The 72089-nt window shown below is 43.8% G+C and overlaps 1 protein-coding gene, 1 long non-coding RNA gene and 1 pseudogene across 3 annotated transcripts; all 3 read right to left on the reverse strand.

The window, feature by feature from the left end:
- Positions 1-14740: 14740 nt before the first annotated feature.
- Positions 14741-19173, reverse strand: LOC123404510. Of its 2 annotated transcripts, none has more exons than XR_006611825.1 (4): positions 18735-18952; positions 18097-18283; positions 17484-17961; positions 14741-14978 (listed from the first exon to the last, which is right to left on the reverse strand). It is a non-coding gene; the product is annotated as an uncharacterized LOC123404510 (long non-coding RNA). The 2 variants fall into 2 exon arrangements; XR_006611824.1 differs by lacking the exon at positions 14741-14978 and adding an exon at positions 19138-19173 and having other exon boundaries at positions 17589-17961; positions 18735-18863.
- A 4636-nt stretch (positions 19174-23809) lies between these two features.
- Positions 23810-25395, reverse strand: LOC123404966 (annotated as a pseudogene).
- A 4287-nt stretch (positions 25396-29682) lies between these two features.
- Positions 29683-33015, reverse strand: LOC123404967 (FBD-associated F-box protein At4g10400-like; the record flags this gene model as incomplete). The annotated part of the gene is made up of 5 exons (XM_045098859.1): positions 29683-30084; positions 31318-31471; positions 31553-31714; positions 31898-32822; positions 32918-33015. Coding segments are annotated over 5 exons (1356 nt in total), but the record flags the coding sequence as incomplete, so codon positions are not given.
- Positions 33016-72089: the final 39074 nt, after the last annotated feature.

Below are 72089 nucleotides of genomic sequence, written 5' to 3' on the forward strand. Positions count from 1 at the left end.
ACTTGCAGCAAATGTTTATGAATCGAATTTTATTGTGAATCTAAAAAATACACACGAATTTCACAACTGTACACGCATGAAAAATTCATGGATTTTAGAAAAAGTCCACAAATTTTAAAAACATTCGCAATTTTTTAAAAACATTTATGTAAATAAAAAATAGTAAACAATATGAGTTAAGATTTTTTTGCATTAAAGTGTAAAATAAAAACGTTTCTGAATTTTAAAACTATTCATGAATTGAAAAAATGCATGGATTTAAAAACTATTCACCAATTTGAAAAATCAGAAATTCTGCTATTTTCCCAAAATTAGAGGTTTTGAAAAAAGATCATGATTTTGAAAATGGTCTCATATTTGAAAAATAAAAAATCGTGAAAATTAAAATGAAAAAGCTTCAAAATATAAACTAAAAACTAATAAAGAAACAAGGTAACATATAGTAAAAATAAAGAAGAAAGTAAATAAAAAACCATTTTTGCAGAAACGCAGGGGAAACCACCCATGAAAACCAAGGGAACCTTTCACCATACTGGTGATACAAAAAAACAGTATGTTAGCATATCCACTATGAACTGATAGTACTGTATTTTACACCTTGAGCGCCAAATAGGAAATGGCGAAAACCAAGCCAAACTCGCACAATCCTAGTTCTATATCTATATCTATATTTGTCAAGGAAAAAAATAGCGCGTTATTTGAAATAGCGCAGTCTTCAAAAAACACTATGAACGAAATAACGTGCTATTTTGCAAAATAGCGTGTCACAAAACATTGTTCAGATTTCAGCATATAGCAACACAAATGATAGATTTCAGCAGAGGCGGCAAGAGGAGAGGAGGCTGCGAGCGGAGGAGGCAGCAAGAGGCGGTCGGCCGTGGCTGGAGGAGACGGGCGAAGCACCGGTGGCCGTCGCTGCCGCCGTCACTCGGTAGGTTTGGTTAGGGATTTAGGGTTTGCTCGGTAGGTCTGGTCGCCGCTGGTTAGGGTTACTGGACCGGAAAGCCCAAAAGAATAGTGGGCTGATGAAAAATTCATCTGAAAAAAATAACGCCGCGACGAAAAAATAGCGTCGATACGCGCTATAGCGCGAAATTGCCGTATTTAGCGTGAATAGCGCCATAGCGAGTGAAATATGCATAGTGTAGCGTTTAGTTTTCAAATACGCTATTAGCGTGCTATAGCGGCGTTTTAGCGCGCTATTTTTTTCCTTGATATTTGTACTTCTATATTTATAAAATTAAAAATGTGTGTTTCTTTCAAATCATCAATTAGAGAGTATTCTTTTCAAAGATCACTCTCACCTCCCAAGTTGTGACAAGTGGCGCACTTCATGCGTGTCACTTGTCGCAACTTGGCAGGTTTCCCTTTTTTCGTAGATTCGTATTTTCAAAATATTTTATCTCCTAGACTGTGCGTTCAAATCTTGAACCGTTTTCGTCGTTGGATTTCTCGAGTCGAGATCTTCAAAACTAGACCCCATATTGATAGGTTTTGACGAACTTTTTTCACAAAAAAAACAGATGCAAACCAAATCGTGGCTCTCGCGATAGGAAAAAACAAAAAACACGTTTTTCGCGTATTTTCTGCTCTTTGAGAGGCATAACCGTGCCTCTTATGAAGGCAAAGACCGCACCACTCACGAAAACAAAATCGTGCCTCTCATGGAAAAAACTGCTTTTTTCCCTTCCGAGAGGCACGGGCGTGCCTCTCACAAAGGCAAAACTGTGCCTCTCATGGAAAAAATAGAAAATGCGTTTTTTCTTTCTCCAAAAGCCATGGCTAAGAAAGCAAATGTTGTGTGTCTCGCGAAAATTTATAATTTACAATTTTGTTTGTGCTTTTTAAAAAATGTATGAAAATTACAAAAATATTTGCATTTAAAAAACAAAATTGGGATTTCAGTTTTTTCACATTTACAAAAATATTCGTCAATTCATAGTTATCATTATTATTATTTTCATAAGTTCAAAATTAATCTTAAAAAATAAAAAAATATTTGGAATGTTACACCGCAGTATGATCTTAATTATTCACGCTGGCCATGGATTAGCAGGACGCGTTTGTCTGAATGACCAAGAGCGCATGGACGGGTCTTTGTGGTCGTGAATTTGATTATTCAACATTTTTTGAACGTTTACCCATGACTTAAAAAAAACAGCCATTTTGGTGCCTGTGAATGGACTAGCCGAGATAAACCTTGATAAAGAAGGAACATTCATGGGTGATTATGCGCTGATTATGCTAGTGAAAGGAATTTATGCGCTACAGTCACTCATTCATCCAGTTACGTTGTCGTATGAGAGAGTGGTCAAAGCAACCGTGCCCAAAAGTTCGTAGGTCAAGCACCAAATAAGGAGGCAACCACAACCCCGAAACGGAGGTAGACCCGAAGGGGAAAAGGCACTAGTTGGATTGTTGTTGTCACGCCGACCAATCCATCATTATCAGATCTTACAAGATAAATATGACCCAGAGAAGATTGCAGCTCCTCACTGGGGAGAGTGTTTTTTTTGTGAACACATCAATTATCTCTTTGTTGCTTGTCACAAAAGTATGACTTTTCTCTTGCAACGCACAGACATATGTACTAGTCCTAAATAAAGGAGTGAGCTCGATAGGACCGCAAGCAAAGCAGTGCGGGCTCAAGGGCTTCTCGTCTAGGATAGGACCCTACCGGAATGAATCCCCTCCCGACCGCAACCAACAGAGCCTTGAGCGTGGGAATCACCCGCGGACCGCTTATGTAATCCACCATGCAAGCACAATTGTTTTTACCCCTTCCAAAATAAACTGAGCAGGGCACATCGAACATCTGTAACCCTTCTATTTATTTTTGAATGCAATTCACACCAAGAAAATAATAATCTATGTGAGAAGAATGACAGTTTGTTAGCCAACAAATAACCTGGTGACTTCAGATATTTTGCATTTCCAGATTGGCAACTTTATTCAACATATTAAAATAAATAACAAATTTCGTTTGTCCACCATACATGAATAGTAATCTAACGGGCCTATTTTCTGTTAAAATACTTTATATGATGTTGAGGTACCCTCCGTGTTTCATCCATGCACTATGTATATGTAGACTGACATTATAAGCTCCGATCATGAATGTATAAATGTGACATTAGTCCAAATATTTCAGACATAAACAGTTTCCATGAGAGGTTACATTTTGTGCTTGATGGATATTTGTGTATAGAAAAGATAAATGTATTCTTTATTGACCTACGGCTGGATGTGCATGAGGTGGTAGTGAGTTGTTTATTTAATTATCTTGCTTGTGTTGCTGTGGTTCAGGTTCCTTTGCTTCATATATAAGCTATAAAAGAGATAATTAACGGTGACAAATTAAATGCCCATTTATTATGTATGTGTGTCTGCATAGTTGTTTCTGTTCTTTATGGTATTATATACATTAGTTCTATTGGTTTTAGTGCATCTGATGTATTCTTTATACTGTGGTTCATTTAGGAAATATCTCATGGAGCACTAGAAACTGAGGGTCCTCCTGCGAGCCTCAGATTTCTGCTTGTACAGTTGTCCTTAGAAATTCTTTATATACATCTCCTTACATGTTTGGGGACAATGTTCTTCTGCTTAGATACTCAGCTAGGGGGGCAACAAAGCTTTTTTCCTCTTGCGTATGGATCTACTTTTGACCCAACATCTCATACTTTGCCAATCTTGTTGTTTCATTTCCTATCATTTGCTTCTGTTTTGCAATTTTGAGGCGTTGCCACAAAATGCACCTTTCAGAATGATCAAAAGTTGATAATATGAAGAATTCTTCCAAGATGTTGGTCTTCAAAGTTGTATTTGACATGTGATTCAATTTGCGCTAGCATTATTAATGCCCTTTATTGTAACTACTTATTATGTTATAACTATATTGTTTAGTTGTTTTTATATCGGCCTTGTTGAGAATGTTCAAATTTGTAAAACAATACACCCAGTCCACATTATAATTTGAGTTTTTTCACTTACTATTAATCTGCCTTTTTTTGTATCCTTCATCACTTATCAGATGTCAACAACAGGAATAAGAGGAGAGATGCCACTATAAGTGATATGTAGTATAAGCTAGGAACAAGAAAAAGAAGTAAAGATACCATCTTGTGTGACAAAAATGAGAGTGAAGAACATTACGTTTCTTTTGTCCCAACATTACTTCTCAATTCAGCGATCAAGTATCTTTATATTTGAAAATATCCTTATCATTATATTGCCAAAATGGATGGACGCGGCAACGCGCGTCATCCATGATCTAGTAAGACATATACTATATGACTAACCTTTCTAAGGCCTCACAATTAATCGAAGTCTTCAATTGAAATTTGGTCATTCGATTTTAACCGGGTTAACAATTTCTCAAACCCTTTCATTTAATTTTTTAATACAATACGTTGTTCTTCCTAATTTTTAAATCTTTACAATTAACTGAGGCTTCAGTTTAGACTTTGGTTACCTGATTTTGACCGGATCAATAATTTCTCAAAAAGCTTTTCTATTTAATTATTTTAATTCTCTGTGTTCCGTAATTTTAAAGCTTTTCATTTGATTAAGGTATTTAATTTTGGATTTGGTTTACAATTTTGATCGGACCAACGATTTTCCAAGTCAATCAACAACAAATGGCCTATAAAAACATATCAACCCCTCGCCGACTCCTATCAACCATACAAAAGCATAACCATGTGATACCATAGCACGAATATAGTATATGTAACTAATGTTAAAAAAAATATCTCCACGTAAAGATGGGTTGATTAGCGGATGACATAGAATCACATCGCGAAAGACCTACCAAATATTTGCATGTGATAAATAAAACGTAAAACACACTCCATCGTCTTCCACACCGACCAAACTAAATACTCCATTTGTTTCAAGATATCAGGGTTATTAATTTGTTGGAAAGTCAAATTTCTTTAATTACCAAGTTCAAAGCCAAAAATATCAAGATCTACTACCTCTTTTCCGGTTTATAAGGCTTACGCGTATCCCTAGGTTGAAAAATAGACCATCGTAATACAAGTTATATATCACAAAAATTATGTCATTAGAAACTTCAAACCGTCTACTTTATAATGGTATAATTTTTAGACTATACAACTCATCTTATCTTGATCAAATTATAAATTTAGGGATACGTGCAAGCCTTATAATCTGAAAAGGAGGTAGTACAATATTAAACAAAAAATATGAAAATTCATTTCATGATGAATCTAATTACACCGATTTGATATTATAAATTTTGATATATTTCTTTATAATTTTGATGAAACTTAAAAAGGTTTGACTTTTCAAAAAAGTAATACACCATATATTTTGAAATAGAGTGGATAAAGAAATTTAGAGACGCATAACCCTTCTAGTTATGATTAAGAGACACATAACCTAAAGATCTACATGTGGGAGGTGTTGATTCTCTGAACTTAGACGGACACTTGTAAATTCGAGTTCTTGAGCTTAATCTTTCGATGACGTGCCACCGTCAAAGACATTTTGATATACATATCCAGTCGTGTTGTTGAAAGTCCCATCATATGAAATCGGTGCCTTAGCCTTTTGGGGATGTGTCGTCCCAAAGATATCTTGGTCCCTCAGGGACGTCCCACTGTCAAAGGTGTTGGTGTACATAACCGGTCGCGCTTGTTGACTTTTGTGATACTAGATGGTGGAGGAGGGAGGGGATCGTACGTGCTGGCAGACAATGTTGAGAACGTTCATCCTGGAAGACAATTTCCTGGGAGATTTCCAAATTATTTGAAGCATTAGCAAATAATCTTGATTTGTTTTAAAAGGAAAACTCCAATTCGAAAAATGCCTTGCTAATCTCCAAAAGATATTTTAAAGCAAAACTGCTTTGCGTTCACATTGCCACGGGCAGCTCGGTGACTTTTTAAGTGCCTCATCAATCCTCTATAAGAAAGGACCCAGCCTTGAGTCTTTTCACCTTCTTCAAACTGACCCTTCGTATCAGCTTCCAGTGGGAGCCAGGGTTTGGATCTTCTCTTGCGAATTTTAAGAAATTCTTAATCTGCACCATCGCCTAGCTAACGAAATGGGAGCCCATTTCTTTCCTTCACCTTGCAGCCCAATGGAGCTCGGATCTAAGAAACGTAAGCCTGCCCAGGACGCCGACGCCGACGCCGACGAGGAACACCCCGGTTCTGAAGAAGGTCGTCATGAAGCAGAGGGAAGTGGTTTCCAGACCGATGCCGACGCCAACCGTGGTGCGGAATGGGGTGCTGCTCCGACATCCCAGGGACACGAGAGAAATTCGGATGCAAAGCAGCCAGATTCTTGGGATGGTTGGAGTTCTGCACAAGCCAATGACGTACCCGAGCGCTGATAAATGGAAATCAGATCGATGGGTTGCCAAAGGAAGCCGTAGGGACCAAAGAGGCAATCCAGGCAGGCACCCGATGAGACATGTACTTGAGAGGCCACGGTACGAACTGGCTGCTGAGGCGAAAAAGGTCCTGCGTGAAATTGATCCCATTGTAGCAACTGTTAGAAAGATCCTCCGTGAATCAAGGTAAATTATCTCACGACTTGCTTTGTGCGCTTCATGATATATGCAAAATAGGAGTAGTTGTTTTGTGTGTGCGTGTACATCTTATCTCAGATATATTCATCATCTTAAATTTTGCAGTGATGGCGTACGACTTCCCATGGAGGATGAAAAGTTTATCATGGAGAACGTTCTAGAGCACCACCCTGAGAAGGAAAAGAAGGTGCATGGTGAAATCGATCATATAATGGTATGAATTCTTGTGCTACTCCTTTTTCCTTCTTGTTCTACCAAGTCGTGGTGAGAGGCAGAGGGGAAAACAACTAGTTTCTTCGATCTCTCGCAGCAAGTCAAGATTGTGGCACTCCGCGCATCTGCCTCAATAAACACCATACAATTCACCTAAAAAGAGCAGATGTGGAAATCCATCTTCCATTATTCTATATATACATAACGGGTTAGGTATCATAAATAAAACATGCCAGGTAGTATTAATTTTGATCATGGTGTGTGGTGTTTGGCAGGTCAACAAGCACCCCGTTTTCCGGAAAAGTCGGTGCTTCTACGTGGTGTCGTCGGATGGGAATGGGACCCACACGGACTTCTCCTACAACAAGTGCATGGAGAACTATGTGAGGAAGAACTACGCAGAGCACGCCGAACTGATCTGTGGGATCCACTTCAACAAGTGCAATCGTGATGCACCAGCCACTGAAGCCGAGGCATCTCAGTTGACGACGACTCCAGGCGAGGACTCGCATGCCACTCCTGCAAGCCTACCGGCAGGAACTCCAGCTTTTCCGTCAGTGACCACCCAGCACAAGGAGACCCCGGCTTCTCCGGCGGCGAGACACTCTACCTCCTCCTCCCCCGGCCCGCTGACCCAGCAGGAGGCTGAAGCGCCAGAGGCAGCAGCTGCTATGACAAGTGGGTCTAATCTAATGATCATTCCTTAGGGTGTGTGGATCAAATTTGGATTCAAACCTTTGCTGGATTGCATACATAGCCACTTCCCGAGTTATGCAAATTCTTTACCCTTGGTAGACATCTAGAACTGGCAAATGAATGAATGGGAGAGCAATATGCATCTGTAAACAATACAGCCAAACATCATGATTTGATCAATAAATAACCGTTCATCACATCGCATAGCAATAGGATGACGATTCTCAGGAAAATAAATCGACGGCAGCGAAACGAAAAAGTGTCACTTTTCCAAACATCCATGTCTTAGCTCAGGAGACGAAGTATATAGATCGCATCGTATTGTTGGTTTTTTATCGCTAGAACAATTCATCGGGAGTTGGAAGACGAGTAGCTTGATTGATTTGCACGCGCACGTAGCACGCTCATGAAGGCTAGCTTCAACTCGATCGATCAAATTGACTCTCTCTCGACAGAAACAAAAACGGTTGCGGCGACTTGCCAGCAAAAAACAGGAAGGCCCGTACCGAGCCTTTACTTTTGCTTCCATCTGGTTCCATGGTTTCTGATTACAGGGGGATACATGGGTACTTATATCAACACATAATACAACAGTCATGGGCCCAAGCCAAAATGGAAACGCTAAGAGTGCAACAGGATACCACAAAACCAAGTCCAGCTAGATGGCCTAGAGTTAATAAGTTATTATTACTGTCCGAGTATAATTGACATAAGATGCTTATAAACGTTCAAGCTTCGTATTTCCTAATGGCCCATGACTCTTCATTTATAATTAAGAAGTTTTGTATTTGCTGCCTGATTTTTATTTCTTTTTTTCACATGCATTAAGCTAATTTCAAGATATAGAAAGCACGTAAAGAGTCACTAGTTAACTTATGTATGTCAAATGCACTAAATGCACACAAGAACTTTAAAACTTTGGCGATTCTCTTGTTGACCACATCACACTTGTACCTTGAGGTGCTCTGATATTGCAGACGGTCTCTCCATCACACTTGACTTCAACTATCTTGTTGACCACATTATTAAGAGTAAAAGCAGAGAAGGAGAATGATAGAATGAACAGTAATCTCTCATTGATGAAAATTGGGGATATTTATACCCAGTACATGGCGGTTTACAAAGGGGCGGTTGCCAAAAGAACAACTGACATAGTATTGATTAATTACATAATTAATACATATTAATTATTCCTAACACTCCCCCTAATCAATTCTTGATCTTGTAAATAGCCATCTTCTTGATAAGGACTTCTTTAGAAATAACTTCGTCCTTGAGAATGTTCATCATTCCATCTTGAGAAATCCTTGTATAATCTTTAAAGCCTCCTCCAAAAACCCTGTGGGGATATGAGGAGAATAGTGTAGATATGTTGCTAAAACTCCTTTAAACCCTGTGGAAAAAATAAGGAGAAAATGATACAACATATAATGATTATTGCCTCATGATAACTCATTTGAGAAAACCTTTTTAGAAGGAGAAAACTCATCTTTGAGTTTAAAGAACAATAAATATATCTTGAGTACTTCCTTTAAAAAACCCGATAGGGAAAATAGAAAGTATGACATATGATCTTTGATAAGATATTGCCTCATTAAAAACCATTATGAGAAACTTTTGAGAGAAAAACTCATAAGGGAAAAGAGTGCATTTGACATGCCATTGAAAACTCCTTTAAAACCCAGTGGGAAAATATAAGGAGAAAATGATATGGCATATACAAACACTTGTGTTTATATTGTCTCGTTAAAAACCTTTTATGAGAAACCATTAGGGAAAAACCCATCAAGGGAAAAAGAGTACAATATATGCAATCTGATGATTGTTAATAGGTTATAGTTTGAGAGATTACTCCCCCTGAACTTTGCAAATATGGAGGATGTCTCATACCAATTTCATTGACATGAACATGAGATTGTGTATAATCTGTTGGATTTTCACATGATTTTGTTTGCAAATTACTTCCTCACTTTTCTATAATTCATGAGGATAAGTAGTTTCCGAGCAATGTAATTTATGATATTGCTCTTCATATAACCTATAGGTATTGAGTAACACAAATGGAAGTATCTTGATAAATCAAGTTATGTGATTCTGATAAATCTCAACCACATGATTTTGAGTGTGGTTAATCATTCTGCCAAGCCATGCGTGTTTTGCAATGCTTTTAGATAAAGCAATTATGTCAGAATGATAAGTGGGAATAACCATTAAAGTCCATTTAGATGACTTTCATATGGAGGCTATTCCAACAAATTTAGTCATTGATATGGCGTCATTGGGATCAAATAAAGAGCCAATATCATCATATCACATCATGGTCATATCTTGTATTTCCTGATGGAATTGTCCAATATTTATTGTGAGCTTAAGATATAAGATGATATTCCATATATCAAGCATGTTACTTTTGTTGGGGGTTGCACTCTGAACAAACATAGCAAATATGATGTCAGGCCTGACATAGTTTGCAATCATATGAGTGCTTTGACATTAGTGAGATATAGAACTTCAGGTCTTTATGTCACTTCATTATCAACCCTAGGTATGTACTTTATCAAAGGTAGTATGACCATACATGTCTTATGTTGTTATGATATATCCACAGTGAACTTCTCGTATATGTTTTGGATATATGTAGACTGATATGTATTCTTGAGAGAATGCTCAAGTTGTAAGCTTAAGCTAAATTTGGTTGAATCCAAAATTTCCGTCTTGAGATGAGTTTGTGTATGTTTATGTCTTGCAGAGACATTGATGATGAAATCATCGATATACACTGAGGTGATGTAAGGGAATCAAATTTTGGGATTCCTTTATTAACACATGAACAATCATCATCCTTTGAGTAATCCTCTGAAGAAGGAACTCGTCTAGTCGATAGTACCATATGATTCACGACTATTTCTAGTCATAGAGTGACTTATGAAGTTTTACACAATACATGTTGCGATTTGTTTTTGGATTCGGAAATGAAGCCCTTCAGGGACTTTAATATAGATTTCCGAAATGAGTGACTCATATGAGTATGTAGTCACTGCATCCATTAACTGCATGGATAATATTATTTGTACTGCCAACGGTATTTATTATCAAAACATAGTTCCACTCATACCAAGAAGGTATGTTACATCGTAATCGATGTTGGGTCTCTGCATGAACCCTTTTGCTACAAGCGTCGTTTTTTCACCACCTCATTGACTTTGTCTATGAATGAGAAGTTTTTAGTATTCCATATGGAAGATACTTATGAGGAGTAGGTATTACTGTGGTAAATACCACTCTTTGATTGGCGAGTGCTATTCTTCATTACTTGCTTCCTTTTATGTGAACCAATCTGAGTACAAGAGGCACTCTACCATGGATTTTGGTTCAGGGCCCAAAAGGTTTTAGCAATCTTTAGAAGAAATATATGTCGACAAATGTAGACTTATGTTATATGATTCTAGAGGAATCGATGAAATTTGTGGAAATGTATTTATTCCTTTTAACTCCTTGTGATTTCCTACAACAGTGGAGTCAAGGTGTTTCTATATCCCCACACCAAAACATTTGTGCACATTTATGTCGGGCTTTGGATGATGACCATCCAGTGAGGTGTCTTTCAACTTGATGTTGAATTACATTTACTAGTTGAGGATTTGATTTCCTCTGTTTCCGCGGAAGCATATGCGAGGTTATATCTCATGTGGTCAGATTTCTCCCCCTCTTGCTCTCATTTGGGGAGAAGAGTGGTTTATCAGGTACCTCCACTCTTTCTGACACTTTACTGCAGGAATATAAATTTGAGTGACACCTTTGTCATCAGTAAATGTATGTGGCAGATTTGCAATGAGTTGCAAATATATGATTCTAAACTTCTTGTTCAGATTCTTTGAGTACGTGGATATAAGGACTGAATGTCAATAACATGTCTAATTTATTTCTCGGCATTCTTTGTGGTACTAATCTCCCCCTAATGCTGGAAATGTCCTTATTGCTGATGCAATCAGCATACGGGCTATGAATTATTTTGATTGACGGATAAATTGTTATTCCTCACATAGTTCCCTAAATTTCTGTGAGAGCCCATTGATGTATGCTGGAGTGGTGATATCGGTATGTAACCGAATTATCGCAGATAGGAAATAGTTTGTTGATTTCCACGTAATTACTATAAGGGGAAAGTAGTATGCTATGCAGTTGGTATGATTTAGATCATACTTACGGTGTGTAATGCCGTATTTGTCTAGCATCAGGCTAGTAAATTACGATTCTATAAGTTTGGTCATATTATTAATTTCACTATCTTTGATAAGATATTGGACTAAACCATTATGTGTATGTACATAAAGTATTAGGTATAATCAGACATTGCTTGTGAAACGAGTTCAACGAAGTTGTCCATTCGAATGGATTTATCCCTTGTTTAGGATAACTAGCTTGCTCTTACTTTGAGAATTTGAGCAATTAATTTAGTTATATTATTCATGGTTTGTGTGACAAGAGACACACTAGAAATAATTTTATAAATGTTTCCATGAGTACCATGAAGTATCTATATAATACCACACAATGGTTGAGTAATGCACATATCTTCTGAATGTGTTCAAGGAAGAATGAGTTGGCTCATTTAGAATTGTAAGGTGAGAGTTCCTTAAATTAATTTCCCCTATCGCACATGTGGTGCACATAAAATCTGATGATTTGGGAAATTTTGCAACTTGTTAAGTTGTGACTAATAGAATTGTCAGTAATTTTCTAATCATCCCCAAACCAGGATAGCTAAGGCTATTAAGCTTAATGTTTAATTTATTAATACTTAGAAAATCATTGTGTACGCAACAATATTGAGTATGAATTGATTCATACATTCAAAATTTATCAAATATAATGTCCAATAAATAGGATATTGGACATTACACTACATGTAGTAGCACAAGTATAGGCTAATGTTATTTTGGGAATAATTAGGATATTCCAAGAGGTCACCCATATTACTGAAAAAATAATTATGCAAACATATCATAGGCATAAAGGAATTGATCATTCTTTTATTATACTATATTTTTGGTTCTCCTTCTGATGAAGATTTGGAAACAATCATTTACGAGGATATTTCCTGGTTGTATGTTTGCAAATTTTCAACTATCCCAATGAACTTATTTGCCTTCTTAATAAACTAGTATAGTACCCGTGCGTTGCCACGGGATAACAAAATGTGTGTATCAAGAAAAATATAATGTGACATGAGGAATAGACTATGCACATATGATATCTCATGGTCCTAAAGTGGTAGATAAATACATCTCATCGTCATCCTCACTCCTCCCTCTTCTCGAGAGGAAACCTCCAATCCCTGTGTCTCGCGAGAGATTAAAATTTACGATGATATCTAATTTGATTGTAAGTATCAAATTTCAAGAAATTTTTTTGTAGCTTCTATAAAGATTGTCACACGGGCAAAAAGGCCAATGCGTTGCAACAGGAGAAAAAAAAAGCCTACACCCTCCCGCGAGGCTTGAGAATGAGACTCTGCCTTTTCCAATGGAAGACTCATTCGTCGTGAACGGAAAAGTATTTTCTGAGGTGAATGCATGGTTATAAACACAAAAATTAACTTATTCTAGATTAATTTTGTGGTTTTTGAATTAGAATTATACAAATACATCAATATACCTGTAAATATGTGAATACATATCACTCTATCACATTCGAGAAAACAAAATATAGTTGCTCCTTTTGGGTAGGGACTGCACGAAGATGATGCTTAATGGCATAAAATTGCTCAAATCATATCCATGCGCTAGATGGGCAGGTATGTGTAGGGCCTTGCATTGGATTTTGCCCTCTGGTCCTCTAAGTATAGATCGACAATGTAGTACTGATTGAGAGTTACAAAAGAATGTATTCAAAAAGATTTATATGTTCAACTATTGGCCTTGTTGCCATGAATTTTCAAGACAGTAATAATGTTCCGCCAAAGCTCCAATCCATCATTTTCTCCTCTCCTTTTACCAAATGGAAATGCAATAATCCGTTCTCACCTTAATATTGAAAGAAAATTAAAATAAACAGTGGTACGTACCATTTGACATCGCTTCTGAATAATTAAAAGACCTTGTCTCAATGGACCGAAAAACTTACATGTGAAGCATCATCAACAAGCCGATAATGGTTCATGAAGACTAATTCTGGTGTTCTTCAGCATATGCTTCTCTGAATTCAAACTTTATGGCCTCATAATACTCTTTGCTTTTTTTCCTTACGGTGACAAGGGTTAGATCTCTTAAGAGGGTGAGTCCAATTGGTAAACATAGAGAATGACACTTCCCGACTGTACAAATACTTTTGCATCCTTTAGCATTCACCATACACAGGAAGCCCAGTATGACTTTTGCATCCTTCCAGAAAACTAATAAAATACTATTTAGACTGCATAGATCCCATAGAAAAAAAACTGCAAGGACAAAACAACAACTTTTAGCATAGGAACACTCTGCTTAGGGAACAGTGGATACATGGTACGGACTGCAACAATTCTCAAGCAGCAAGAATAGATGAGAAAAATAATGAAGAGAGCTTTTCAGAAAATAAAAGGACTGACTTTTGTTTTCATGAACTCTCCTTTCCAAATATCTTCTAGGAAATTCCATATTTCTAGTAATCAGATCTTCTAAAAGGTTATTGTGGTACTAATCATATCATAAATAAAATAAAAAATTACATGTCCAAGAGATGCAACTATTTTTATGCAAAAATATCTAGTATCATTCATGTATCTAGCGTACCAGCAAATCTAAAAAATATCCAGTATCATTTCTGTATCTAGCGTACCAGCAAATCTCTAGCGAGCCCTCCAGGAGGCCTTTGGTTTGCGTCTTTCGTCATTGCAGAGGTCACGTAGGGTGGTGCTCTCGTATTGTAGACGTCGCCTTGCCGGAGACATGGTCGGAGTCATGGCAGGGCTTCAGTACATGTAATGATCTAGTCTACCCTGCAGCTGGAGGCTTGGCATCCACCAGAACAGGGAGATCGATCCAAGACAAGATAGCACAGTTGGAGACTTACAAGCACGCATATTCTCTGTCTTCACTAAAAAAATAGCACAGAAGTAGAACATGTATTAGCAAGTGAACGAGTAATAGAAGAAGAGGTAGTAGCAAGCTAAAAATTTAGTACATTAGAACAGGTAATAGAAGAAGAGGTAGTAGCAAGCTAAAAATTTAGTACGTTTGAATCTACAAAGACTCCACTTATTGTGTGACACTAAAAATGACAAATCAAACATATTGACAACTCCCTGTAGACGGCGTGTAAAAAATATGTTTGTGCTGCTAAATCCTAGTAACAAGGTGAGAACTATTCTAAACTGTTAAGCTCATAGAAAAATCTTGAAAACTTGAAATAAATCTTGTTTAACCAGTTATTATTTACAACAATCTTGGAAACTTAACAGAGATCATTTTTTAACTTCTAGCTGTAACAAATGGTCGAATTCATGTCTTGTCGTTCTTCACATGATAACCTGCAAGAAAGAACATTTCAGTAGATGGAGAAGAGAGTTCACATTTTCATGGTCCTTATTCCATGAATCCCATAATAACCTTGGAATCAGAACTTAACACAATATATATCATGACCATGAGAACACAATTTGTCGCTATCATATGTTCCTTACTTTTGATCTATCTGTCAAACTTTTCTGCCACACCTATAGATGCTGACATCTTTCTCCCAAAGATAGTAGGTTGACAATGTATTTGTTGGGACTCTTAGTACATGCTTATTTTCGAGTTTTAGTTTTACTGTACTACAATAAATTATAGGTCATTATAATTATTTATATGTTGTTTGATTAGTGTCACACAAATACCACATCACCAATTATTTAAGAGAATGTCATCCACTGTACAATGACGTTTGGACTACTTTAGCAATATGAACCTGTGTTGAACCTGTTGGGCAACATCACATGGGAAAAAAAAAATTTCCTACGCGCACGAAGACCTATCATGATGATGTCCATCTACGAGAGGGGATGAGTGATCTACGTACCCTTGTAGATCGTACAGCAGAAGCGTTAGAGAACGCGGTTGATGTAGTGGAACGTCCTCACGTCCCTCGATCCGCCCCGCGAACAATCCCGCGATCAGTCCCACGATCTAGTACCGAACGGACGGCACCTCCGCGTTCAGCACACGTACAGCTCGACGATGATCTCGGCCTTCTTGATCCAGCAAGAGAGACGGAGAGGTAGAAGAGTTCTCCGGCAGCGTGACGGCGCTCCGGAGGTTGGTGATGACCTTGTCTCAGCAGGGCTTCACCCGAGCTCCGCAGAAACGCGATCTAGAGGAAAAACCGTGGAGGTATGTGGTCGGGCTACCGTGGAAAAATCGTCTCAAATCAGCCCTAAAACCTCCGTATATATAGGTGGGAGGGAGGGGGCCTTGCCTTGGGGCTCAAGGAGCCCCAAGGGGGTCGGCCGAGTCCAAGGGGGAGGACTCTCCCCCTCCCCAAACCGAGTTGGACTAGGTTTGGTGGGAGGGAGTCCCCCTTCCTTCCCACCTCCTCCTCTTTTTTTCTTTCTCTCTTGATTTTCTTCTCCTTGGCGCATAGGGCACTTGTGGGATGTCCCACTAGCCCACTAAGGGCTGGTGTGTCTCCCCAAAGGCCTATGGGCTTCCCCGGGGTGGGTTCCCCCCCCCCCTCGGTGAACTCCCGGAACCCATTCGTCATTCCTGGTAACTCCGAAAACCTTCCGGTAATCAAATAAGGTCATCCTATATATCAATCTTCGTTTCCGGACCATTCCGGAAACCCTCGTGACGTCCTTGATCTCATCCGGGACTCCGAACAACATTCGGTAACCAACCATATAACTCAAATACGCATAAAACAACGTCGAACCTTAAGTGTGCAGACCCTGCGGGTTCGAGAACTATGTAGACATGACCCGAGAGACTCCTCGGTCAATATCCAATAGCGGGACCTGGATGCCCATATTGGATCCTACATATTCTACGAAGATCTTATCGTTTGAACCTCAGTGCCAAGGATTCGTATAATCCCGTATGTCATTCCCTTTGTCCTTCGGTATGTTACTTGCCCGAGATTCGATCGTCAGTATCCGCATACCTATTTCAATCTCGTTTACCGGCAAGTCTCTTTACTCGTTCCGTAATACAAGATCCCGCAACTTACACTAAGTCACATTGCTTGCAAGGCTTGTGTGTGATGTTGTATTACCGAGTGGGCCCCGAGATACCTCTCCGTCACACGGAGTGACAAATCCCAGTCTTGATCCATACTAACTCAACTAACACCTTCGGAGATACCTGTAGAGCACCTTTATAGTCACCCAGTTACGTTGCGACGTTTGATACACACAAAGCATTCCTCCGGTGTCAGTGAGTTATATGATCTCATGGTCATAGGAACAAATACTTGACACGCAGAAAACAGTAGCAACAAAATGACACGATCAACATGCTACGTCTATTAGTTTGGGTCTAGTCCATCACGTGATTCTCCCAATGACGTGATCCAGTTATCAAGCAACAACACCTTGTTCATAATCAGAAGACACTGACTATCATCGATCAACTGGCTAGCCAACTAGAGGCATGCTAGGGACGGTGTTTTGTCTATGTATCCACACATGTAAATGAGTCTTCATTCAATACAATTATAGCATGGATAATAAACTATTATCTTGATACAGGAATTATAATAATAACCATATTTATTATTGCCTCTAGGGCATAATTCCAACAGAACCTCTAAAAACATATAGGGAAATTCCGAAATTGTAGTGTAAGATTAGGTAACCTCGGACTATATTTATTAAGGTATAAAATGGAAGAAAATAAATGGGCATCCCCTTGTGAACATTACATAAAGGGAACAAACTTACCTTGTGACAAAAATAGTGATAGGAAGGAAATGACATGGTTAGATAAAAAAATATAATAGTGGCATACTTGAGAGAGAGAGAGAGAGATCTTTCTCTGCAGTCCTCCTTTCACTTCACCTTCATTCTTGTGACCATGTCTGAGCCCTCTCTCTTTAAAATCTTGTACTTCTACAGAACCCTTGGACCGTTGAAATTCAACGGGGGACCACAAATTCCCCATCGTCGATTCAACCATGCTAATCAAATATATTACTGTATATCAAGGATATACTCAATTTCGAATTCATATTTGTAATTTTTAGCTTAATAGTAAGACTAATCACTGGAACTAAATGAATCAGTTAATTAATTCGAGATGGAGACTTTAGTGAATAAATTTACCATGTTGACATTGCCGACCTCGTTGATGATGTGTTGATACTGCTTGTATGTTGTACTCTCGGCAGGCCTTTTCCACGGTTACACCTTCTCTATGGTGATGTACCCATTGTTCTCCTTGTCGAAGTAGGCAAAGGCAGCCAGCAGGTGCTCCTCCCGCTACATCTCGTATAGTGTACTCTCGGCAGGCCTCTTCCACCTTCTCCATTGGGAACTCCTTCGAGAGCATGACCAATAACCAATCAATCATCAATAAAACTGGAAAATAAAACTGAAACTTCTTACCCACCAACATTGATCTGATTTCTCATAATACAAGAGTTCACATAATGTGAAAAAAATCTGGAGGTACCTAGACATGACTTTGTTCATAATGATTAATGTAGAGTGTTGTGATTGACATGTTTCTCATTGATGTACTGGTCTAGAAGGAATTTACGGACAGTGTCTACATCCTGGCGGAGCTTGGATTGGTCCATATGATGGTCAATCTAAATCAGTCACAAGTTCTAAACAGTCATACATCAACCTGATGCATGCTACAATTCAGCATAAAAATAAATCAATAAATGACTCAAGTACAGTAGTAATAAACCATCTAAAATAAAATAAAAATAAGCGCTGATATCAGGGGTTGTGCTTGCCATATATTTAAAAATCTGGAAATATCATCAGACAAACACACTCCATGTATAATGAAACTGAGCTTGGCAATGTAGGAGCGGATTAAAGCAGAGTCGGATATGACCAAATAAAGCAAGCAATTAATAGTACTAAAGTTTATAGTATGTGTGTGTATCATCAAAGTCTTGATCAAGAATACGGGAGAAAGTCACAAAGAACTCATACACCGGAAAAGGCATAGCATGGATCTGCATTGTAGCAATTGAATGGAACATATGATACCAAATGATACTAAACATAATTAATAGGGGTTGTGACATTGCTCCACATGTCCTTTGTTAGCAATTGAATAAACATTAGTCATACCTCTTTTTATGCCAGTTGTTGAGCTACTTTCCTATGTACCCGAGATACAACTCGATCATATCATAGCAGGATGCTTGGTTCATCTCCTCAATCATACATCCATCTGCATTCCAGGAGAAAATATCCATCCTAGTACCAAGAAAGAAAAATCCTTGAATATATGCAAGTAAAAGTGATACACAAATGTTAAAAAATATAATCAACACAACTCAATAGTCATGACCCCATAAATCCAAAAATCAAACAAATGACGGTTGCTCGCAAGGACAAATCAATGCTCGTCTAAGAAAGATGAAGAAAGCATTATCACAAATCATTACGAGTAAAATCAAGCCAACTTCAATAATTAAATATTTCATGAACCAGGACCAAAGCTACAGAAAGAAGGGATCCATGCTTGTACCATTTTTTATGGAACTTGCAGCTGAGCAAGCCATCATCATGCTTGTTTCTGAGACGCCTTCCTCGTTGCCTTGCTTAATCTAATTATTTCATTCTTATGCAGCATGCCTCTGTGCTAGCCGACAAACCCCTTGACCGAAATCCGTCGCTCGGTCCCCAACCCGAACTGCAGATGCATTAACTCCTAGGTCTACAAATCAGATCAAGAACCACTTTTGTTTAGGTGGTCAGATTACCTTGGAACCTAGTATTTTTCGATAGAAAACAATCATGTTGCTGACGGTAAACAAATATACATGGCATATAATTCACATATTTAGCAATCCATTTAAAATTGATAGTTTATTCGTCAAGTAAAAAATCAGAGAAAATGATTGCAGCCTCTTTGTGCTATGCTCGCTGCTCATGTAAAGAGGAAACGAGCAGAAAACAAGAACATAAATACAGAGGAGCATCTCGTGTTTGCTATAAAACAAACATCCACACATGAAAGTTAATCTTTATTTTGCTAAAAACTGTAGTAATCATCAGATCTACTAACAATGCAAGAGAGGGGTGTAAGGAGCATATCCTGTGCGGCTGTACCCCGACCTCAGGCGGATGCATGGTGTCCCTATCTGCGGCCGCACACTCCGGTACAGCACCACCACCCAACTTCCTATCCACGACCATCCACGCCCATACGCCGACGTACACGACCTTCGCCTGTCCCGCTCCCCCAACCCGCCCGAGCTGCGCGTGCTTCTTTTCCATCAACGAGCAACATATGGAGTGAGAGAGATAGAGAGCTGGGAGCAGCGGCCTCCGATGGGATACCCGCTCTGGATGGGGAGGCGAGGAATGGATCGGGATTTGGGGGCGGGGGTTGGAGGAGAACTTGTGTGTGTTCGTGCGATGTGGTTTGTTTAGAACGGCGGAAAGAGATCGCGGGGGAAGAGGGGGCACGGCGACCCAAGCAAGAACACACCTTCTTGCTAGGATCCATGCGTGGCGGCGGCTTGGTGTGCGCGGGCGGGCGCAGGCTCCCGGCCTCCCCTGCCGCTCGACCATAATGTATCCCTCGGGGCCCTCGGCGACCTCCTCCTGCCCCCTCCTCCCAGTCGGCCTTGACCTCGTCGCCCTCGTCCTACTGCAGTGGGAGCGAGCGGTCGGTCAGGCCGGGAAAGATTGGCGTGAGGGAGTCACGCTTACAGAAGAGGGAGGAGTCGGGCGGTCGACGGAGAGTCCGACGTCCATTGGGCGGTCGACGGAGAGATCTTGATGCAGACGGCGCACGCGAAGATGGGGAGGAGGTGGACATTGTGCGAGCTGTTTGTTTTTTCTTTTTTGGCTATACTCGAACGTGGGCTGTTCCTGGGATATTTTCTAGCGTGGGTTGTACGAGGGGTGGAACTTAGCGAGGGGAAGAGAGGGACGAGGCAGTCGGCCGGTTCTGGGTAAGCATGAGACGTTTTTTCTGGTTAATCGATCGGTTTACGGAGGGATGAAAAAAATCAGTGGAACTGGCAGTGCTAGCGAGGGGATCTGTCGTGGTTGAACCATCGTACAAGGTCGAACCATCACGACGGCAGATCCCCCTTTAATAGTAGAGATTAATGGTGCGGTTTGACCATATGTTTGACGGTTTGGTAATCATATGTATGATATTTATGTAACCACACATTTGACAAACTTGAGAGTTGTCTTTGTGATCATTTGAAAATGATCAATTACCAATTAAAAAGGTAATTATGTCATTGGTTGTCTTTAGCCTCCACTTTACTTTGAATTCCTCATGGTTCTATTTTGTAACCATTGACTTGCATAGTATTCTCAATGCTAGCAAATATTTGAAGCACCCGTTGGGTGAATATGATGATTTTAAGAAATAACATGTTTCTTTACCATGAGAATGGTAATACCATCATAAGAGGATATAAAGTGTATTATGGGATTTTCAATCGGATTCAAATACGAAAAATATGTGATCATAAAATCTCAACTTAAAGTTGATTTTATAACTACCAAAATTGTAAGTTGTAATAGACTTGAGGCCTTGAAAAAAAAAATTGGGTTATCATTCCAAATGTGCTCATGGCAGCATGTTTCTCTTAAGAGAAATATTCAAGGTGAATATATATTCATCCATTATGTACTTAGTTTGAGAACTAAGTGAACTTGGTGACACATGAATATACTTAGCTATTAAGAGAATAGCCATGACACATATTCCGAAGGTGGAGTTATAATGGCCACAAATGCCACATGTGGATATAATGACTGATGTCATGAATCATCTTACGATAAATACTCCAACCTAACATGAATTTAAAGCATTTGGAAATGCCAGCCATGTATTACATGAAAGTGCTATTGCATTCATTTTAATTCACTTCTATGAGTAAGAAATGTATATTAATAAAATAATTTGTTTGAGAACAACCATGGCCAAGGTGATCCTTGGTGAACCTAGGTGTATCCTTCAATATAACACATGCGATGAAATTATTGCTAATGTTTTGGACTTCGTTCTTGAGGAAGTGTGTGATTTTGGAGTCACCGTCAAAACGTATAGACTTGCATGTGCTTAACGTTGGTTAGTCACTATGAAAGTATAACCACGATGTGATGTGGTCCTTGTGAAAGTGTTGTGACACTCAATCATGGCCATACATTATGGGATCCATCTTGATGGATGAACGACACTATAATTAGAAATAGTGGTGTAGGCTCCATTGCCATGTATTTTACCAATGTAATAGAAGGTAATCACACATATATGCAAATATTTTTGTAGTTTTCTATGGCATATTGAAGCGAATTATGCAAAAATAATATTTACTATGAGAGTAAAATATTTTACTGAACAACAACAATAAATGCTTTGGAGGAGCAAATTCTAGTATGGCTGATGCCTTATAGCCATATGTGTAGTCCTCAATTTATATAGGATAACACTTTGAAGATAATCACCAATATGGTGTAGATCTCACAGTAATAGAAAACATAGTCTGACTTTTGTCAGTAGATGTTCATAATTCTATTACCTTATGTTATGCTATACTCCCTCCGTCCCAAAATAACTGTCTCAAGCTTAATACAAATTTGTACTAGAGCTAGTACAAAGTTGAGACACTTATTTTGGGACGGAGGGAGTATTTAAGAAAATCACTTTGAAGGTAGTCATATGCCAGGATGACATGATGTAGACCTCACGGTAATATTGGATAATCTGCAAGACTTTGTAGTAGATGCCAATATTACCTTATGATATCTTGAGGTAGTCACATATAATACTAATATTAAAAAAAACACTTTGAAAGTAATCACCTTGTAAAACTGACAAGATGTAGACCTCACAATAGTGATGAATAATCTGCGATTTGTGCAGTAGATGTCATCAATATCTTGTGATTCACAAATAAAAGTTTAGGCTATATACACATTAATATTTGGAAAAGCACGTTGAAGATAATCATCTTGCCAAAATGACAAAACGTAGATCTTACAGTAATGATGGATAATCTGAAAATGATGTAGTAGATGTCACCAATACCTTGTGTTTCACAAATAAAATTGCATACTGGTCATAGTGAGTATGACACTTCATGATACTTTTATTTTCATGTCAAGATGTGACATTTTTTTTTACTGCAAAACATAATTGTTGTATTAAAATGACATGGTATAGAGAATGTTGATGCAAATATATAAAGTTTGCAAAAATTTCAATGTAACTGTGTCTAAAATGTAACCAAAACATTCATTTTGGCATAGTACTTCTGCGGAAATACATGCAAATGAAAATACACATTTTACTACAATATGTGAAGCCGTTGGGCTTCCCTGCATAATTAAGTAAGCCTGAGGGCTTGAGTGCGTGATTAGGGAGTACTTTGCATATTGTAAAAAAACATGAGCATTAAATCACAAAACAACCAAAAGGATAAGGTTCTCAATTGCCTCTTTCCTGTGCATTCGTGGAGAGGAATGGATTGATTCTTCCCGTCACTTCCATTATGCACTCATACGGCCGCCGTTCGGGACGATGATTCCGCCGCCGTTTGTGAAGCATCTCCAAGCCGTGGGACAGATGTTGGCCGCCGCCGCCGGCGCGATGCATCGAGCGAAGCGGCGTCGGAGCCGAAGGCCGACTCACTCGGGGAAGAAGCGACGGGGCCGAGGGCCACCGCACGCTCCGTGATGGATGGGGGCCGCCATCCCTGGGGTGGACACGCCTTCGCGTTGGGGCCGAAGGCCGTGGCGATGCCATGAGCGTTGCCTGTGTCAGCGTCCTGCGGGCCGCGTTCGAGGGAGGTTTGCACGTCGAGGGAGGAGCGCCGCGTCGGATGCGGCATCTGAGAGTTGGAGGACGCCGTCGTCGCCAAACGCCGAGGTACTCTCTTTGGGGCTTCTTCCATTCTTTTTCTCTGGATGCTCTGCCGATGGTAGTTACGAAGAACAAGTTTGTTTTAAGTTTGTTCCTCATCTCTAGTCGTGTTCTTGATGTTGATTCTTCTTTTCTTCTTGATTGAGAAATTTCTCTCTCTTTGTGTTTGAGTAGTGATCAATCCATCTCATCATGAACATACGTCGAATGAAGCGATTTACACTAACAGAACAATTATTAGATCTTTGATTGATTGCAAGAAAACAAAAAAATTGAAGAATCTCCTAATTCAGTTTTCCTCCTTTTACAGAGGCATCTCCATTGATTCCTGCCATGGAAGAGAGACTAATCGAATCGGCAGCGCCGCAGCGGCAGATATGCTCCTCTTTTCGTCTGGCTTTTTCTCAACAGGGAGCAAAAGTGCTGATAACGTGTTAAGAGTAAAAACTCTTTTCGCCTGGCTTTTTCTCAACAGGGAGCAAAAGTGCTGATAACGTGTTAAGAGTAAAAACAGAGAAGGAGAATGATAGAAGGAACAGTAATCTCTCATTGATGGAAATTGGGGATATTTATACTCAGTACATGGCGGTTTACAAAGGGACGGTTGCCAAAAGAACAACGGACATAGTATTGATTAATTACATAATTAATACATATTAATTATTCCTAACACACATCACACTTGACTTCAACTACCTTGAGGTGCTCTGATTCGCATTGTCAGTAATCATTGAGTAACCAAGTCTTTAACTTGGTAAATGTAGGGCAGTGTTTCAAATCTCTCGAGAAGATAAACTGAAACATAAGTTGCAAAAGTAAACAATCAAGTAATCCTTACTGACAATGCAAGATGAAGATCTAACTGTAAGACCACCACCTCCCCAGTTGCTTGTGATGCATATGTGGTCAGTTTATTGCCTATCTTCAGCAACGATGTAGATAGTGCAACAAAAAAAGTATAACATAAAGGAGTTAAAGACAAGTGGCATACCTTTTCAGTTTCAGATATCAACTTGAGGTGTTTTAGCTCTTGAGATACCACCCAGAAGCACACAATCGCTGGTGCAATTGGTACCAATAGGAACACAATTCTTGCATGTAGCATTATCAGCTCCACAAAAGACACCAGAGTCATAATTCAAACAGACATCGCAACGATTATCGTCTAGATTGACAAATGCAGTCTCTAGCAACGCCATGTTTTCAAGAAAAGGGGTTAAATCATCAAACGAATCTAGTTCCAGAGAGACAAGGCCCGGAGTAGAAACATGGATCCGGCATTCCAAGTCAGAGCGGCAACCGGTGATACTCAAATGCTTCAGAGAGCGAGATGATATCTTATTGACACTGATGAGGCAAGTATCCATCTTCATATCCTCCAATTCTGTACAGCTAGCAAAATCAAGAAAGGCCCTCTGTAGGCCTACTCCATGAAGGTCCAGTGCTCTCAGATGCCGAGAGACAAGAGGCAGGTCGTCTAGCTAGCCAGAGGTATTGATCGTCGCGGGTGTGAAGGGTGAGCGCCCGGACTTTGCAAATCACAGCAAAGCGGGTCCATAGGTTCACATAGGGCTGGTCTTCTTCCAGGAAATTGTCAAACTTGATTTCAACAGTGTTTAGGTCTGTGCGCTCGTGCAGGACCAGCAGATGATCCATGAACTTCTGGAGGTCTTGAACTTGGACAGGCTCCCCGTCGTCAAGGCCGACGATGCGCAGGCCTGTAGTGGACTTCCAAAGGTGGCGCCAGCGCCGGGCAAGCACGCACGTCCGCACGGCGGCCTGCGCTGGGAGGAAAGACAGCAGGCGGTGGAGCATATGGTCGGGGAGTGCGCCGATGCGGTCGGTGGCGCTCATCGCCGGCGCATTCTCGTCCTCGCTACCAGGAGGCATTCCGTCCAACAGACGTTGGGCGCTGCGTAGCAGAGAAACGGTCAACTGATGGCTTTGCGGCGGCGGCGCCTCACGTACCTCGTCTGGCCGCCACAAGAATCGGAGGTCGGAGACTCCCGCTTTGTTTTCCGAAATTCGTCGGCGGTCGACTGTGGAAACCCCCTTTTGAAACTCGTTGGCGGTGAGTGGCTGTCAAAACCATATCTGCCCAAACGGGCCGGCCTGGCTAGCTGGGCCGGCACGCGGCACGTCCAGACACGCCGGCCCGTTCGAAACACTGGCCCGTTTGAGCAGTCTTTTATTTTTTTTCGTAAAATAGGTCGAAAACCAGCGAAAAAAGGCCAAAAATGTAAAAATATATATATAATTTGGTAAAGTACTAGTACAAATACCCGTGCGTTGCACCGGGTAAAAATAAGAACACAACATGCTTCATGTGTCATTATGCATTATATTTTATATCCTCACGTTCACTCTGCGAAGCCTCCAATTCAGCTCTAACTTGAAGTTCACTTCCAAGTTCACTCTGGAGAGCGTTCATTTCACCTCTAACTTCAAGCTCAGTTTCAGGTTGACTTTGCGGAGCCTCCTTTTCACCTCTAACTTCAGAACAATCACTGTTTTCAGCCACTGGTTCAATCAGGCATGCATCCACACGCACAACGCCCGCCTCCGTGTCCTCCACGTTGCTGAGCTGGGACTGCGTGTGCGCCGGTTCCTCAGCAGGCTCTGATGGATGAACATCCACCATGGGTAGTTTGTGGCTGGCATTTATTTCAACAGCATCTGCATCATTCAGGCCAGCAACAACAGCAGCTTCATCGTCCTGACCATTGTCCTCTGTTTCCATCTCTTCATATTCATAGGTGACACCATCATCATCTTCACCATGTTCATCTGATTCCACCACCTCTTCATATTCATACTCTGCATCTTCATCTTCAGGCCTTGCACCATCGTGCTCTGGTTCCACTGCATCTTCGTCTTCATGGATGGCGCCGTCCTCCATCATTACCACCTCGGAGTGAAGAATCTTCGGATCCCTCGGCAATTTATCGACATCATCGCGGTCCACTTCACCGTCACGGCCGGCAGCAGTTCTAGACTCTGTTGGCACCTTGCTCTGATCTAGATCGACACTACGTGGCTGATCGAAATCACCACCCCGTGGTCGCTAGTCTGAATCCCTCCGGCTGCCACTGTAAGAGTTCCTCGGCATTGTTCTACTCCGGCTCCCGCTCCTGCTCCTGCTCCGACTCCGGCTCCTCCGCCTCCGGTCCAGTCTGCGGTCAACAGAGGGCCGACGGTCATCGCTGGGAATTTCTTGAAATGCACGAATATTATTTGAATTATGATGAAAATGTCAAAGTATGTTTTGTTAATTAATGATAGAATATGCATAAGAACATTATTTTTATCTTGCTGATATATGTGTTTGCATTTGTAATTTAAGTGAAGTCTTAATTTGGTTGCAAACATATTAGACAGCTCCATCAAAAACAATCAATTTGTAAGTAAATGCATACCAAATGTTCCAGGTTGCATATCAATATCGATATTCTTAAAAATATAATTAGCAAAACAGTTTATATATATGAAAAATCAAAGCTCAGCCATTTGTTTACGTAAAGCTTGTATAAACAACATTGTATATTTTTTATACATTAGAAACTTTTTTTGCGTGTGACATCACAAACATTATTGAGTTTTGATGTCTAATTTCTTTAATACCCATTTTACATATTTTGTATGCATCATGAATATTTTTTATATACATGTTTTACATTATTCAAATACACGATTAACATTTTTGAAAAGTTCTATTTTTATGTCTACTTTGTTCCATACACATTATATATTTTTGTATATGTTTTCTGATACACCGGAAACATTTTCCTACACACATTTAAAGTTTTTTAAATACACGATCAATATTTTTCAAAATAAAAGAAAAATATATTATTTATTGTCCATACGGACTGTATATTTTTTTGTATATATGGAAACTTATTTGTCTACAAATTTGACATTTATTTAATCCATAATTAACATGTGTGTAAAGTTTGTCCAAATAAAGGCAAAAGAGAAAAAAAATAGAAAAGAAACATTTTCCTACACACATTTAAAGTTTTTTAAATACACGATCAATATTTTTCAAAATAAAAGAAAAATATATTATTTATTGCCCATATGGACTGTATATTTTTTTGTATATATGGAAACTTATTTGTCTACAAATTTGACATTTATTTAATCCATAATTAACATGTGTGTAGAGTTTGTCCAAATAAAGGCAAAAGAGAAAAAAATAGAAAAAGAAGAACAAAAACGGTTATCCACAATGAGGATCGAACCTAGGTCTCCTAGGTGGGACAAGCCACACCCAACCAGTTGGTCTACCTTGTTCTTGTGATAAAATACGGAACCCCAGCCTTTAGAATCGAAAGGGAAGAGCCGAATCGAAGTGTAAAAAACGAATCGTTTTTGTCACTTACGGGTGGCATTGATGGGTAATTTTGGCGAAGTTTAGGGGCAAATTTAATGACGTACCACAGAAGCAATAGATGCTTTATTAGTAGGTAAAAATTATGTAGGATAAATCTTGGCAGAGTATTATGTGGGATAAAATTTAATTAAGTATTATTTAAAATAAAAAAAATATAAACAAGTTAATTGGATCGTGTCGTGCTGGACCGCGTGCTGAGGGTAACGGCCCAGGCATGGCCTAAGATTTACTCGTGCCGGGACAGTAGCTTCCTTTCATTGGCACGGTCCGATTAAACATCTACAGTTGTGTCTACACATGCAATTCACTCGGCGACGCGTCTCCTAAAATATTTTGATTAAAAATAAATTCATAAGAAAATGATTTCACTTTAGGACTCACAGCAACGTCTTTCATGACAAGAATATGTGCTAGTATACTTTTTATCTCAAAACTATTTATTCATGACCAAAATATGTTGGTGTTAGTGGACTGATAGAATGAGCTGTAAAGATAGGAATAAAGACGGGAAACGTTTTGGGCCGAAGCGTCGGCCGAAAGTTCTGTCAGTCGTGTACGACCTATGCGATCTCATCTGAGATGAGATCTGGCGGCCCTATTCTCTCGCGTGGTGGGGCGCATGGCCGAGGGGGGCACCAACGCTCGCCCCTGTGCTGCTACCGCCCGCATCATCGATGCCTGCACCCGTCGACCACCCGCATCGCCGGTTCCCGCCCCCGTCGGCCGCCCGCATCGTCGGTTCCAGCCTCCGTCTGTCGTCTTCGTCGCCTGCCGCTATGGCCGGGCCCGCCCGTATATAAGTGTTGTAACCGTTATCTAAAACAGCTTCAAACGTTGTTGAAAAAAGCTTTAACCGTAGACAGAGAAAACTTCAATCGGCTCTGCCCAGCAAAAAAGTTGCAACCGTAGTTACATTTTGCTACTTTCATAGCAACAGTGTGTGTCCAGCAAAAAAGCTGCAACCGTAATTACATTTTGCTACTACCGTAGCAACAGTGTGTGTATGTACGTGAGTGTGTGTCTCCTGTTGCTCCATCCCTGCATCTTCCACTGTAGATCTTGCAGGATGGAGCAACAGGAGACATACACTCACGTACAAAGCTAGCACTTGGTAGTACTACCAGATAACATGAAGCTGATTGCTACTGAACTGGTTTGATTGAAGTGGAATGATTTTGCTACAACCGGGTGCATCTCCTTTTATAGCTAAGACTAACCGACTAGCTATAGTAGCTTATCTAAGCACTTGCGTAATACTCCCTCCGTACCTAAATATAAGTTTTTTAAGATATTTCATTAGGTGTCTACATACAAAGCAAAATGAATGAATCTATACTCTAAAGTATGTCTATATACATCCGTATGTAGTTCATTAGTTGAACCTTTAGAAAGACTTATATTTAGGAACGGAGTACATGACTGCTGCGTCACTGCTTACCTACAAGAGTGAAAAAACAAAATGGTCTTGCCGACCAACTCAGCTGCTAGCTGTTTTTACTTCATAACTAAGTTACTGTTGTTTGCATGCATCCTTTAGTAGACCAAGGTTAACCCAACATTCTTTCCCTCAACCTTGTCGAAGGAACTCGATGTTCATGATCCTGACCTCATTCTTTCTCCTGTTAACATATGTATATGGGCTGTACTTCTGCACATATATTATACTCCATCCGTTTCTAAATATAAATCTGTAGTCCGTAGTGGAATCTCTAAAAAAACTTATATTTAGAAATGGAGGGAGTACTTGTTGGTATGCAAAACATCCAACAAACAGATCAACGGCAGCAAGTCAACAAGTACTATACATGTAACTCAACAACTCCTGTTCACTTCTCTAAACATCCAGATCTTGGCAAAGGAGACAGAATAGACGGAACACACCATAGCAGAACAAGTCATGTGCCAACCCCCCAATAAAGAAACGCCTAGCAAGCACTAACCAGTCTGAGAGCTGGAAAGATTCAGAATGAACCGAAAGTGAGATAGAAATTGCAGGATAAAGATAAAACCAAGTCTCGAGTTCATAGGCTATAGACCGCGTATTCTACGCCGTTCCTCTGAGTAGAGTTGGCATATGATGAAGCCGCAACAGGATATGGAAATACTGTAGCAGGACATGTGCTTAGGCCTTGCGTTTCTGAATTGTCAAGAGATGACCGGCGACCCTTAATGGAAACTGAATCCTGTACAGAAATGAAACAGTATTATAAGAGTGTTGCGTCTGCATAAGTAAAAAAAATGCAAAGTTACTTGACAAAAAAAATGAAGATACTGGAACCGAGTTCGAAAAGTATGACGGAGAATCACTTTTCCAGGTGCAACTTATCTTACCATGAATGTGGGGACAAACTTTGGTTATATTTGATACGGAAATTTCTAGCTGACAAACAAACACGAAAACATCTAGCTAAGCTGCTCCCAACTTAGAATGCAGAAAACGTCATAAGCTATTTCGTGCAAAGGAAATGTGAAATAGGAATCATGACAGACATCAGACATGTTATGAAGAGACTTCTATTTTTCAAGAATATCTTATGTAACTGTAAAGACATCCCAGGAACCAAGTCGGAATCGCAAGAAAATCGAGTGCTGAATAATTCAGCCAATAAGCAGGGAGCTTTTTATATCTAACAAGCCAATAAAAATTGTTATCCATTAGCACCAACTATTCACAAACACAATGAGTCGAGATATAACTTTCCTGCACACTTTTGAGTTACTTTTCAGAGCTAACCAATTCAGAATCAAATCGTGTGCCTGTATCTACAAGACCATATGCTGTGCTACACTTATTGTTTCTGCAACGCAGTTAAATTAAACATCCTTTGCCAACGAAATGGATTAAATTGGTTTTCCTTTTTGTGCGTCATCAGATGTGGTCCAGATTTTTTTCATGCCTCAAACAATTTGGAATACCTACAAACAAATTTCATGCTGCAAATACAAGCAAACCCAGTGTCAAATTTAGCCCACAATGCTATTGAGCACCAACTATTCAACAACACAATGAGTCAGAATAATGAATTACTACACATTTGAGCTACTGTTCACTGCTAATCTACATGTGAAGATACTGTATAGCTACTCCGAACAAATAGATATAGACATTTGTTCTAGTGCCAACAAAACCACAGGTAATCAACATGTCCACATGGTGCATTACAGTTACTGTTTCTGCAACACAGTTATTAAACATCCTTTGCCAACAAAATGGATTATACTGGTTTTCATTTCTGTGCCTTGCCATAGTTGGCCCAGATTTTCCATGCCTCAAACAATTTGGAATCCCTACAAACTGTTCTTTATTCGTAATTCATGAGTTTCTTATTCAGTGCAGGATTTCTTACTTTATTTCACATATATGAAAGCTAATTCCAGAATATAGAAAGCATGTAAAGTGTCACTAGTAAACTTACTTATGTTAAATGCAGATAGGAACCTTAGAACTTTGAGAATCTTCTCATCTACCACATTGCACTTGACTTCCACTATTTTAAGGTGCTCTGATATTGCAGGTGATCTCTTCATTGAACTGTAGCTTCCTTTCATTTCCACTTTAGGATTTTGTCCCTATGGTAAGCAGAAACATTTAACAAAGATGGATAGCTGATAATAACTATAACAGTGCAGCAATTCTCCATAGATTTATACCTTACGAAAGTTAACAAGAGTGAGCTCCTCTAGAACCGGGGAATTTTTCAGAATGCGTGATAGTGGATCCAAATCAGGAGCCTCGCACCAGTAACCATCGAGTAATAAAAACTTCAACTTGCTAAATGTAGGGCAGTGTTTCAAATCTCTTGAGAAGATGAACTGAAACGCAAATACAAAATGAACAATCAAGTAATCAAGAATGTGGGATGGCGATATAAGATCCACCAATCGGCAGCAATGCATATGTAATCTGTTTATTGCCTACATCTAGCAACGATGTAGATAGTACAACTCAAAAAAAGGGGTACCGTAAAGGATTTATTTAAAAGACAAGTGACATACCTGTCCAAATTTAGATTTCAATACAAGACGTTTAGCACTTGAGATACCACCCAGAAGCACACAATCGCTGCCATAACTGTCACTAGTAGGAACACAATTCTCACATGTATTATTATTAGCTCCACAGAAAACACCAGAGTCATACTTCAGACAGACATCCTTGCATTTACTGCCAATATACAGATTTGCAGTCTCTAGCAACGGCATGTTTTCAAGAAAAGGGGTTAAACCAGAGAAGTCATCTAGAATGAGGGAGACAAGGACTGGGGCAGCAACACGGATCCGGCAATCCAAATCAGAGGAACAGATAGTGATGCTCAAATGCTTCAGGGAAGGGGACGATATCTTACGGCCACTGATGTGGCACGTGTCCAAACTCAGAGTCTCCAACAATGGACAGCCAGCGAAGTCAAGAAAGGTCTCCTCTAGGCCTATACCATCAAGGTCCAATGTTCTCAGATACCGAGAGCCAAGAGGCAAGTTGTGCAGGTAGAGGTAATCATCATCATAGTTATGAAGGGTGAGCACCCGAACTTTGTTCATCACAGCAAAACGGATCCATAGGTTAACATAGGGCTCGTCGTCTCCCAGGAACTCATGGAATTTGATCTCGACGGTGTCCAGATCGGTGCGCTCACGCAGGATCAGCAGATGGTCCACGAACTTGCGGATGTCTTGGACATGGACAGACTCCTCATCGTCAAGGCCGCCTATGCGCAAGCCTGTGGTGGACCTCCACAGGTGGCGCCAGCGATGGGCGAGCACGCAAGTCCGCACGGCCGCCTGCGCTGGGAGGAAGGAGAGCATGTGGTGGAGGATGTTGTCGGGGAGGGCGCCGATGCGGTCGGTGGCGATCAGCTGCGGCGCACTATTGAGCCTCTTCGCAGGAGTCATTCCGTCGAACAGCTGGGAGGCGGCCTCGGCGCTGCGAAGCAAAGAAGTCATCAAATGACGCGGGTTGGAGAGAGTGGGGATGGGATGGGAGGGGATGATGCTTTGCGGCGGCGTCGGCTCACGTACCTCGTCTGGCCGCCGGCAAGTCGAGACTTCCGGTCGCCGCTGGCACGAGAATCGGAAGTTGGACTCCCGCTTTCCTGAAATTCGTCGGCGGTCGACCGTCAGAAGCCCCTTTGGAAACTGGTTGGCGCTGTGGAGTAATTTTATTTTTCTTGAGGCAAGGCGGTGTGGAGTAAGTGTGAGTGTGTGACCATCAAACGGAAATAGCAAGAGCATTTTCAACACGCTTAATAAAGAATTTAATGCGTCACTGTATTGCCAATTTTCCATAACAGGTACAAGTACTTCTGTAAGAAATTCCATGGAATGCCTACTGTTGTAAAAGAAGTGACAATTCATGAACTTGGTAAATGCAACATAAAAATTGGAATTGAGATAGAAAAAATATGGCTTTAGGGCCCTGGCGGCGAGACGGCTCCTAGGGAGGTCGCGGAAGAAAGGGTGGCTGGCTGGTGGTGGAGATAACCAGGACGGAGAAAGGGGCCGCGGCAGGCCGGTGGCCATGGCGCCGCCTCACTCGAGCACGGTGAGGGGCTAGGGCGAACAAAGAGGGGCAAGGAGGCAGAGGCTCACCATGGGAGGAGGGGCTCGTCGGTGAACAACACGGGGGCGGCGATTTCATCGGCGACAAGGGGCAGCCTGGCGGCGTCGTCGAGCGGGTGTGAGATGGAATGGTTTTGGGAGGAAGAAGGGGGTTTAAATAGGGTGGAACCATTAGTCCCGGTTCGAGGCACTAACCAGGACTAAAGACCCTTTAGTCCCCGTTGGTGGCTCCAACCAGGACTAAAGGTGGGGGCGCCTGGCCCATGGGTAGGAACCTTTAGTCCCGGTTGGTGCCACTAACCGGGACTAAAGGTCCCTCCCATCGGGACTAAAGGTCAATTTTCTCTTTTTTATTGTTTGTTTTCTAAACACGACAATTTCTGTTTTTAAATTTGAAATAACTGTTAGACTATTAATAGTTTTTGAATGAATCTTTTTGGTTTAGGTTAAAAAAACTATGAAATTTCTATTAGTGCTAGTAATTTTCAAATTTACATAGTTTAAATTTGAATTATTTTTTAATTTGTGTGAATCACTAGTTTGTGAATAACTTTACTTTTAAAACAGATTTTTTTAGTCATTCTTTCATATGATGTTTAATATTAGTGTGTTTTATCATTATATTAAATTTGGTAATTTTTAGGTTATTAAAAAAATGAAATGTCTTTGTAAGAGGTGAGTATTTGTCCGGAACTCTGATACTTCGAAATAGATTGTCCAGTTTGTACACGAAGTGCATCCTGTTTTTGGCGTAACCTCCCAACTTTTTAGCACATGTCATGTGGGTGAAATGATGATACCATGCCAAGTTTCAGCCTTTTCAGAGTTCATTTGTAGTGATTTTCAATTTCAGGGTCATTTAACTCAAATAAATCATTAAATGCATGGAAAATAGGAATTGAGGTGAGAAAGGGTTGAAAATTTATGAGGTGCCTTTGAATGATGCATATTGAGGGCACAAAGAGTCTGGAGTTGAAATAAGATTAAAAAATGAAATGTCTTTGTAAGAGATGAGTATTTGTCCGGAACCCTGATACTTCGAAATAGATTGTCCAATTTGTACACCAAGTGCATCCTGTTTTTGCCGTCACCCTTCCAACTTTTTAGCACATGCGATGTGGGTGAAATGATGATACCATGCCAAGTTTCAGCCTTTTTAGAGTTCATTTGTAGTGTTTTTTAATTTCAGGGTCATTTAGCTCAAATAAATCATGAAATGCATGGAAAATAGCAAATGAGGTGAGAAAGGGTTAAAAATTTATGAGGTGACTTTGAATGATGCATATTGAGGACACAAAAAGTCTGGAGTTGAAATAAGATTAAAAAATGAAATACCTTTGTAAGAGATGAGTATTCATCTCGAACCCTCATACTTCGAAAGAGATAGTCCAGTTAGCTACATAATGTTTCTTCGCGTTTCAAATGCGAAAACACACACATATATACCTGGAAACTCACTAATAAGAAAGTGATGACAGTGAAAGTCGGTCACATCTGAGATTGGGATGTTGGGGTATAAAACTTTTTCTTCGTGTGTGTCCCTTTGCGTCGTAACCATGGATAATCTTCTTCGTGCCCAATCTTCTTCATTTAACAAGATGCTTGGGTCAGTGTTCACTCTGAAGGGAGGAATTTCGTGAAACTTTTCATAATCTTGTGACATGTCTGTCTTGTCCTCCACTCCCACGATGTTTCTTTTCCTTGAAAGAACTATGTGGTGCTTTGGCTTATCGATGATGTATTCGCTTCCTTACCTTTTCTTTTTCTCGGCTTGGTAGACATGTCCTTCACATAGAAAACCTGTATCACATCATTGTCTAGGACGAATGGTTCATCTGTGTACCCAAGATTGTTGAGATCCTGTGTTGTCATTCCATACCGTGGGTCTTCCTTTACTTCGCCTCCTTTCAGATTGACCCATTTGCACCGGGGACCTTCAAATTGTTTTCATGGTCAAGTTCCCATATCTCCTCTTTGTAACCATAATATGTGTCCTTTGGCCTATTGTTGGTGTTTGTTGCATCAAAGTGGACACCACTGTTTTGGTTGGTGCTTTTTTTATCTTGGGCGATCGTGTAACATGTATTCTTATTTATCTCGTACCCTTTGAAAGTCGATATAGTCAAAGATGGTCATCTTCAACTTCAGGGTCATGCATGAGATGTGTTTGCAACCAACCGCCAAATGATGACATGTGTGTATGTTTGATCCAGGGATCAAACTGCTCTGGGTTTTTGGAGCGTACAATATCCATATATTCCTCGATATACGGAGCCACCAAGGTGGAATTTTGTAGAACTATGTAGTGTGCTTTCGCCGAAGAATGCCCGTCCGTACATATTACTGAATCCTTTCCTAGCGTGCCTTTTTCGCCGAAGACATTGCACCAAATCATTTTGTAACCTTGGTAGGATTTCTGGATCGATTACCTTCTGAGAGATTGCATTGAGGAATGTGCTATCCCACAAACAACAGCGCCTGAAGTTGACACGTTGACAGAGGCTGGGCTTGCGTTGGTTCTTCCCATGAAGAGGAAAGGGTGATGCAGCACAGCAGCAGTAAGTATTTCCCTCAGTTTGAGAACCAAGGTATCGATCCAGAAGGAGGGTCTCGCCAAGTCCAGAGTACCTGCGCAAACACAAACAAGCTTGCACCCAACGCTTCAAAGGGGTTGTCAATCCCTTCAAGATTGTTTGCAAAGTGAGATCTGAAGGCGAAAAGTGCAACAAAGTAAAAAGTGTAAGGCTGAAAATATGGTGTGGAGTAGACCCTAGGGGCCATAGTGTTCACTAGAGGCTTCTCTCAAAATAGCAAGTATTATGGTGGGTGAACAAATTACTTTCGAGCAATTGATAGAACCGCGCAAAGTCATGACGATATCTAAGGCAATGATCATACATATAGGCATCACGTCCGAGACAAGTAGACCGATACTTTCTGCATCTGCTACTATTACTCCACACATCGACCTCTATCCAGCATGCATCTAGTGTATTGAGTTCATGACGAACAGAGTAACGCTTTAAGCAAGATGACATGATGTAGAGGGATAATCTCAAACCAATGATGAAAACCCCATCTTTTTACCCTTGATGGCAACAACACGATGCGTGCCTCGCTACCCCTTCTGTCACTGGGTGAGGTCACCGCACGGTATGAACCCAAAACCAATCACTTCTCCCATTGCAAGAATCATAGATCTAGTTGGTCAGACAAAACCCACAACTCGAAGAGAATTACAAGGATATGAAATCATGCATAAGAGAGATCAGAAGAAACTCAAATAAGATTCATAGATAATCTGATCATAAATCCACAATTCATCGGATCTCGACAAACACACCGCAAAAGAAGATTACATCGGATAGATCTGCATGAAGATCATGGAGAACTTTGTATTTGAAGATCCAAGAGAGAGAAGAAGCCATCTAGTTATTAGCTATGGGCACGTAGGTCTATGGTGAACTACTCACGCACCATCGGAGAGGTCATGGTGTTGATGGAGAAGCCTTCCGTGTCCGAATCCCCCCTCCGGCAGGGCACCAGGACGTACCCCAGATGGGATCTTGCGGAGACAGAAGCTTGCAGCGGCGGAAAAGCGATTGCGATGATCTCCTAATTTTTTCTGGAATTTTTGGGATTATATAGGCGAAAGATCTAGGTCAGGGGACCTCCAGGGGGCCCACAAGCCTAGATGGCGCGCCCCCCCTGGCCGCGGGGTGGGGGCTTGTGGGGCCCATGGGGCTCTTCTGGCTTGGCTCCCAAGTTCTCCGATCTTCTTCCGTTCCAAAAAAAATCTTTTTGAGGATTTTCTTCCGTTTGGACTCCGTTTCAAAATCTCCTCTCAAAGGGGTCAAAAACATGGAAAAACAGGAACTAGCGCTTGGCACTGAGTTAATAAGTTAGTCCCAAAATATATATAAACGGCATACAAAACATCCAAAGTTTGACAAGATAATAGCATGAAACTATAAAAAATTATAGATACGTTGGAGACGTATTAAGCATCCCCAAGCTTAACTCCTTCTCGTCCTTGCTACCTCAAAAAGATCCCTGGCAACGGTGCCGGAAATACTTCTGATTGTTCTGTTGTGTATCCCTTGCAACGGCGCCAGGAAGTAGTTGTGTCTACGGCACCAGGAATCCTTCAGCTACGGCTACGCCTTAAGGGACTTCCTAGGCAAGTATGCAAAGGATTTCCCCCATGGCCTTGGAGCCTTGCGTTGGTGTTCCCTCGAAGCAGAAAGGGTGATGTAGCACAACGATGGTAAGTATTTCCCTCAGTTTGAGAACCAAGGTATCAATCCGGCGGAAGAGTATCTCAATGTCACACCCAAGATGCGACCCTATCCTCAATTTGGCACGAGGGCCTCGTCAGGGATAGAAGCGCATCTCGCCGTGTCGCAAGAATGGATATCGTCACAAGTACATGTACTGAAAAGAAGAGATATATATATATAGAATTGGCTTACACTCGCCACAAGCTACATCAAGGTCACATCAGTACATTACATAATCACCAAGAGTAAGAGCAGGGTCCGACTACGGACAAAAACAAACGAGAAAAGAAGAACGACGTCCATCCTTGCTATCCCAGGCTGCCGGCTTGGAACCCATCCTAGATCGATGATGAAGAAGAAGAAGAAGCAACTCCAAATGAACAATCAACGCGCTCGCGGCAAGTAACCTTTACCTGTACCTGCAACTGGTGTTGTAGTAATCTGTGAGCCACAAGGGACTCAGCAATCTCATTTCCAAAGGTATCAAGACTAACAAAGCTTAATGGGTGGGGTATGGTTAAGTGGTGAGGTTGCAGCAGCGGCTAAGCATATATTTGGTGGCTAAACTTACGAGTACAAGAAATAAGAGGGGGAAGATCTACGCATAACGGACGTGAACTACTGATGATCAAATGAATGATCCTGAACACCTACCTACGTCAGACATAACCCCACCGTGTCCTCGATCGGAGAAAGAACTCACGAAAGAGACAGTCACGGTTACGCACACAGTTGGCAAGTTTTAATTAAGTTAACTTCAAGTTATCTAGAACCAGTGTTAAACAAAGTTTCCACGTTGCCACATAACCGCGGGCGCGGCTTTCCGAAAAGATTTAACCCTGGAGGGGTGCTCCAACTAGTCCATCACAAATTACCACAAGCCGCATAGAAATCCTCAATCACGAAGCTCGTGATCTCGTCGGATTCCCTAGTGGAAAACCTCAACTGTGAGATTACCCAAAGCATCACCGGAATCCCGATGCACAAGATATCTCGTCAAAGGCAAAACTAATCCAGCAAGGCCGCCCGGCGTGTCGACGATCCCGATAGGAGCCGCGTATCTCGTTATCAGGACACGACGGATAAGCTACGCGTACGAGTGCCAAACCTCGAGTTTCCTCGCGGTGGCCCCGCACAGTGCTCTGTTTTGGACCAACACCATCAGCACTGGCCCTCCCTGTATTATGTAGAATTACTCCTCGGGTAGCGCTAACTCCCTATGCATTTCAGTTTAACAGTATTATTATGTTGGGCAAATGTAGTACCAATGTTGGACCTTGCCAGACCAGCTTTAATCTAAAACGAATTATCAAGGGGGTTCCCATAACAACCCCGGTCGTGTTAGGAGCGCTCAATTATGGAACATAACACCGGTAGCCGAAACTAAGGGGGCAAAGGTGGAACAAAACATCAGGCTAGAAAGGCCGAGCCTTCCACCTTTTACCAAGTATATAGGTGCATTAAATTAAATAGCATTTAATATGGTGATATAGCAAGGAACCCATGTTATCACATGGAAGCAACTGCACCTGCAACTAGCAACGCTAACACAGGGTTAAGCAAGCGGTAACATAGCCAATCAGTGGTTTGCTAGGTCGAACAGGTTGAAGGTTTTCATGGCATTGTTTAGAGGCTGATATTTAACATGTGGAAGGTAACCAGACATAATGATAGCATCGAAATAACTAGCATGGCAATGATAGTAATGGTATCTGGGGAAATGGTCATCTTGCCTGAGATCCCGCTTGGAAGAAGAACAGCACGGTGGAGTCGGCAAACCAACGTAGTCGAACGGGTCCTCACATTCCGACATGCTTGCGGAACTCTATCGAGACGGAGCAAACCGGAAACAAACATCAAGACAGATATTCACCACACGATGCACACCATGATGCACAACCTAATATGATGCATGATCAGTTCAACATGCAAGGGATGGCATGGCAAAACACCTCACGCAAACACTACACATTAAATGAAGCTCGATATGCAACGGGTTGCATATCGACGAAACTCCACGTTTAATTATTTAATTCACTCCCGTTAATTTACACGGCAATATTAAATTGTTGTTAACATGGTAAGGGGTGAAGCGGGTGATTCTACCTGGCATCCTAGTCAGTTAACACGCGGAGCATAGAATGGAGCTACAGCACAAGAAACATGCAACACATAAATCATGCCATGAATGCGTCATGCATGCGAGTTCATAACACGGGCAAGAAGGGAGAGAAACAGGTGTCTCCACGACGAGAGAGAACGAACCATGGCGGCAAAATGGAAACGATGCCACGGCAACGTTCCTATCCCGATATCTCGTCGAGATATCGTGCCAACGATCTGGAAGCGTGTGCGGGAACGTTAAATAAAGATGGGGTGATCCCGTTTACCGGGTTCCCATGTGTCGGGCACAACAAAAGAGGTACACGTGCAACGAGCAACATTCGACGCAAACATGCATTCATCTCATACATCACATGCACACGGTCACGACAACGTTCCATCGGTATACCTTCAACGCGTGCGAATTGGAGGGGTTCAGTTCGGTGAAGGAGAACAACGGTCGTCGTGGTCGTAGTGGAAGTAGTGGTACACGGTCTCGTCGACGGTAGTCGTTCCCTCGGCGTCGTGGTTCACATCCTTCGACAATGGTAGTCGAACTCGTTTTTTCAAAGACGTCCGGGGGTCGTCGAGGATGTCGTGGTACTCGCGGTCTTGTCGGTTCCAAGAAGGAGGGGGTGGTGCACGCGGCGACGGCAGGCGACACAACAGCAACAACAAACGTGCATCGGCGGCACAACGAAAAGCAGCAACATCTAGCACCAGCAGGCTTCGACTAGCATCGACAGCAAGCTAGCTAGCAAGCAGCATTAGGCACGACATGCAAGCACACTAGCAGCAACAACAATCGGCCACGGCAAGGTAAAGCGGCAGCAGCAACAGGCAAGCAAGCAAAGCAAGGCAAGCTAGCAAGCATGGCCAACATCTAGCTCACAGCAACTAGCAGGTATTAGCAAGCAAGCAAGCAGACTAGTAGCAAAGCAAGCTAGCTAAGCGGCATGCATTAGCAGCTAACAGCAAAAGCTACTAACAAATACTAGCTAGCAAAGCAGCAGCATCTACAGCAACACGCAAGCAAGCAGCTATCGACACAGCAAGCAGCAGCACGGGAGAGCAACAACAAATGCAGCAATAGGCAGCAGGAACCAGCAGCTATCGGTATGCAACAGCCATGCAATAGCAAACAGCAAGTGGCAGCAGCCACAGCATGGCGCATCAGCAACAGAGTAGCGGCACAACAAGGCACAACAGCAAGTTGTCTAGCACCGCAACTAGCATCAGCACGCAGGAGCAACGGCAGGCAGCAACAGCGATAGCAATAGCAAGCGCAGCAGCAAGCGGCAATCAACAGGGAGCATCAGTGGCTCGGCACACCTCGGGCTCAGCAGGGCGGCGCTCCGGCGAGCATGGCGGCGACGGAGGAGCGACGAGGATTGGGCGAGCCACGGCGGGGAGGCCTGGAGGCGAGGTTCGAACGTGGCCGGAGTGAGCTGCTCGCGATCTGCTCGAGCAGGGAGGTGAAGCCGGCATGGAGCAGGCAGGGCGGCGTCGGCGGGGAGAGGGAGGCGCCACGGCAGGGCAGGTCGCCGGCGGCGGGGATGCACGGCGGGGCGGCGAGCTGCTGGCAGCGGCAGGCCAAGGCGGGGCGGCGCGCTCGGGAGACGGCAGGGCACGGGCGGCGCAGGGACTCGGCATGCGAGGGCGCGCGGGGACGGGGAGGCGCGGTCGACGGCGGGGAGCAGGGGCGCTCGGCCTGGGCAAGCCGGCGGCAGGCAGCTCGGGGAGAGGGAGGAGGAAACGGGAGAAGGAGAGGACGAGAGGAGATGGGATCGAGCGAGCCGCACGGGAGATGGGGGTCTCGGTAGGGCAGGGGGAGCTGGGTCTGGACCAGCTCGGCTGGGCCTGCTCCCTCCCCCTATTTGTTTTTTTCCTTTTTTTTTAAAGAAAAACAGAAACTCACAATAAAAGGGTTGTAACAGAAAAAATTAAAATAAAGAAAATGTCTTTTAACTACTTTAAAACATACCCCACTATAAGAAATAGTTTTGGGCATTTTAAAAGAAATAAAAATGAAACCTTTTTTCTTAAGAATTAAAATAAAACCCCTTTACAAAAGAATAAAATTTAAACCCCTTTTTGACAAGAGAATAAAATAAAACCTCTTTTATTTAAAGAATAAAAATAAAAGCTCTTTAAAAGAGAAAAGAAAACGAGACGGTTTAAAAATAAAACAAAAGGAGAAAATAAAGAAAACCCCAAGGGGTTGCCCCCACATTTAATAAAAGGATCTTTTATTGAAAGGAAGAAGACGAATCCTTTTTAAGTAGAAGTTTAAAACGGAAAACCTTAGCAACCGCAAAAACAGATAAAAGAGGAGAGGAGGGGAGTAAAGGTTTTAGGTCCTCGGTGCAAAAGGGTTTAGCGGTGGCTCTCACGCACGCATTCTCACCACTCCAACAAACGACGTCACACTCACAAAGCACTAACACCCAAAAACACGGAGCAACAAGCAACACCGACAAAACACACTTGACATGATGCCATGCATGATGCGACGATGCAAACTAAATGACGATGCAAGAAATAAAACTAATCACACGACGGAAACAGAAATAAAGGGGGAACCTTCTGGGGCGTCGATCTCGGGCTGTCAGAACTCTCCTACACTACAAGAGGATCTCGCCCCGAGATCCAAGAATGAAAGGGGGAGAGGATGAGAAAGAACAAGAGGTAAAACCTTAGTCGCTTCTTGACAAACGAGTGAAACCAACAATCCTTGAAGGTTGCAAAGAGACGAGGACTGATATGAGAAAGAAGCAAGAATTCACGGAAAATTTCGGCAGCACTTCGGTAGGAAAATGGGACAAAAAATTTGATAAGAGAGAATTAGACAATATTCATAACAAACAAGTAAATAGAACAAGGGAACATCATGAACTTAATAGAACAACATAATAGACCCAAAAGAGCAACAACACAATGCCTCCGGAACAATAGAATAGGAACTAGCTCAAGCGGAAGAAGAGAATGAAGAGAGAATGACAAGTACTAACTCCAATGAACTTGGCAAGCATCCTTGCAAGAAGAATTGGACGGAGTTGTTGGAAAAACAACAACGAAAAGAACAAGATAGTAGTGGGCTTATAGAAACCTTTCAAACTAATGAAGTGACAACCAGCCACTAACAGAAACAAGGATTGATTGGGAGAAACAACATATGAACAATTCTTACACCAAGAGGATACATTGAGAACTTGGATTAATGACAAGCACCATGATAGCAACAATCCATAGGAAAAGCTTTAGGTGAAATCCAAACCAAGATAGCACAATGAAGAAATCATGGGTTGCAAATATCTCATGATCATAGAATCGGTGGGTTTAATTATCTCGTCTTGAGAGGCAACCTCTTCGAGACTCCTACACTAACAAGAAAGCTATAATACCACCTCAAAGGATAAGGAAGAACAATTGCACATATAAATGCAAGAGAAAGGATACTTAAGTTACTCCAACAAGAATCTTGAAGAACACTTTAGAATGAATTGAAACCTTGATGAACCATCATGAAGGACCACCGTAAACAAATGAATGATGCAAAGATATCAAGGTAGAAAAGAATAAGATTATGACCTTGCCAGGATTTAGATGAAGCTTCACAAAGAGATACTTGATAGAACTTGGAACTCCGGAAAAGAAAAGATAAGAACACTTGAGAAAATGGAATTGATATCATGAGGCACTCCGGAAGAAGAATTCAGATTACTATGAATGTCGTGGGTATAAGTCTGATAGTAGATGTATAGGGTACGAAAGTATGGGCAGAGCCTTAGCTACGACGAGGTTGTATGAGTTCAGGCCCCTCTACGGTGGAGGTAAAAGCCCTACGTCTTAGTGCTCTTGGGAGCTTGGTGTCGAGTGGAATATGGATTACAATGAATTGCTAACCCCTGCACCAGTGGAGAAGGGCGGCTTATATAGAGTGCGCTGCCCTTCAGAACGGTTCGGTGCACAGGGGTGGAGTAGTGGCGAATAAATGCCTGCATTACAGGTAACGTATGCCTTAAATGCTAATAATGGTATGTGAAAACGTATGACCGTTGCCCTCCAGGGGGGTTACGATGTACAGAGTGGAATTCAGTCGGTAAGTTTGATACGCTCCGAATGCTCATCTCCGACTGGATGATGGAGGAATCGTCACCGACTGGATGATGGGAAGTCCTTAATTCAGTCGGAACTGACTAAGGGCCTTATCCCTTATGAAGGGTAGTCCTTGGGTAGGACCCATAGGGCAGGCCTATGACCCTATCCTAGGACTATAACCCCATCATTAGTCCCCGAATGGATCGGGGTTGGAACGACGAAGCGATGCTTGGAGTACGGATCCGACTGGTATGGATGCGACTTTGGCGTTGTTTGCCTCGATCCATTTTATCCTCTTGACCAGTGATCGAGTGGATGCATCTGTGAAACGAACCGTCAGGGACCGAGTGCTTCCATGGAATCTTTTGACGTGACCAGTCAACTGAAAAGAAGCGGATTTTCTGGGATCCTCAAATTTCGATTGCCGCGCGCTCAGCGGGGATGACGACATCGTCATCGAGTAGTATCTGCCGCCTCGATTTCCGCGCCTTCATCTCCTCCACTAATATCGCAGCAACCGGTCGGGGGATAAGATTTCGGGGCCACCTGCTACTGACCCAGTCGGAACCTGATTTAAACCTCTACAGCGAGGGTTTTTCGTTGCACTCCCCTGATAACTCGCACTCGCCCCGCTTCTCCCGTGACCTCATGCGCATCCCAAGCTCCTTCCTTCGCCTCCTCCCCCGCGGATCTGCAGCCTCCACCATGACAAAGGGGTAGACGAGCAAGCTCGAGGCGCGGAAGAAGAAGAAGGCGGCGGCTCTTGCACAGCGGCGGCAGCGAGCACTGCCGACGGGTTGGATCCAGGGGGATTTCCTCCCCTCCACGGTGACGGTGGCGGACATGCTGGAGCTGGTGGAGCAAGGCATGATCGAGAACAAGACGTGGAGGCTGCCGGCGGAGGGCGAGACGGAGCCAGCGCCCCAGGAGGGGGAGCACGTCTTGCTGCTCAGTCACGTATACCGAGGCTTCTCTCTGCCTCCTCATCCCTTCTTCAGAGGTATAATGAACCACTTCGGGGCGCAGCTCCACCACTTTCCTCCCAATGCAATAGGTCATCTCTCTGCCTTCGTCGTGCTATGCGAGTGTTTTATCGGTTGTCCTCCCCATTGGGGGCTCTTTAAGCACATCTTCTCTGCTAGATCCCCAACCATCAAAAGACATAGCCAGTCGGACGACAAAACTCATCTCCTCCAGCTCTGCGGAGGCTTAGGCTTCCAGAAGAAAAGTAAAAGTAGATATCCCGCTCTTCAGTTGTCTGAATTCGTTAGGAACTGGCAGTCGACTTGGTTCTACTGCCAGGACGCTGCTTGCCCGAATGCCGCAACTGGACTACCACCTTTTAGCCTAGACCGACCGGCTCCGCCTAGGCAGCTTGCGCTCACGAAGATGGAAAAGATCCAGATCCAGCCTCTGGTCGATGCGCTGGTAGAGGTCGTCCGAAAGGGAGTCACTAGCATAGATTTGGTGGAGATTTTTCTGGGTCGGCGTATCCAGCCTTTGCAAGCTCGACACCACGCCATGTGGCACTACACGGGGTCTGAGGACTCCACTCGGACTCACCCCGAGTGCGTGACCGGGGAGGATGTGACGGCGTGGGTCCGCAACATCACAGGTGCTTGCGATAACCCCAGAGGAGCCCGGCGAGTGAAGCCCTTCCATGCGAACAACCCTCCTCCAAATGAGGTGAGTATAACTTGTCGAGTGCACACAATTGTCTTAGATTTATCGCTTTTTCTTGTATCACTGTCTGACGTCTGCTGTTGTCGACTGTATCTCGTGCAGGCGTGGACCAACTGGTTTTCTCCTATCTCAAACGGGAATCCGGCTGAGGAAGAGGAAGGCAGCCAGGAGGGCAGCATGGAGAGCGTCGAGTACGTCTCCGACAGTGGGGAGACGAAGGAGGAGTCTGAAGAAGAAGAGGGGGAAGATGAGGAACAAAACTCGCCACCCCCACCACCAGAGCCTCGAACTAAACACTGTCATGAACCCGTGGCTCCGTCGGCTCCCCCCAACAGCCTCGAGTGCCCCGCCAGCTCCTCCTGTGGTTCCGAGTGCCTTGCCAGCTACTCCCGTGGTTCCGAGTGCTCGGAGCACAAAAGGACCAGGGACTCTGCTGCTGAGCCTGCGGGCCAGCCCTCTAAGGTGGCCAAACCGAGTGGATCCAAGCCTCGGAAGGCTTTGCCGCGGATGAGGATCGCCGTTCCCGTCACCTCAGCGTAAGTATATTGTTCTCCTATCTTCTTCCAGTATTTGATTGAACTCATGCTTATTGGTCGAGTGAATTTTACTCGACAGAGTTGCCACCTCAGCCACTTCTCTGCCACGCCAGGGAGACGATCCCATGGATACAGACAACGTTGCCACATCCCAGCAAGGTACGTCGTGGTGACTCCGAGAGCTTACATTATTGTTTCACGAATTTTGTCTTTGGTCTTGCCCTTTTTCCTGTGGTCTCACATCGTTCGGTCGGGCTTCCTTCAAAGGTGATTCATGTGGAGGAGGACAACCAGAAGAGGTCCGAGCAAGCTGCGGTGCCTGTCCTTGAGGCTGTTCCATCTGTTACTACTCCCGCCATGGACGCACCGCCAACCGAGACGATGCCGTCGACTGAAACGGCGCTCATCGCTGCTAAACCGACTGGAGCAGGACTTGGGATGCCCAAGGAGTCTCTTGTGGTGCCAGGTCCGTCGACCGTCCAGTACGATGCCCAGCGCCTCCCGGAAGATCAGGTGGGAGCTGCCAAGGGGGCCATGGTGCAGGCGGAGTTGATGGCGGGTGATGCCAAGAGAGCGCACGACTCCATCGCGTCTGTGTACAAGCGAAGCTTGGAACTCCGGGATGATATCCGAGTAAGTGGGCTAGTAAGTATTTACTTTCCCCTTGTAACCCACTGGGTGGTTACGCAATATACTCGGATACAGTATGATTATTTTGCAGTGGGTTCACTCTTAGTGAACCCAGTGGGTGTAGTCCCTGAGACTTCTGTCGAGTGCTTGCATCGACAGTTGTCTTTATATACATTTTCTTTAACTTGATCAGATCAAAACTAATCTGTTCGAATGTTACCGGTGGGGGCACTCCGAGTGCACCTACTGGATTATTCCCCGAGAGTAATTTTACTCAGGTCGGGTAGTAGTAGCCTCATAGGCTTGTTTTTTGTTAAGTATCTCAATAGGGCGGACCCGTTTGAGGTTCATGCCAGTGGGGTCACTCTTAGTGAACCCACTGGGTGTAGTCCCCGAGACCGCTGTCGGCTGCTTGCGTCGGCAGGGGTCTGAAGAACTTGGAGTTTTTATTGTTTTCCTTGTTGAATTTGTCTGATCTTCTCTTCGCGCTGATTTGCAGAAGACTTGCGAGATGGGATCAGCATACAACACTCTGAAGGCTGAAAAGATTCAGCTTGCTGCGGAACTGGAGGCAGCAGTGCATGACTTGGCTGGTGTGAAGGGCGCTCTGGCTGAACGAGAGAAGTCCTTGGAGGAGTCTCGTGAGGCAAACAAGGCATTGGTGGCCGAAATGGAGAAAATGGGGAAACAAAGAACTGAGCTGATGGGTCAGATGAGGTCGTTGAACAGTCGGTGTATATCGCAAGAGAAGTACGTCAGTGACTTGGCTAGGAAAATGATTGCGCTGCTCGGTGGTGAGTTTATTCCGAGTGCTTCTTGACTGTGTATTTCATTCTGCGCTTACTTTTTGCTCGTCTTGTCTTTGCAAATTTTTGTATGGACGCTGAGGCTGAAGCAGCTGACGTTGAGCGGTCGGTTATTCCAAACGTTCCACTCGGCGACGACGCCAATCGAGATATGCTCCGAGCGCACATTCGTCTGGGCAAAGTGGGACCTTTCATCGGTCGCCTGAGAGAGGTCGTCGGCCGAATCGACAAGGAGCTGTGGCCCGAAGACGAGTCCCGGCGGGAGATGGAAGGGTTGATGACTCGGCTGGAGGACGTCCCGAACCGAGTGCATGCGTGGAAGAAGTCTGCTGCTCGCTATGGTGCGGACGTGGCGCTGTCGCTGGTCCGAGTGCACTGCAAGGAGGCTCGCGAAGAGAAGCTGAAAGCGCTGCAGGTCGCCAACATGAAGAAGCTTCGATTCGAAGATTTCATGGAGACCTTCCTTGAGAGCACCACTCGCATCACAGACGGGATCGACCTCGACACTTTTGTGGAGCCTGCCAGTCCCAGTGCCAGTCCTGACGACGCGTGAAAGAACTTTACCTTGGTATGTCGAGTGGTAGTTGTATCAAACTTTGGCCACTGCTATTGGCCGTCACATTCGTGGTTCGGTGTGGATAAGCTTGGTCTACACCGAACCAACTATCTTTAAACGAACTTTGAATTTGAATCGAATCTTTTGCTCTTCCTTTCCCAAAGAATTGTTGACACGTTTTTGGCTCGTGGTTTTTGTTTGGCGTTTCTTGGTGAAGCCAGTGGCAAACATGCGGAGCATGTAGTTGTCATCTGTCTTGACATGTGCATGAGCCTCAATGAGGGTTTGCTGAGTCTCCGAGTGGATCTGTAGGATACACTCGAAGGCAATTGTGTACTTAGGCGATTCGTGATCGCGGCTAAGTCTTCGAGGGCGACTGTAAGGTCGTACTCGGAGCGAGTTGCTACTCATGTAATTGTCAGTTGTCTTGACACCTACATGAGCCTCAATGAGGTTCTGCTACTCATGTAATTGTCAGTTGTCTTGACATCTACATGAGCCTCAATGAGGGTCTGCTAAGCCTCCGAGTGGATCTGTAAGATACACTCGAAGGAAGCTTTCTACTTAGGCGATTCTTGGTCGCAGACAAGTCCCCGAGTGCGACGTTTAGTGCACACTCGGAGAAAGTTAGTACTTAGGCGATTCTGGATCGCGGCTAAGTCCCCGAGTGCGACGTTTAGTGCACACTTGGAGAAAGTTAATATTTAGGCGATTCTGGATCGCAGCTAAGTCCCCGAGTGCGACGTTTTAGTACACACTCGGAAAAAGTTTGTACTTAGGCGATTCTGGATCGCAGCTAAGTCCCCGAGTGCGACGTTTTAGTACACACTTGGAAAAAGTTTGTACTTAGGCGATTTTGGATCGCAACTAAGTCCTCGAGTTCGACGTTTTAGTGCACACTCGGAGAAAGTTAGTACTTAGGCGATTCTGGATCGCAGCTAAGTCCCCGAGTGCGACGTTTAGTGCACACTCGGAGAAAATTAGTACTTAGGCGATTCTGGATCGCAGCTAAGTCCCCGAGTGCGATGTTTAGTGCACACTTGGAGAAAGTTTGTACTTAGGCGATACTGGATCGCAGCTAAGTCCCCGAGTGTGACGTTTAGTGCACACTCGGAGAAAGTTAGTACTTAGGCAATTCTGGATAGCAGCTAAGTTTTTTTTTTTGAGACCGGAGTCTGCGAATGCGGAAGAATTTTGAATCTGCAAAAACTCAATCTGCTTTGTATTACTTCAATGATACTTGTTTTTACATTGCTTCAGTCGATGGTCACGTGTAGAAGCGCTTCAGGAGATCTCCGTTCCATGCTCGCGGCTCGTCCGTTTCCCTGTCGAGGTTGTAGAGTCGATATGCTCCGTTGTTCAGCACCTTGGAGATGATGAAGGGTCCTTCCCAGGCGGGAGCCAACTTGTGAGGTCTCTGCTGATCCACTCGGAGCACCAGGTCGCCTGCTTGGAATGTACGACTCCTGATGTGTCGCGCGTGAAAGCGCCGCAGATCTTGTTGATAAATGGTTGAGCGAGTCAGTGCCATCTCGCGCTCCTCCTCTAGAAGATCCACTCCGTCTTGCCTTGCTTGCTCTGCTTCAGCTTCGGAGAAGAGTTCAACTCGTGGAGCGTTGTGAAGCAAGTCACTCGGAAGGACTGCCTCTGCTCCGTAAATGAGGAAGAACGGGGATCGCCCTGTAGATCTATTTGGGGTTGTGCGGAGACCCCAAAGCACCGAAGGCAGCTCGGTGACCCATGCGCCGGTGGCATGTCCCACTTCTCGCGGGAGTCGAGGCTTCAAACCTTGCAGAATAAGTCCATTCGCCCTCTCTGCTTGCCCGTTTGTTTGGGGATCCACCACAGATGCAAAATCCACTCGGATACCTTGGCATGTACAGAAACCTTTGAATATGTCCGAGTCAAAGTTTGTTCCATTGTCAGTGATTATGCTGTGAGGTACCCCGAATCTGGAGATGATGTCCCTGACAAACTTGATGGCCGTAAGGGCGTCGAGCTTCTTGATGGGCTTGGCTTCAATCCACTTTGTGAACTTGTCGACTGCCACCAACAGATGTGTGAATCCCCCTTGGCTTGTCCTGAATGGACCGACTGTATCTAATCCCCACACTGCAAACGGCCAAACAAGAGGGATTGTCTTCAACGCAGATGTTGGCTTGTGGGACTTGTTAGAGTAGAATTGACAGCCTTCGCATCGGTCGACCATATCCTTCGCCATTTCATTCGCCTGCATCCAGAAGAAGGCAGCTCTGAATGCTTTGGCGACGATTGCCCTTGAGGAGGCGTGATGACCGCAGGTTCCCGAGTGAATTTCTTCCAGGATTAACTGTCCCTCCTCAGGGGAGATGCATCGTTGAAGGACGCCTGAAACGCTTTCCTTGTACAACTGGCCATCAATGACAGTGAACGACTTTGACCTGCGGACGATCTGTCTGGCTTGGACTTCGTCTTCTGGTAATTCTTGCCTCAGGATGTATGCAATGAACGGCACAATCCAATCGGGGATGATAGCAAGAATCTCCATGATCAAATCAACCACAACAGGGACTTCGACTTCAGTCGGATCTGTCGAGCTCTTTGGTTGTATTGGTTCCTCTGTGAAAGGATCTTCTTTAACTGAGGGAAGGTTAAGGTGCTCGAGGCAGACGTCACTCGGGACTGGTCTCCGAGTGGATCCAAGTTTCGCCAATTCATCAGCTGCTTGGTTTTTCAATCGCGGAACATGGTGGAGTTCCAGACCTTCAAACTTTTTCTTGAGCTTCCTCACCACATTGCAGTATGTTGTCATGGTGGGGTTCCTGACGTCCCACTCCTTCATCACTTGATTAACCACCAAATCCGAATCGCCATAGACCATCAGGCGACGGACGCCGAGTGCGATGGCCATGCGCAGTCCATAAAGGAGAGCTTCATACTCTGCCTCGTTGTTGGAGGAATCAAAGTGTATCTGCAACATATACTTGAGTTTGTCACCCTTTGGCGATATGATCACAACGCCAGCGCCGGAGCCATTCAACATCTTGGACCCATCGAAGAACGTTGTCCAATGAGCCGAGTAGATGTGGGTCGGTTGTTGTTGTTCTACCCATTCTACTATGAAGTCAGCCAGAGCTTGAGACTTTATAGCTTTCTTGGCCTCGAACTTGATGTCGCAGTATAACATCTCCATTGCCCACTTCGCCACTCGGCCCGATGCGTCCCGATTGTGTAGGATTTCCGACAACGGAGCATCAGAAACGACAGACACCGAGTGGTCTTGGAAATAATGAGCCACCTTCTTCGCAGTCATGTAAATCCCGTAGACAAGTTTTTGATAGTGGGGATACCTCTGCTTGGAAGGAGTCAGGATTTCGGAGACATAATACACTGGCCGCTGAACCTTGTATGCTTTGCCTTCTTCTTCCCGTTCGACTGTGAGAATAGTGCTGACGACTTGATTTGTAGCCGCGATGTACAGAAGAAGGGGTTCTTTACTGAGCGGAGCAAGAAGAACCGGCTGGGTGGAAAGTAGGACTTTGAGGTCGTCGAATGTGATTTGGGCTTCGTCTGTCCACTCGAAAGTATCTGATTTCTTCATGAGTCGGTACAGAGGAAGTGCCTTCTCGCCGAGTCGACTGATAAACCTGCTCAAAGCCGCTAGGCAACCTGTGAGCCTTTGAACATCGTGTATTCTGACCGGCCGCTCCATTCGGACGATGGTCCCGATCTTTTTGGGGTTGACATCTATCCCTCGTTCGGAAACGAAGAAACCGAGTAACTTTCCGCTGGGAACACCGAACGAACACTTGGCTGGATTGAGCTTGATATCGTACCTACGAAGGTTGGCGAATGTTTCCGCCAAGTCAGTCAGCAGGTCGGAACCTTTGCGTGACTTGACTACGATATCATCCATATACGCCTCCACATTCCGACCGATCTGGTCAAGGAGGCATTTTTGGATCATGCGCATAAAGGTTGCTCCTGCATTCTTCAAACCAAATGGCATAGTGATGTAGCAGAAGCACCCGAATGGGGTGATGAAGGCTGTTTTTAATTCATTGGGGCCATACAGACGAATCTGATGATAGCCCGAGTAGGCATCAAGGAATGACAAACGCTCGCAACCCGCAGTCGAATCGACAATTTGATCGATGCGGGGGAGCGGGAAGTGGTCTTTCGGGCAGACCTTATTGAGATGCTTGAAGTCGATGCACATTCGGAGAGACTTGTCCTTCTTGGGCACCATGACAACATTGGCGAGCCACTCAGAGTGGTGTACCTCGCGAATGAAGTTGGCTGCCAAAAGCTTAGCCACCTCTTCTCCGATTGCCTTCCTCTTGTGTGCGGCGGACCGATGCAAGTGTTCTCGGACAGGCCGAGCAGCAGGATCCACATGCAGTCGATGCTCAGCCAACTCCCTGGGTACACCTGGCATGTCAGCGGGCTTCCATGCGAAGATGTCCCAGTTCTCACGGAGGAATTGGATGAGCTCGGCTTCCTATTTAGGATCGAGGGTGGTGGAGATGTTCGTCGGGGCAGCGGTGTCGTCCGTCGGGTGGATGCTGACCTTCTTCGTCTCTCCCGCCGACTGGAATGCGGACTCCGAAGCTGGCTTCTTCGAACGCATCAAGTCAGCGGGGTCGACTGTCTTCTTGTACTCGGCAAGCTCGAGGACATCCATCTGCTGATCGGCGATCCTCGATCCCCGCTGCAGACACTCCTCGGCCCGTTGCCGATTGCCTGTGATAGTGATCACACCTTTTGGGCCTGGCATTTTCAGCTTCAGGTACACGTAACATGGACGGGCCATGAAACGCGCATACGCCGGGCGGCCCAGAATCCCGTGGTACGCACTCTGGAAGTCCATCACCTCGAACATTAGTTTTTCCTTGCGGAAGTTCTTGTCGGAGCCGAAGACGACGCCCAACGCGATCTGGCCGAGTAACTTGGCCTTTCGTCCAGGGACGACTCCATGGAACCGCATGCTGCTCTCGCTAAGTTTGGACATCGGAATGCCCATCCCCTTGAGAGTGTCAGCGTACATGATGTTCAAGCCGTTGCCGCCGTCCATGAGGACTTTGCGCAGTGGGACTCCTTCCACCACCGGGTCAACGACCAGAGCCCACCTCCCTGGGGTGGGTACGTGTGCTGGATGATCCGACTGGTCAAAGGTGATCGCAGTCTGAGACCACTTGAGGAACGTGGGGTTGGTCGGTGTGGCCATGTTCACCTCCCTGTTCACCAGCTTCAGTCGACTCTTGCTTTCAACGTCAGCAAAAATCATCAGTGTTGCATGGACTTGGGGGAACGGATCCTCCTTGTCCTCCTCATCTTGTTCATTGTCCTTTTCACTCGGCTGCCCTTCGCCGAACCCCTGGATCAGGAGGCGACATTGCCGAGTGGTATGCTTCGGAAATATGGCGTTGCCCTCTTCATCCATCTTCGTGTGAATTGGACATGGCTGGTCCAGGATGTGGTTTCCGAACTGCTTCTTCTTGGGGGTGAACTGAGCCTTCCCCTTGCCCTTGAACTTGGCATTGGTAATGGCTGTGGCCTCTGCCTGCGGAGTGGACGGAGCTTTCTGCTTTTGCTTCCGAGTGTTGTTCCCATCTCCATCGGCGACTGCTTTGTGCTTGCCGCTATGAATGCGGTGCTCTTCTTCGCCATTTGCATAGCATGCCGCTATCTCCATCATCTTACTCATGGAGATGTCGCTTGTTCGACCGAACTTCAGGTACAGATCTGTGTACCGCACGCCTGCCCTAAAGGCGCAGACTGCTTGGTGCTCTGTGACGTTCTCCACCGTGTGGTAGAGGGTCATCCAACGCTGAATGAAATCGCGCAGGGGCTCATTCTGCTTCTGGACACAGTGCTGGAGCTCCATGAGACCAGCAGGGCGTTTGCACGTCCCTTCGAAGGTCCTGATGAAGACTCGGGCCAGATCTTCCTAGTTGTAGATGCTTGAAGGAGCCAACTGGTTCAGCCACGCTCGTGCCGAGCCGTCGAGCATCACGGGGAGATGTTTCATGGCGATGTGGTCATCCCCACCTCCGATCTGGACTGCCACTCGATAGTCGTCCAGCCACGTTTCTGGCTTGGATTCTCCTGTAAACTTGTTGATCCCTATCACCAATCGGAAGTTGGGAGGGATGTCAGCCGAACGGATGGCTCGACTGAAACACTCGGGACCAGAGACGATGGTCCTGCTTCCACTCGGACGGTCTATATCGTGACCATCGCGGTGGGCCCGGCCCCTGTCGACCCTCCTCTGGGCGATATATCCTCTTTGCGTCGGGCCTTGGATCATAAGTGTCACCGACCGAACGCCGATCATCATGATGTCAGGGCCCGTAGGGCCCACCTCGTGGAGGGGTGCGTGAACGGCGACGATATTCGGGATTCATGGAACGGCTGCCTCCCCTGTGTCGCTGATGAGAACCGGGGTTGTGAACTGACCGATGTGTGTTTGCATGAACAGAACTATTGTGGATCCTGTTGTGCGACTGGGAGACCGCCGAATTTGGCTGCTGCGCCGTGTGCAGGAGGGCACGGATCTGCTCGATCCCTCTGCCAGCCTCTGAATCAGTCGGCTGGAGGGAATCGGCTATTTTGGCGGCGACAGCCAGGTTGAGGACGGGTGTGCGGAACACCTCCACGTTGCTCCGACGAGTGTACTGACTGGCAGAACGGCGGGGCTGACGGCGAGCGCCGGATGTTTCGCCGACCTCGTGTTTGTTCCGGACGGTTTGGTGGGGACTTTCATGGGAGTTGGCCATGTGCACTTCGGCTGCAGGCCCGCGACCCAAGTACTCAGAAGGAAACTCAGTCGGAACTGAGTCCGAGCGCTGGGACGGCGGCGCCACTACAACCGACTCTAGGACCGCCACTTGTGAGGACGCGTTCTGGTGCGTGGGCGTGTTGCACCCAACGCTGGAGCCGCGGACGGCGGGACCGCTTGTTGCGGCGCGCGACGACGGCGTAGGTCGACACCGGAGCCGACTGCTGGAGAAGAAGGATACCGCGGGCGCCGGCACGGAAGTGCATAGCCCCGCGACTGGGGAGCGCCTCGACATCGAGAGGGGCATCCCAAAGCCATGTCGAATCGTCGACGATGAAGGAGAGAGCGCCGAAGAGGATCTTGTTGTTAGAGCATATATCTCCATATGTGGTTTTGGAAATTGATGACAATTCCTATGGACTAATGGTTGCCTTAAGTTATATTTATAGGATTTGTCCATAGGCACTTCTTGAAATCCATCTGTTGGGTTCAAGGATTTTATATGATGACCAAGACGTTATGCAAGGTATTATCCAAAGAATGGTCATAGAAACACTAGGTTGATCAAGATCTCACACAAAGAGTAAATCAAGATGATCAACACACAAAGCGTATAAGATGTACCGAGAGGGATCAAGTGATCCCATGGTATGGTAAACATTGTCCATTACGTGTTTGTGTACTAACCCATGGTCTTTGTGAGACTCCTATGTGGGGGTTAGGTGTGCTTCCATTGGGCTTGTGTCAAAAGGAAGATCTCATACAACCCATGAAGGATGACGTCAAGTGGTGATCGTCATCAATATTGTGGTGTGCAAGTTCAAGCGGATCAGCACGAATATATCATTGAAACTATTGTCAATGATCTTGTGTTGATAAGGACAACCTCATGTGCTAACAAGGACAAGATCAAGATAAGAATTCCTGAGCACTACATGCTTGATTCTTGTGGATGTTCACATGATGGACAAATGAAGATGAATACATAAGCTAGGCTTTCCGCATTGAGTATGGGAGAGCTACTTGAAGACTTCATCATGTCGTGCTTTCAACTTGAGCCAAGAAGGAACAACAACAACATCAAGCTCAAGTGAAAGGGCTAACTCAAAGGTATCAGTTCCTTTGATGTTAGTTGTGCGGAGTGATGATCAGCGAATAAAAGGATACACTCAAGTATGGATCATCAGTACCCCTTTTATGATTCTTGAGTCTTTAGGGATCCCGCACTATTAAGAGGGGATCACAGGTTTTGCGATGAACTTGCTCAAACTACATCTCCATTGTTCTGCTCATACCACATCTCCACTGCTCTGCTGTTATCAGAAAACAGGACTAGTGCCTCGGCAATCCGGCCTCCTCCAAACGTCCGAGGCCCGGACATCCGGCCTCCTCCGGACGTTCGAGGCCCGGACATCCGGCCTCCTCCGGACGTCCGAGGCCCGGATTTCCGACCAGCTTCGGAAATCCGGAAGCCTGCACCAGTAGAAGTTGAGTTCTATATCTCGGAAATCCGGCTCCTTCCGGACGTCCGAGCGCCGCACGTCCGTCACCCGTTGGAAATCCGGAACCTACCACCAGTAGAAGTTGAGCTGTATAACTCGGATTTCCGGTCCTCTCCGTATGTCCGGTGGCTGATAAATTCAACATAGGTTCAGTCGTATCTACAGGCCTCGGACGACCGACCCCTGTCGGACGTCCGGTCGCTGTTTAATTCAAAATAGTTTTAGTCGTATCTACAGGCCTCGGACGACCGACCCCTGTCGGACGTCCGACCCCTCGCGGACGCCCGGACTTCCGACAACTGTCGGACGTCCGGACCCTGTGTGACTTAAAGTGTCCCCAACGGCTCTTTCTCTCCCCCCCCCACTATAAATACCCCCTCCCACTTCGTGAGAGGGTTGCCCAACACAGCCTTATCCTCATAAGAACACATTTCTACCTCACACACATTTGCTCACTCCAAATCTTAGATCCCAAGAGCATTTGTGAGCCCCTTTGAGAGTTGTTCCAATCAAAAGATATATCGTCTCCCTCTCCTTCTCTCAACCCAAACTATTTGTGATTTGAGCAAGTTTTGAGCATTCCCCGTGATCTTGTTACTCTTGGAGGTTGGAGACTCCTAGGCGGTAGGAGTTCTTCGGAGAGGAATCAATCCGTGTGATTTCCCCCGGAAAAGTTTGTGAGGGTTTGGAAGCCACCTCAAAGGCTTACCACTAGTGGTTGAGAAACGCCTTCGTGGTGTTATCTCAAAGGGAGAATAGGGTGAGCCTTCGTGGCGTTGGTGTGCCTTCGTGGTAACATCCACCTCTCTAACGGTGACTAGCTTCCCTCCAAGGAAGTGAACATCGGGATACATCTTCGTCTCAGTGACCTTGGTTATCCTTAACCCTAACTCCTTACTTGTGGTTTACTTGTGTTATTTGAGCATACATACATTGCATATTGTTTGTGCTCATTATATTGTGTTGGCCATTTCTTGTACAAGATTAATCATTCAAGCACACCCTCTATATCCACACGTTCATACTTGCAGCCCTTGATACATCGTCTTGATATAGTGTGATCTAGTATCTTGTGTTGTTCACCTACTTGTCGTGTGATATAGCTCAAGTAAGTTTGTGTAACTTACTTGTGCTTGTTAGTAACTGTATTGTGTCCATCTTGGTAGATCGTGTTGTTGATACACGTTGCAGTGCCTAGTGCATTTAGGATTTGTGCTTGACAAGTACCCTCTTAGTTTATTTCCGCATTAGGTTCAAGCCAAGTCCGAAGAAGTTTTTAAATAGCCTATTCACCCCCCTCTAGGCGTCATCCAGGTCTTTTCAATTGGTATCAGAGCTAGGTCTCTCTTTAATTAGGTTTCACGACCTAGAGAGTATCGATGTCGACTATTGGATTAGTGCATAATGGCATCTTTGACTTTGATGGCACAAATTATACCCTATGGAGAATTCGTATGCTTCATCACTTTCGGGCCATGGGCCCAAATACTTTACAAATTGTTCTTGTAGGGATTGCCGACAAAAAGGATGATGCATCTTCATCTACTAATGAAATGTATCTTGATTGTGAGGCCTTTCTTGCCATTCATCGAACCATAAGTCCTGAAGTGTTTAAGTCTATCTCGACTTGCAAGTCAGCTCATGAAGTTTGGACTAAACTTGAAGATATATATTGTGGGTCCAATCTTGATGAAGACGGTATCATGATGAAGGAGTTGGTGCATGAGCTCTTCACTCTTTTCGATCTTAAAGAGTCCACCAGTACTTCCATAGCCGATTGCTTGCACACCTCAGCATCTTCAATCTCACAAGGTAATGACATGGTGAGTTAAGAAATATATGTTGATGAAAATGTCATAGCCTCTATGGAAACGAGCATATCTAGCACCACACATAGTGTAAATTATTGTGCTGATAGGTCATGCATTTCACCTAAAGATTCCTCGACAAATGTCTGTGGTGATATGCCTGCTTCCTCCTGTCCTCTTGATCAAAATATCTTGTTTCTCCCTAGTTTCTCTATGACTAATCATTTAGGGGATATCAAGAAATATGAAGTACTTTTGACTAATGAAGAATCTGATTCACCAAAAGAATCATCATCAACTCCTCTAGTTCACATGTGCCTCATGGCAAGAGGTAATAATGAGGTATCATCTTCCCTGTGCAATAACGATGATATTTGCGATGAGGATGATGATGATGACTTGACTGAAAATATCTATGTGATCAGTAAAATTCTTCATAAAGCTAAAAATAATGCTCTTCAAAGATTCCAAGATGTTCTTGCTTACTTTGAAAATTGTAATGATTCACTTAATCATGAACAAGCTAAAAGTGAACAACTTGAACATGAACTTGAGAAGAGTCATCAAGCATGTAGAGACTTAAGATCTTTAAAAGGAGAGATTGAAGTTGCTCATGATAAACTTAAAAAGGATTTTGAGGTCCTTCTCCTTGAATGCAATAATGTCAAGGGAGAGCTCATCAAAACCTCTAAGATCTATGAGGAGCATCAATCTACTCATGAGAAGTCTCTATTTGCTACTTACTCCTCTCATATTGTTGATGATACTTGTACATCTAACTCTACCTCATTTGAAGTATCAACATTGAAGGAGAATGTTGAGCTACGTGCTCAACTTGATTTACTAACTAGCAATTATGGGAAGTTGGAAGAAAACCATATAATGCTCACAAGCTCTCATGACGATCTTCTAACATTCCATAATGTGCAAAAGTTAGCTCATGAGGCTATCATCACCAAGGTAACATCAAGCGAGCCTCATATGGACAATGGCACTACTTCTAGTCAAAGTACTATATTTCCATGTGCTAGTCCTCGTAATTCGTCTACTCATAATGTTGCTACCTCGTGTGATGAATTACTTTCCTTGCCTTGTTGCTCTAACATTGAAGCTTACACTTCCTCCATTACTTGCATTGATACTAACCGTGCAGAGGAAATCAAAGAGCTCAAGGCCCAAGTCACTTCTTTGAAGAAAGACTTGGAACAGTGTCATGAAGGGATGCCCACACTCAACAACGTCCTGTGTGAGTAAACATCTCCGAATGACAAAAATGAGTTTGGAGTAAACTCAAACAAGAACAAGAGGGGCCTAGAACAAGTCAAGAATTCGGACAAAATCATTTGCTTCAAGTTTAAAGTTAAAGGGCACCATGTTAGATCTTGCCCTCTGAAGACGAAGTCTCAAAGTCACAAGCAACAAGGGAAGCGGCCACAAACTCAATCACATATTCAAATACAAGTTGAAGGAAGGCCTCTTCCCAATAAGACCCAAACCAACACTCCCCAAGGTGACAAATCAACTGGGAAGAAAACAAAGGGTAGATGTTGCTACTTATGTCGTGAGAAGGGTCACGTCGCTTCGTCTTGCACGAGAGGTAACTTATCCAACCCAATCACTATTGATGATACCTATTCCCTTGGGAAGGATAAGGTTGGCAATGTGTTTGCCAAGTTTGTTGGTACTCGAAATGGAGTAAAGAAAAGAACCATTTGGGTTGCCAAGCCTATTGTGATTAACCTCTTAGGACCCAACGTAGTTGGGGACCAACAAGCTCAAACTTGATCAATAGGTGACTATGGAGGACATTAGAGACTTGGATACATAATGAAGAATTAAGGGGTCTTCATCATTCATATTATCTCAAGCCAAGTCATTTGGATTATCGAGTTTCTATCTTATATCCAATGTGCCTCCTTACGGTAACTTATACTTAAACTATTTACATTGTTAGGTGCTTGCCCCTTTGCATGTCGTGGTCTTGTACCATGCATGCGTTTGTATATGTTGTGCTTCCAACTTGCTTATCTTGAGTAATCGAGTAGGGGTATGTTGGTTTGCATATCATGTACATGTGAGTCTTGTATTGAGCCTTTTGTGTCTTGTTTGTATTTTTGTTGGCTCTTGTGAGAGATTAATGGATTATCCCATTGTGGGGGAGTGATGTGATTTGCACACCTCTCAATCCTATAAATGTGTATACATGGGGAATACCACTTAGTTTTGATATTTCAAGATTATCTAGTTTCTATTTAGTATGTCTTACTCATGAGAAATTCAAATTCTATATGATCCATTAATTATCTCTTGTTGGTTTCAATTTGCCACTTGTTAATATTGTTGGTTTATCACATTATGGGGGAGTAATATGCTATGTGCATATTACAAACCTAGAAAATGTGTACATTTGAGGTGTTGCCACTTAGTGTTGATATTGTAAATTATCCTGTTCCTAGGTGGCATGTTATCTCTACAAGTGTCATTTGCTTGCGTTTTATGGGTAAAGTTGATCTTGGATATATTTGTGATCTATCAATGAGTATCATTTTGAAAATACTTCTTGTCCTTGACAATTGGTATTCCCATCATGTGATTGGAATTGCTAATCATCTTTACATTGGATTTTGTGTTTCGTTTGTCTTCCTTGCCTCTTATGGATCTATTCTAACATGTCTAGTGCTTTTATAGATATAGAGAAAGTGATGATCCCATCGTGTGTGTTTTGTATTTAAATGCAAATTCTATATAATGCACGTCCCTTGGGGGAGCTATCCTATTTTCTTTAGAACACTCTCTTTATTCACCCATCATAAAATCTTTTGATCCCCATCAAGTGTGTGTTGATGGGAGGCAAGTTTTGCTCTTTATGATGCTTTGTGCCATCATGAAAATTTGTCGAGGGCTTGGTCTGTTGGAACCTAGCTCTCTTTTGGAAACTAGAAACCTCGTGTTTGTTTTCCTTAAATTGGTTTCTTGTTGCCTTCTATTTGGCATGTGTCAATGGATATCTCATTCCTTGAGGTATCTTTTAATTGATATCCTTCAAGTGATAGCTCTTTTGTTTTAGGATCTTATTATTACTTGATATCTTGTCTTTTGGTGACTTATCAACTTTGTGTTGAGTTGATTCTTAAGAGTCTTGAGCATGCGTATCTAGCTACTATATACAACTTCTTTTGCTTGCTTTCCTTCTTTGACCCAATATATAGGGGAAACTCCACCTTGTCATAAATTGGCTAAAAGTGTGCATGAAATTCGAATTCATATCTATATGCACATATGTATGTGGAGTTTGTCCTATGCATTGCTGGCTTTCTAACTCTTTGGTCCCAATGAGTTTGGGCACCATTTTGTTTGTTTTGTTGTTCCAGGAACAACTGGAAATGGATTGGATGCTCGGCTCACCTATAAGGAAGATGTTAAGACCATATGATTATTGGAGCCAAGTTAGGATGATCAAAGAACAACTATCTACTACATCAATCCAATGTTGTCTCGGTAACAAGTATCCACTTCATGCATTCTTTTCTTGCAAAGGACCCAACCTGTCTTTCCTTTTCAGGTTGCATCATGGCATGAATCTCTTGATTTTTTCTCGTAGTACTTGTTTGCTTTCTCAAATCATCCGAACGATGATGTCTTACTACTAGTTGGGATGTCTTTGATGTTCGTATGTTGGAAGTTCATATTGTACAATAAGAAAATATTAGGCCATGTGCTATGCTTCCAAGCAAAATATCTCATTGATATATTTATGACTTCCTTTTTGGATATCTAGTTTGTTCCTTCTTGTAACCATTTCGTGTGTACATCCTTCTTTGTGGATATATATCATCATGATTGTCTTCTACTTAGAATCTTTTACACATGAGAGAAGTTACTGTTGGAAATATGCCCTAGAGGCAATAATAAAATGGTTATTATCATATTTCCTTGTTCATGATAATCGTCTATCGTTCATGCTATAATTGTATTAACAGGAAACAGTAATACATGTGTGAATGAATAGATCACAATGTGTCCCTAGCAAGCCTCTAGTTGGCTAGCTCGTTAGTCAATAGATGATCATGGTTTCCTGATCATGGACATTAAATGTCATTGATAACGGGATCACATCATTGGGAGAATGATGTGATGGACAAGACCCAATCCTAAGCCTAGCACTAGATCGTATTGTTCGTATGTTAATGCTTTTCTAATGTCAAGTATCTTTTCCTTCGACCGTGAGATTGTGCAACTCCCGGATACCGTAGGAGTGCTTTGGGTGTATCAAACGTCACAGCGTAACTGGGTGACTATAAAGGTGCACTACGGGTACCTCCGAAAGTGTCTGTTGGGTTGGCACGAATCGAGATCGGGATTTGTCACTCCGTGTGACGGAGAGGTATCTCTGGGCCCACTCGGTAGAACATCATCATGAGCTCAATGTGACTAAAGAGTTGGTCATACGATGACGTGCTACGGAACGAGTAAAGAGACTTACCGGTAACGAGATTGAACAAGGTATAGGTATACCGACGATCGAATCTCGGGCAAGTTCTATACCGACAAACAAAGGGAGTCGTATACGGGATTGATTGAATCCTTGACATCGTGGTTCATCCGATGAGATGATCGTGGAGCTAGTGGGAGCCACCATGGGTATCCAGACCCCGCTGATGGTTATTGGCCAGAGAGGTGTCTCGGTCATGTCTGCCTGTCTCCCGAACCCGTAGGGTCTACACACTTAAGGTTCGATGACGCTAGGGTTATAGGGAATTGTTATACGAGGTTACCGAAAGTTGTTCGGAGTCCCGGATGAGATCCCGGACGTCACGAGGAGCTCCGGAATGGTCCGGAGGTAAAGATTGATATATAGGACGGATGGTTTCGGACACCGGAAGTGTTTCGGGCATCACCAGTAACGTACCTCTCCCCTTCCCCTATATATAGTGGGCACTTTTGGCCTTTGGAGGACACGGTTTTCCCTCTCCCTCGGCGCAGCCCTGCACTTCTTCCTCCTCCTCTCTGCTGGCGCTTGGCGAAGCCCTGCCGGGAGACCTCGTCTCTCCACCGACACCACACCGTCGTGTTGCTGGACTTCTTCCCCAACCTCTCCCTCCTCCTTGCTGGATCAAGGCGCGGGAGACGTCACCGGGCTGCACGTGTGTTGAACGCGGAGGTGCCGTTGTTCGGCACTAGATCGGAATCGCCGCGAGTACGACTCCATCAACCGCGTTCTAGCAACGCTTCCGCTTAGCGATCTTCAAAGGTACGAAGATGCTCTTACCCCTCTCTCGTTGCTGGTCTCTCCATAGGAAGATCTGAACATGCGTAGGAATTTTTTTTGAATTTATGCTACGTTCCCAACAGTGGCATCCGAGCCAGGTTTTCTATGCGTAGATTCTATGCACGAGTAGAACACAAAAGTTGTGGGCGATGGTTTGTCAATTTGCTTGCCGTTACTAGTCTTATTCTTTTCCGGCGGTATTGTGGGATGAAGCGGCCCGGACCGACCTTACACGTACGCTTACGTGAGACTGGTTCCACCGACAGACATGCACATCGTGCATAAAGGTGGCTAGCGGGTGTCTGTCTCTCCTACTCTAGTCGGATTGGATTTGATGAAAAGGGTCCTTATGAAGGGTAAATAGCTTTGGCATATCATCGTTGTGGCTGTCACGTAGGTAAGAAGGCGTTCTTGCTAGAAACCCAAATCAGCCACGTAAAACTTGCAACAACAATTAGAGGACGTCTAACTTGTTTTTGCAGGGTTTGACATGTGATGTGATATGGCCAAAGTTGTGATGTTACATGTATGATGTATGAGATGATCATGTTATTGTAATAGGTTTCACGACTTGCATGTCGATGAGTATGACAACCGGCAGGAGCCATATGAGTTGTCTTAATTTATTGTATGAGATGCAACGCCATGTGCTTACTACTTTTACTTCATTGCTAACGGTTAGCCATAGTAGTAGTGATAGTAGTAGTTGGCGTGACGACTTCACAGAGACACGATGATGGAGATCATGGTGTCATGCCGGTGACGATGATGATCATGCGATGCCTGAAGATGGAGATCGAAAGAGCAAAGATGATAATGGCCATATCATGTCACTATATGATTGCATTGTGATGTTTATCATGTTTTACATCTTATTGCTTAAAACGACGGTAGCATAATAAGATGATCCCTCTTAAAATTTCGAGAACGTATTCCCCTAAGTGTGCACTGTTGCGAAGGTTCGTTGTCTCAAAGCACCACGTGATGATCGGGTGTGATAGATTCTAACGTTCGCATACAACGGGTGTAAGCCAGATTTACACACGCGAAACACCTAGGTTGACTCGACGAGCTTAGCATGTACAGACATGACCTCGAATACAAGAGAACGAAAGGTCAAACATGAGTCGTATGGTTGAATACAATCAGCATGAAGTTGCTCACCATGGTGACTAGTCCGTCTCACGTGATGATCGGACACGGGTTAGTCAACATGGATCATGTATCACTTAGATGACTAGAGGGATGTCGATTTAAGTGGGAGTTCATACTTAATTTGATTAAATGAACTTAATTTTCATGAACTTAGTCTAAAAGTTGTCTTTACAAATATTGTAGATGTCCAACGTCAACCTCAACTTCAACGCATTCCTAGAGAAAAACAAGCTGAAAGATGATGGTAGCAACTATGCGGACTGGGTTCGCAACCTGAAGCTCATCCTTGAAGCAGCTAAAAAGGCTTATGTCCTTAATGCGCCGCTGGGTGACCCTCCCGCTCCCGCAGCAGCCCAGGACATTCTAAACGTCTGGCAAGCGCGGAGTGATGACTACTCTCTGGTCAGGTGTGGCATGTTATACAGTTTAGAAACGGGGCTCCAAAGACGTTTTGAGCAACACGGGGCATATGAGATGTTCCAAGAGCTGAAGCTAGTTTTTCAAGCTCATGCCCGTGTCGAGAGATATGAAGTCTCCGACAAGTTCTTCAGCTGTAAGATGGAGGAGAACAGTTCTGTCAGTGAGCACATACTCAAAATGTCTGGGTTACACGGTCGTCTGACTTCACTTGGAGTCGAACTTCCGGATGATGCTATCATTGACAGAATCCTCCAGTCTCTCCCACCAAGCTACAAAGGCTTTGTGCTTAACTACAACATGCAGGGGATGGAGAAAACCATTCCCGAGTTGTACTCGATGCTCAAGTCTGCAGAAGTAGAAATCAAGAAGGAGCATCAAGTGTTGATGGTCAACAAGACCACTAGTTTCAAGAAAGGCAGGGGTAAGAAGAACTTCAAGAAAGACGGCAAAGCTGTTGCCGCGCCCGGTAAGCCAGATGCCGGGAAGAAGAAAAAGAACGGATCCAAGCCTGAGACTGAGTGCTTCTATTGCAAGGGAAAGGGTCACTGGAAGCGGAACTGCCCCAAATACTTAGCGGACAAGAAGGCCGGCAACGTTATAGGTATATTTGATATACATGTTATTGATGTGTACCTTACCAACGCTCGTAGTAGCTCCTGGGTATTTGATACCGGTGTTGTTGCTCACATTTGCAACTCAAAGCAGGAACTGCGGAATAAGCGGAGACTGGCCAAGGACGAGGTGACGATGCGCGTCGGGAATGGTTCAAAGGTCGATGTGATCGCCGTCGGCACGCTACCTCTACATCTACCGTCGGGATTAGTTTTAAACCTTAATAATTGTTATTTAGTACCAGCTTTAAGCATGAACATTGTATCAGGGTCTTGCTTAATGCGAGACGGCTACTCATTTAAGTCAGAGAATAATGGTTGTTCTATTTATATGAGTGATATGTTTTATGGTCATGCTCCGCTGGTGAATGGTTTATTCTTGATGAATCTCGATCGTGATGTTACACATATTCATGGTGTGAGTACCAAAAGATGCAAAGTTGATAATGATAGTCCCACATACTTGTGGCACTGCCGCCTTGGTCATATCGGCGTTAAACGCATGAAGAAGCTCCATACTGATGGACTATTAGAGTCTCTTGACTTTGAATCATTTGACACATGCGAACCGTGCCTCATGGGCAAGATGACTAAGACTCCATTCTCAGGTATAATGGAGAGAGCAACCGACTTATTGGAAATAATACATACTGATGTGTGTGGTCCAATGAACGTTGAAGCTCGCGGTGGTTATCGTTATGTTCTCACTCTCACCGATGATTTGAGTAGGTATGGGTATATCTACTTGATGAAGCACAAATCTGAGACGTTTGAAAAGTTCAAGGAATTTCAGAGTGAGGTTGAGAATCAACGTGACAGAAAAATTAAATGTCTACGATCCGATCGTGGAGGAGAATATTTGAGTCACGAGTTTGGCACACACCTAAGGAAGTGTGGAATCGTTTCACAACTGACGCCGCCTGGCACACCGCAGCGCAACGGAGTGTCTGAACGTCGTAATCGCACTTTATTAGATATGGTATGATCTATGATGTCTCTCACCGACTTACCGCTATCATTTTGGGGATACGCATTAGAAACTGCAGCACTCACTTTAAATAGGGCACCGTCTAAATCCGTTGAGACGACACCGTATGAACTATCCTAAGTTGTCGTTTCTTAAAGTTTGGGGCTGCGATGCTTATGTGAAGAAACTTCAACCAGAAAAGCTCGAACCCAAAGCGGAGAAATGCGTATTCATAGGCTACCCTAAGGAAACTATTGGGTATACCTTCTATCTTAGATCCGAAGGTAAAACCTTTGTTGCCAAGAACGGATCCTTTCTAGAGAAAGAGTTTCTCTCGAAAGAAGTAAGTGGGAGGAAGGTAGAACTTGATGAGGTAATTACACCCCCTCTCGAACAGGAAAGTAGCGCAGTGCAAGAAGTTGTTCCTGTGGTGCCTACACCGACTGAAGAGGAAGTTAATGATGATGATCATGAAGCTTCGGATCAAGTTACTACTGAACCGCGAAGGTCCACAAGGGTACGCTCCGCACCAGAGTGGTATGGCAACCCTGTGATGGAAATCATGTTGTTAGACAACGGTGAACCTTCAAACTATGAAGAAGCGATGGCGGGCCCGGATTCCAACAAATGGCTTGAGGCCATGAAATCCGAGATAGAATCCATGTATGAGAACAAAGTATGGACTTTGGTGGACTTGCCGGATGACCGGCGAGCCATAGAAAATAAATGGATCTTCAAGAAGAAGACTGATGCAAACGGTAATGTAACCGTTTACAAAGCTCGACTTGTCGCAAAGGGTTTTCGACAAATTCAAGGAGTTGACTACGAAGAGACATTCTCTCCCGTAGCGAAGCTGAAATCAGTCCGAATCATGTTAGCAATTGCCACCTTTTATGATTATGAAATTTGGCAAATGGACGTCAAAACAGCGCTCCTTAACGGGAACCTTAAGGAAGAGTTGTATATGATGCAACCAGAAGGTTTTGTCGACCCTAAGGGTGCTAACAAAGTGTGCAAACTGCAGCGCTCCATCTATGGACTGGTGCAAGCATCTCGGAGTTGGAACATTCACTTTAATGAGGTGATTAAAGCGTTTGGATTCATACAGGTTTACGGAGAAGCCTGTCTGTACAAGAAAGTGAGTGGGAGCTCTGTAGCTTTCCTCGTACTATATGTGGATGACATATTATTGATGGGGAATGATATAGAGATGTTGGAGAGCATAAAGGCCTATTTGAACAAGAGTTTTTCAATGAAGGACCTTGGAGAAGTTGCATACATATTAGGCATCAAGATCTATAGAGATAGATCGAGACGCCTCATAGGTCTTTTGCAAAGTACATACCTTGACAAGATATTGAAGAAGTTCAATATGGAAAACTCAAAGAAAGGGTTCTTGCCAGTTTTGCAAGGTATGAGATTGAGTAAGACTCAGTCGCCGACCATGGCAACAGATAGAGAGAAGATGAGTTATGTCCCCTACGCTTCAGCCGTGGGCTCTCTAATGTATGCCATGTTGTGTACCAGACCTGATATAAACCTTGCCATAAGCTTGGTAGGGAGGTACCAAAGTAATCCGGTGCGGAACACTGGACAGCGGTCAAGAATATCCTTAAGTACCTGAAAAGGACTAAGGAAATGTTTCTTGTTTATGGAGGTGACGAAGAGCTCGTCGTAAAGGGTTACGTCGACGCTAGCTTCGACACAGATCCGGATGACTCTAAGTCACAGACCGGATACGTGTATGTGTTGAATGGTGGGGCAGTGAGCTGGTGCAGCAGCAAGCAAGAAGTCGTGGCAGCATCTACATGTGAAGCGGAGTACATAGCTGCTTCAGAAGCGGCTCATGAAGGAATTTGGATGAAGGAGCTCATCACCGACCTTGGAGTGGTTCCAAGCGCGTCGGGTCCTATGACACTCTTGTGTGATAACACTGGAGCCATTGCCATAGCCAAGGAGCCCAGGTTTCACCGGAAGACGAAGCACATCAAGCGCCGCTACAACTCCATCCAGGACCATGTCCAGAGTGGAGTGATAGATATTTGTAAAGTACACACGGATCTGAATATTGCAGACCCGTTGACTAAACCTCTTCCACGAGCAAAACATGATCAACACCATGATGCTATGGGTGTTCGATACATCACAATGTAACTAGATTATTGACTCTAGTGCAAGTGGGCGACTGTTGGAAATATGCCCTAGAGGCAATAATAAAATGGTTATTATCATATTTCCTTGTTCATGATAATCGTCTATCGTTCATGCTATAATTGTATTAACAGGAAACAGTAATACATGTGTGAATGAATAGATCACAATGTGTCCCTAGCAAGCCTCTAGTTGGCTAGCTCGTTAGTCAATAGATGATCATGGTTTCCTAATCATGGACATTAGATGTCATTGATAACGGGATCACATCATTGGGAGAATGATGTGATGGACAAGACCCAATCCTAAGCCTAGCACTAGATCGTATTGTTCGTATGCTAATGCTTTTCTAATGTCAAGTATCTTTTCCTTCGACCGTGAGATTGTGCAACTCCTGGATACCGTAGGAGTGCTTTGGGTGTATCAAACGTCACAACGTAACTGGGTGACTATAAAGGTGCACTACGGGTACCTCCGAAAGTGTCTGTTGGGTTGGCACGAATCGAGATCGGGATTTGTCACTCCGTGTGACAGAGAGGTATCTCTGGGCCCACTCGGTAGAACATCATCATGAGCTCAATGTGACTAAAGAGTTGGTCACACGATAACGTGCTACGGAACGAGTAAAGAGACTTACCGGTAACGAGATTGAACAAGGTATAGGTATACCGACGATCGAATCTCGGGCAAGTTCTATACCGACAGACAAAGGGAATCATATACGGGATTGATTGAATCCTTGACATCGTGGTTCATCCGATGAGATCATCGTGGAGCTAGTGGGAGCCACCATGGGTATCCAGACCCCGCTGATGGTTATTGGCCAGAGAGGTGTCTCGGTCATGTCTGCCTGTCTCCCGAACCCGTAGGGTCTACACACTTAAGGTTCGATGACGCTAGGGTTATAGGGAATTGTTATACGAGGTTACCGAAAGTTGTTCGGAGTCCCTGATGAGATCCCGGACGTCACGAGGAGCTCTGGAATGGTCCGGAGGTAAAGATTGATATATAGGACGGATGGTTTCGGACACCGGAAGTGTTTCGGGCATCACCGGTAACGTACCGGGACCACCGGGACCACCGAAAGGGGGCTGCGACCCCGGGAGGTAAGGTGGGCCAAGTGGGGGTGGGAACCAGCCCCTAGGTGGGCTGGTGCGCCTCCCCACTCAGCCCATGGCGCAGGGGAAAGAAAAAAGGGGGGCAAACCCTAGGCCAGGTGGGCCTAAGGCCCTCCAGTGGGTGCGCCACCCCCTCCTCCCCATCTGGCCGCCGCACCACCCATCTGGGAGGGCTGCCGCACCCCCTAGGGTGGGAACCCTAGGGGTGGCAACCCCTCTCCCCTTCCCCTATATATAGTGGGCACTTTTGGCCTTTGGAGGACACGGTTTTCCCTCTCCCTCGGCGCAGCCCTGCACTTCTTCCTCCTCCTCTCTGTCGGCGCTTGGCGAAGCCCTGCCGAGAGACCTCCTCTCTCCACCGACACCACGCCGTCGTGTTGCTGGACTTCTTCCCCAACCTCTCCCTCCTCCTTGCCGGATCAAGGCGCGGGAGACGTCTCCGGGCTGCACGTGTGTTGAACGCGGAGGTGTCGTTGTTCGGCACTAGATCGGAATCGCCGCGAGTACGACTCCATCAACCGCGTTCTAGCAACGCTTCCGCTTAGCGATTTTCAAAGGTACGAAGATGCTCTTACCCCTCTCTCGTTGCTGGTCTCTCCATAGGAAGATCTGAACATGCGTAGGAATTTTTTTTGAATTTATGCTACGTTACCCAACAGTTACATCTCTAATTGATATCCTCTTTTCTTTCACGTCCATCGTTGCATTTCCTCTTTTAAGTTTTTTTTGATGGCTTCGTGAAAGGATTTGTTTTGAGTGCGCATCTTATTTCTACATCTTGATGCACTCTTTGGCAGTGAAGATTATTTTTTTCCTCATGCTTGTCTTGAGTAGGGTTTTGCCATTTCAACTGGTATCCCTCCTATTGACAAGGTTCTTACTTCCTATCTTCACAATGGGTTGTCACAAGCGTTGGTTCTTATTTTGTTTATTAGTAAGCTTGTGAACCCATTTTCTAGTATGTGTGTGTGGGAATGATATGTCTTGCACTTTGTATCTCATATTCATCAAGACTATGTTGATGAGTAATGCTCATCCTTATCTTAAGTCTTCTCAAGTGCTTTGCCATGACTCACACACATTACTTTGGTTGAGCTTATTCTTAAGTTGCTTCCTTTACATGTTGCTCAACCATTAGTTTTGTGCAATTGATATGCTTATTGTCTCATCTATCTTCTTGCACTCGTTGTGTGTTTCTATTAACTCTCGGGGAGCAACGATCCTACTTTGTGCACCTGTGTCAAATACAAAAATCTCATATTAGTGCACAAATCATGGGGAGCTTCTCTAGTTTTTGATAAAGCACTATGTTGCCTCTATCATAATATCTTTTATTCATGTGGTTCGAAGGACCATATGATTGTTTGTTCCATCTGGAATTCTTTGATTGCTTGCCTCTATCTTTCTATGTCTTTGTGGCATACGGTCCTTTTATTTGCAATCTTTGGGTCCTCAATATAGTCTGTTTTCCTCCAACTACTTATCATTGTATTTGTGTATTTTTCTGCACTCATTTGCTGAGAAGTACACACTTTTTGGAGGACCACCTACTATTTTCGCTTTCTAAACTTGTCGTCCATTTTGGCAATCGATGCCAATGGGGGAGAAGTTTAGAGAGTTTACTTTGGATATGTTTAGAGGGTTTTGCTTTTATTGCGTAAGCATTTACATCTTGCACACATGCATTATTACCTTGTATGTGTGCGCTTGGTTATGCTTATTTCCTTATATAAACTCTCTTGAAGTGGTTGTCTTCAATTACCAAAATGGGGGAGATTGTTAGAGCATATATCTCCATATGTGGTTTTGGAAATTGATGACAATTCCTATGGACTAATGGTTGCCTTAAGTTATATTTATAGGATTTGTCCATAGGCACTTCTTGAAATCCATCTGTTGGGTTCAAGGATTTTATATGATGACCAAGACGTTATGCAAGGTATTATCCAAAGAATGGTCATAGAAACACTAGGTTGATCAAGATCTCAGACAAAGAGTAAATCAAGATGATCAACACACAAAGCATATAAGATGTACCGAGAGGGATCAAGTGATCCCATAGTATGGTAAGCATTGTCCATTACGTGTTTGTGTACTAACCCATGGTCTTTGTGAGACTCCTATGTGGGGGTTAGGTGTGCTTCCATTGGGCTTGTGTCAAAAGGAAGATCTCATA

This window comes from Hordeum vulgare, chromosome 6H (assembly GCF_904849725.1).
Source record: "Hordeum vulgare subsp. vulgare chromosome 6H, MorexV3_pseudomolecules_assembly, whole genome shotgun sequence".
Classification (NCBI taxonomy): Eukaryota; Viridiplantae; Streptophyta; class Magnoliopsida; order Poales; family Poaceae; genus Hordeum; species Hordeum vulgare.